General features: G+C 42.6%; 1 protein-coding gene and 1 long non-coding RNA gene across 2 annotated transcripts; both read right to left on the reverse strand.

Annotated features, from left to right (window-relative positions):
- Positions 1 to 23,667: 23,667 nt before the first annotated feature.
- Positions 23,668 to 54,973, reverse strand: LOC147336594 (protein NLRC3-like). The gene is made up of 6 exons (XM_086285464.1): positions 53,190 to 54,973; positions 51,507 to 51,683; positions 49,589 to 49,762; positions 40,139 to 40,315; positions 26,427 to 26,600; positions 23,668 to 25,751 (listed from the first exon to the last, which is right to left on the reverse strand). Exons 1-6 carry the CDS (start codon positions 54,779 to 54,781, stop codon positions 25,739 to 25,741), a joined length of 2,307 nt encoding a protein of 768 aa, XP_086141590.1. The 5' UTR covers positions 54,782 to 54,973; the 3' UTR covers positions 23,668 to 25,738.
- Positions 54,974 to 57,640: 2,667 nt separating this feature from the next.
- LOC147336595 (uncharacterized) lies at positions 57,641 to 64,111 on the reverse strand. Its single transcript, XR_015128303.1, has 3 exons — positions 64,069 to 64,111; positions 57,865 to 58,026; positions 57,641 to 57,752 (listed from the first exon to the last, which is right to left on the reverse strand). It is a non-coding gene; the product is annotated as an uncharacterized LOC147336595 (long non-coding RNA).
- Positions 64,112 to 72,089: the final 7,978 nt, after the last annotated feature.

Here is a 72,089-nt window from a genome sequence, read left to right on the forward strand (position 1 = left end):
GTGCAACACAATGCAGTTCCTACAGTTTAACAGCATTTGACACATTTCTCTATATAAAAATGTTTCAGGCTAAAAAGTCCGTAAATGTTGACACTAGATCATATGTTCTACTCTTATGTGCACTGGAGTGGGTTGGTGATCAGTCTGTGAGGTGCTATCTAATGATCTACCAACCAAGTTAATAATCCTGTCATAAGATTTGGTTCCATCAATGACAGAAATGGATGAACCAGTGTTGATGTTTGGTTTCAGACTGATGGCACAATGATTGTGACCATGGATGCCGACTTTGGTCTTGGAAGAAAAAGAAGAAGTATTATTGAGCGCTTTCATGGAAACATCATGTTTGTAAGAGACAAAGATGTAGAGGAATATCTGCTGTCTCATCCTGATAGCTCCAAACCAGCTGAGCTGAGGAAAATGTTGTGTTCTCCTAAATAAGTCATAGTTTTAAATGGATTGGTTATGTAAGAGACAACATTTGAAGTATTTGTGATGGAAACAGATGTTTTTGAATGTGCAGATGTTGAGTGCCCCCCCCCCCCCCCACACACACACACACACACACGCACACCCCTATTTTTTATTTTATTTTAAAGATAATTTCTGTCATGTTAAAGTTATTAGGGTTGATTGAGGACTACTATTTCCTTTTGTAATTAGGATTGTAGCAACTTTAAAGCTGGAAATTTACTTCAGTCACAAAACCAGCCAAAAACACAGGATGTAACTGGTGTAACTGGTGTAACTGGTGTATTTGGAGCCTCCTGTCGTCATGAAATTCCCTTTATGTTTTTGAACATGATTCATGGAGAGTTGTTAATCAATGCTAACGTCATTAACCTACAGTCAACAATGTCACCAAATGTTTCCCAAAAATATTATTTCTCTTATTGACTCGAAACCATTGAGATGATCTTTTTTTAAACAGGCGAGCAGATCCAACGTATGTCATCAGTGAGCTGGTGAAAAGATACCAGGACAAGAACATCAAGCTGAATTTCATATACGACACCGTGTGTGTGCCGTCCTCACATATACATGTGAGTATTTTCTTTTACTATATGACACAAGAACAACATTTCCTGTTTATAAAACACTGTTTGGTGTTTATCAGACAAATGGAGGAGGAACACCTCGAGGTATTTCCCTGGCTGTCCATGTTTATGGACATAAACTGCAGTGCCAGCTATGATTTATTGGTCAATGTACACAAACTGACACACATGTCATCCTAAGCACATGCACACACTATTCAGTCCATACTTTGATAAACTCTTGTACAGTAAACAGTAAATATGTGTTAATCAGAAATCTTTTAGAGCACACGACGGCTTCCTGGGTTTGGGCTGAACGATGGAGAAGGCATGAAGAGGTTCTGCTCCTTCCTCAGAAGATCTGCAGGAGTCACAAAGAGATGACTCCATCAGATCAACTGGAAATTCTGACTGATGCATTATTGCATTATGGGAGGAGGAAGTCATCGGATCTAGGTACACATGTTTCTGTATTAGTAGTTAAAATGACTCATTTATATTCAAACTGAGAGAGCTGACAGTTCCTACTGATAGAAGTGCAGCTCCTTCAGAGATGGGACAAAGAGGAGAAGGTCACAAGTCTGCTGAGGAGGAGATTTCTGCCATCCTGAAAGAGTCCCCGAGAAACCCGACTTTAATGGAACGTATGCTTGTAGTCGCAAGTGAATCTTTTCTCTTCCATGTTTGTCCAAGTGACTATTTCAGAACAAGACATCCAACAGTGGATGGAAAGAGAGACAGAAGCTGACAAACATGCACTTTTGAAAACGAGACCCAAAGGTTTGTTGATTTTGCCTGATTTGTTTCTTATTGGGTACTCAGGAAGCTGACAGTGGCTACTTCCTGTCTTTAGATTCTGTTCCCAGATGGAAGAGGAAGTATGTCATGAAACTGGTCGGGCATTGCACAGCTACAAGCATTTCACCTCATGTCATACTGTGTATGGTTTTGCGTGTGTGATAAATACAATTTGAACTTGAATTTGAAACTGGTTCAATTCAACCAGCTCAGGTAGGTTGAATTAAACTATATTTAGTGTTTTGTTGATATTCCAATCGTAAGAGTTCAAATGTTAGCAAACATAAAGGTTAACAGTTGTGCTTAGTTATGTCGACTATATGATGGGAAAACCTTGCTGTCAGTTTTACATGTGCGTTTTTAAATGTAGATCCCTGAATCACGAGTCACCCACTGCAGACCAAACACAGGAAGTTAATGTGTTAATGTTACCATTTCCAATTACGGTGCCATTCATCTAATCTGGAAATGTTTGTTTTGGGGCAGTGTTGATCTTCCTATTGTGTTTAGGCCAGAGAGTGCTCTTCAAACTACTGACAGACACGCCCACATTACAAGCAGATGGTGTGAGTCTGATTTGATTTTCCAGTCAACGCTGAGAGATTGCGAGCAAGAAATGAAGCAAGGAAGAAGGATCGCTCTACTCAATCTCAAGCACTTTTTCATTGTCACAGAGGGAAACATTGTATTTTCTGCGTCACTTCCTCACAGAAAAGATATTTGTACCCATTCTGCAGGTAAACTGTTGATGGGACAATAAACAAATTTCACTTTGCAAAATGTTCTGCAGGGAGGTTGTGGTTGCTTCTTTCGACTACCATGACCTGGATGACTGAGAACCTATGCAGACACGTTCTCAGGGAAGGGCTCCACACTTATTGTACTGATTTAACTGAGCTTATTGTCATCAAGCAAAGTTTGCTTTAATGTGTCTCTATTGACAACACAAAGAATTTTTGTCACTAGTTATAAAATGTAGAAATCTTCAAATATATCTGAAGTGCTTGGTGTAAATTCAATGATTCAAGCTCCAGTTGGTTGTCATCTTCATTGAAAAATAAATATGAATAAATGATTATAATATATCCATCCATCCATCCATCCATCCATTCGCTTCCGCTTATTCTTTTCAGGGTCGCGGGGGGCGCTGGAGCCTATCCCAGCTGTCATAGGGCGAGAGGCAGGGTACACCCTGGACAGGTCGCCAGTCCGTCGCAGGGCCAACACACAGGGACAGACAACCATTTGCACTCACATTCATTCGCACATTCACACCTAGTGGCAATTTGGATTATCCAATTAACCTATCCCCACAAGCTGCATGTCTTTGGATGGTGGGAGGAAGCCGGAGTACCCGGAGGGAACCCACGCAAACACGGGGAGAACATGCAAAAGATTATAATATATAATAAATAATATCATGTGATGTTGACATGTGTTGTTGGTGTTTTCTGTAAATGTCTTTTTGAATGTAAATGCTTTGTTTGAGACAGACAGGGAGTCGCTATAAAGCTGTCCAATCAAATCCACGTCTGTAACAGAGACTGAAGAAGATTGTAACAGAGTCCAACAGTCTTGCAGTGGCCACCACAGTCCACCGTCTTCACATCACAATTTCAACATGTCTGTGAAGTCTCCTTGCCCTTGGGCTCATGCCTCGATGAACAAGTAGGTAGAGTTCAAATGTGGGTTTTCAGTGAATGTATAAGTGCAATTTACTGTTACTGCTGCTGTTTGTGTTTTGTCAGGTTTGTTTCATTAACATTTCTCAGACAGAAGAAGGTGATATTCCAACAGAGCTGAAAAGGAGAGCCGTCGATTCCTTACATTTGAAGAGCAGAGCAGCTGAAGAGAAGCTGTGACTCCAACGTGAGATGGACCCTGTGATTCATCACCTTCACCAGCAACACACTGACCTGCATTCATCCATAGATGCCACTCAGGACCCTGGTTCCACAGCTGTTCTTGTTCACAGCTGCGTCCAGTTAGAGAGGAAACTGTATAATGCAATGATGATGTTCCAGTGTCATGTTATTGCTCCTCCTCCACATGCTTACCTGCCACAGTTTAACTCCGCCTCTCAGACAGTCATGTCACCTGATCTGCACGTTTTGCTGTACGGTGACGTCATCTTGACGTTGACGAGGAGAAAAACTAGTTTTGTCCTGCAGATGGCGATCTTGCACCGTGTTCAGAGAGCCGACACTTTGATGATGCTGGTCTACTCAGCTTACTTTAGCCTGGGTTGGACTCTATATGAGCAGCTTCCACTCTGGTTTCACTGTTAAATACACTTGTTTGATTTCACTTGTAAAAGCTGAAAAATAAATATTTTATTGCAAAAATATTTGTTGGTACATTTTCTGAGAGTCAAATATCTTGTTTGATTTGAGGAATTAACTGTTAAGGTGGAAAAAATGAATCAGGTTAAAATAGTGGTGCTTTAAACCACTGCAGACGTATAATGTAATTTAACATGTTGATAATGGTTGTAGTGGGCTTGTAATGTAAATGTGGTCTGATTAAATGTGACATTAATGGTGATGCTGCATAAACCTGATAAAACAGTTCTATTAGTGGGTCTGTGTGATCAGCATCAGTGGGTTAAGGTGAGGCCTTGACTAGTAGAACGTCATGTTGGTGTTTGACAACACATGAGCCAACATCAGACTCCGAGCGCTACGATGCTCAAGATCAGAAGATCCAGTGTGACATCATCGTTACCTGGCAACAGCAGCCCTCAGCCCATCTGACTTTATTGGAGGATATTTACACCAGCAACACTGTTTAGTTTGATATGACGGATTAACAACATGCTGTGATATCCAGTTCATCTGTAATAGATACTGGATCTAATCAGTCAGCAGATATTTGATCACCTTATTTATAACTACACTAGAAACAAATACAACTGTGTTGGTGATTCATGCAAACTTGCATATCAGCCTTTTAAGGTTTTGTAGTATTGAGAACAAAGAGGTTGTGTTAGGGCTGAAAAGCCCGACTTGTTCTCCTCTGCAGGTCATCAAATGCACCACAGAAGTTTGTATTTGCAGAAGCCTGTATATGTTTGATGGCTTTATTATTCTCTGTTCAAAGACAATAAATGTGGAAAATGTCTCATGTAGTATCAGCGTCATTTAAAAATGACTGCAAACATTTAGAGAACATGTGCTGCTGTTTGTCCTACATTTCCAACACTGAATGAACCCTGAAAACGTGATGGCAGGTGGCATATTGGAGTTCACATGAAATATCGGCTGCATGAAGACTGGAAAATATAGATGATAAAAATATGCAGCCAAACATTTGTGGACATGGATAAACTATCTGATCCAAAAAGCAGGAAGTGACACAGCTAGAAAATGAAAGTGTGTAACAGCTGAAGTCAAATGTAATGCAGAGTTGAATCTGCACTTGGATCCATCTGTGAAAGGTCCACATGTAGGGATCACATGAGTCCTGATGTTTGTCAGTCCAGCTTGAAAACTCCATCTACTGTGGACTACATATACTGGGCTGGTAGCTCCATAGTGCTGGAAAGAAACTATTCAATGTGCATATTTTAAAATCAGCGGCTCTTCTAACACAGGAGCCATGTTGAGTTTAGATTCCAGCCGACCACCGGCAATCTGAAATGGAATGAAGCCCACTGACAGCCAGGAGGTCTAAACAGGAATGGAACGCATCCATGGATAATACACCACTTTATTTGAAGACATCTGTAGCACTGCCTCAGTTCTGGATGTTTCCACAGACTCCTCTGGCCTCTGTGCACCTAAAGAAAAGGTCAAAGGTCAGCAGCACATGTAGTTGGGATAAGTTTTCATTTACAAACAACAGTCGCACTGTGACAAAGTGGAGGAGCAGTTGCAATGCTCTCCATTTGTCCCATATGTGTTTACCTTTTCTTGCACATTGTACACATTATTCTGTTTCTATGTATTTGCTATGATTTGCTATTTGTCAAGTAACATTGCTTCACTCACTATCCCGGGTTTGTTTGTGTAAGCGTTCTGTTGCCGGCAAATCAAACATTCTGCAAATTAAGACAAATACTAAGTTATGTTTCTTTATATTTTATTATGTTACAGATTAAGTCATTTGTTCACACTTACTTTGTTTGTCTTTTCAGTCGTCATAAGGGTCAGGTGTGGGGAAACGCCCGCCTGGGATTTCCTCATTTTAAAGTCCTGATGATGTCACATATGACATCAGCAGGTCAAACAAAGTGGAGGGGTTTCTTTTTCCATAGAGATGCTTCCTTTTGTTTGTGTTAAGGTTTAAAGGGATTTGTTGAATGTTTTTCCTTTCGCTAATACTGCCATTTAGTTGTGTAAATGTGCATGTTAGAAGTGTGTAGAGGTTTTGTGTTTTTTGGATAATCTGTGTAGCGTTTTAGATCCCTCAGTTGAGTGAGTGGTACTGGCTGGGCAATTGGAGGGAAATTGGTGGCCCTATTTAAAGCCAGTCTCTATCAGATGCAGGAGAGAGGAGAGGTGAGCTGTGTCACCAGATCCATGTTATGTTGAGTTTTGTTAATAGAGTTTATTTGGGGAGGAAGTTTTGTTAAGTTACATTAAATTAACTTCACTGTAAATAAGTTGCTCACCTTGGAAATCTGAAATGTCTGCTTCCCTACCACCTTCCTTGACGTTCGAGTCTGACTACTTCACACGCACAAACTATACAATTATTTTCCTCCAATTTTCACTTGCAGAAATGGTCCTGTGTGATTTCTACGCTGTGATATGAAAAACTAGTTCCTAATGGCAGCGATTCACTCAGTAAACGTGTTTCCTTCACCAACCTCACATGTGACAGGTTGAATGACTATTGCATATAAAACTGTTCAGTTAATACTAATTCATATCAGTTGATATAAGGACGAAAATAATGTAAATATGGTAAGAAAATGGTTAAGAGTTTATTATTTTTCATGTTATATTAATGGCTTTCATGTTATTTAAGAGAACTGCAATCTATACATCAGTGATCGGCTAGTAAGCCTTTTCTGGGATCGATTAGTAGTGTCTCTATTCTCCACCAGGGCGCTTTCGCGCGTTCTAATCACTGCAATAAACTACTGCATGAGAGACGCAAGTCATAATCACTCTCGTGATTCTTTTCCCCCTGTTTTCAGGTAAAAGTGTTTAAAAGTTGATATATTTCCAATGTGTACACTGTTAAGATATTTAAGAGGTAATCCTTCATTGTTTTGTAAGCGTTAGAAGCATTATATTACAGTTTTGTGTACATATACGTGGCGGTTTTGAGCTGTGTTTTGTACTGTGTAATGGCCATTAAGATAACTGCAGGAGCTAAAAACGCCGCGATTGTCAGCCACTTGTCAGGAAACCTGCTCAAGTATATGTATAGTAAGCACTTTAGTATTTCGGTTTATTATTTAGTGTTTTCTTCCACCATGTGATATTTAGCAGTACAGAATGTGAAACGTTTCTGTTCATTGACTGCAATAAACTACTGCATGAGAGATGCAAGTCATAATCACTCTCGTGATTCTTTTCCCCTGTTTTCAGGGGTGTAACATTTGGAGGCACCGCTGGGATAGCTGCTTAGATGTCCGGTGTCCACAATCTGCACATCGTAGTCCAAGCCAGCTAAATCCCCCACACTACAACCCAGGCATACTGCAGTGAGGAAAGTGTTGCTGTCGAGGCGAACTGGTAGCTGTGTTTTAGCGCATGTTTCCTGAGGTCAGCCAGAGATCATCAGGGGCTGCAAAAACGACTCAGCTCAGCGTCACCTGTACATGCAAAATCCTTCCTGCCTACTGCCACAATGTCTTCGGTGGAAGAGCTGCGAGGAGAGGTTGTGCGTGAAATGCACACTCTGTCCAAAGATCAACTAGTGTCAATCTGCGAGTTCCTTGGCATTGCAGAGAAAATAGATGTTAGCAGAAAAACACGACTGTCACTGCTAACACACATCCAAATACATATTGAGAGAGAAGGTATAACAGTACTTGAGGATGAAGGAATGTCAGAACTGTTGTTGCTTAATGATAAGATTGCTGAAGTAATGAAAGAGACAATTGTTGAGACTGAACCAAATGCAAATGAAGAGGGTGATTCAGGACACAGAGAGCAACCAAACACTGCAACCTCACTGGTAACAGAGACAGCTAATGCAGTTAACACAGCGGTTGTTTCTCACTCCCAAGGTAATCGCTTTGTCCCTAACTCATCTGTGTCAAGTACCCCCCAACGACCAAGCCCTTACTGGCAGAAAGATTTCAAAATATCAGGCCAGATTGGCGAACCAGGTCAAAAAGATAAACTGACATTTTCCAGTCTTGCTCACCAGATCGAAAATGGACTGAGCAGAGGCTACTCAGAGCTTGACATTGTAGATGCTGTCATCAGAGCTATCTTGCCAGGTCTACAACTACGCAGCTATTTGGAGGGAAAAGCTCAACTCACCCTTCCGACTCTACACCGCATACTGCGCTCCCATTTCCAGGAGAAGAGTGCCACTGAACTGTATAAACAACTTGCCTCTGAGGTACAGACCCCAAAAGAGACTGCTCAAAGCTTCCTGATGAGAGTTTTAGATCTAAAGCAGAAAGTCTTATTTGCTTCCCAAGAATCAGAGTCAGGACTCAAATACGACCCAGCTTTAGTCCAGCATATGTGTTTGCACACCATACTGACAGGCTTCCAGAGTGACAGTGTCAGGATAGATATGCAGCCACTCCTGTTAGACTCTAAGACACCTGATGAACTCCTGTTAGAGAGGTTAAATATGGCTTGTGCCAATGAGGCAGAAAGGAAAAACAAGAAGAGATGTTTAGCATCACAGACTGCTACAAGTGTGAATGCAGTGCAGTCAGATGATGTGTCACCGGCTAAGAACCATGTGAAAGAAGTTAAAGCTAAGATACCACCCAAGCTTTTAACTGAGTTAGCGGAGCTTAAGACAGGTGTAGCCTCCCTGAAAGGTCTCAGTGTAGAGATAGCTCAGATTAAAGAGACTCTACAGCAGCCGGTGGCTGGTCCTCAGTCATATGCCCCACCACCAGTTATGCAGTATGATAGGGACCAGCAGTATTATAGCTTCCAGGGCCCCCGTCAAAGACCACCACCCCCTCAGTATCCTGTACAGCACTACACAGGTAGTCCAGCCCGCCGTGAGAGGAGGTGCCACATCTGCCAGCAGAATGGAGTCAACGAGCGCTGCACCCACTGCTACCTCTGTGGGAGTAGAGAACACTTTCAGGCTGGATGTAGAAGCAGAGGTATGAGACCATATAAAGAGAAACATTTAAACCAGCAATGGTTACCACCGAGGGACGAGTGTTAACCATGCCCATCATCCACAAGTCCCAACATTGCTCCAACTGTAAACAAGAAAAGTCAGGCATGAGACAGTGTTCAGCATGTAAAAACGCACTTTATTGTTCAAGAACATGCCAGAAACAACACTGGAGAAAACATAAGAGACAATGCACTGGCTTAAAGACTAAGAAAGAAAATGAGACTGTCCAGGTACCACTGTCGCCAGCTCATGTAAATTCCCCTCACAAAGTCACATCTCTGGTGGGTAGGCAATGTCTGGTTGAGTGTTTCCTGGACGGCCACAGGCTTCAAGCTCTATGGGACTCAGGCTCACAGGTATCAATCATCGATGAGAAGTGGAAAAAGGACTATCTGCCACACACAGAGCTGAGAGATGTAGCAGATATTATGGACACATCTGAACTCACCCTGACCGCAGCAAATGGGACCAACATGCCATATCTTGGGTGGGTTGAGACAACCTTCCAACTTGTTTCCGGAACTGAACAAACTGAGAAATTGACCATCCCCATGTTGGTAATGAAAGGCTTTCAGCTCACATGCCCTATTATAGGCTACAATGTAATTGAATACATTGTGAATAAGACTGACCAAGCTAAACTGTACAGCACAGTGAGAAAAGCATTTCCCAGCCTCAAAAGACACAAGGTGAAAGCTTTTATACAGGCTGTTAGTGCAGATGCAGTTGACGAGTACAAAGTGATGACAAAGAAAGACTGTATTACTGTACCTAAAAAAAGCCACATGCATGTTGAGGGTCGTATAGCAGCAGGGCCATTTAAACAAGATATGGTCATGATATTTGAGCCAGACTTAAACCCCCAGTGGCCAGACAATCTTGAGTTTTTTGACACTTTGGTTAAAGTTAAGAAGGGTACTTTACCTGTCATAACACTAGGTGTCTCTAACCCAACTGACCATGAAATTGTCATTCCAGGCCGTACATTAGTTGGCTCGGTTCAGACTATTACAGCTGTTTTACCTGCCCAGGTGTTTGAAAAAGCCACATCTGTAGCTACCGTTAACCAGACAAATACACAAGCCCAGTGTAGCGCTAGTGAAGAGTGGGACCCACCTGTAGATCTTAGCCACCTGGGTGAAGAGCAGAGAGTATTAGCGAAACAGATGCTCAGAGAGGAATGCCAGTCTTTCTCTAAAACAGACAATGATATAGGCTGTATTGAAAAACTGAAAATGACCATATCACTCAAAGACTACGAACCAGTCAAACGCACATACCTGTCTGTGCCACGGCCGCTCTACCAAGAGATGAAAAGTTACCTGCATGATTTAATAGCACAAGGCTGGGTCAGGAAGTCAGACTCGTCATACTCCTCACCAGTTGTTTGTGTTAGAAAAAAAGATGGTACTTTAAGACTGTGCATAGACTACAGAGACCTGAATCGGAAAACCCATCCTGATTGCCAGCCCATCCCACGCGTCCAGGACATTATGGACAGTTTGGGTGGAAACTCCTGGTTTTCGCTTTTAGATCAGGGGAAAGCGTACCACCAGGGGTTCATGTCAGAAGGAAGTCGTCCACTCACTGCTTTTGTGACCCCCTGGGGATTATATGAGTGGATTCGCATCCCCTTTGGACTTATGAATGCCCCTGCAGCATTTCAGCGCTGTATGGAAGAGTGCCTGGATGGGCTTCGCGACAACATCTGCATCCCCTATCTGGATGACACATTAGTTTACAGCAAAACATTCAAAGATCACTTGGAGGACGTGAGAAAAGTGCTCCAGAGATTGAGAGGCTTTGGTATAAAGCTTAAGCCAAGTAAGTGTGACATGTTTAAGCCTGAGGTGCGCTATTTGGGCAGAATAGTGTCTGCAGAGGGCAGTAAAGTGGATCCTGCAGACTTTGAAGCAGTCAAAGCACTCAAAGGTATAAAACCACAAAATGTTGGTCAGCTCAGAAAAATGTTAGGCCTTCTCTCCTACTACAGACAATACATAAAAGACTTCTCCAGAAAAGCAGGTTGTTTGTATGAACTGATAAAAGCTGACAAAACCACAGAGAACTCAGACACCACAAAAGGGCCAAGGGCAAGACCAAAGAGAGCCAGTCAAGTTGTGCCCTCCTCAAAACAAATCGTGTGGACTGACCAGCATAAACGTGCGCTTGAGGAACTAATAGACTGTTTGCTCCACCCACCAGTGCTGGGGTTCCCAGATTTCACACAGCCGTTCATCGTACACACAGACGCCTCACACAAAGGGCTAGGCACAGTGTTGTACCAGAGACAAGATGGTAAGCTGCGAGTTATTGCTTATGGCTCCCGTACTCTAACAGCGGCTGAAAAAAACTACCACTTCCATGCAGGAAAACTAGAATTTTTAGCATTGAAGTGGGCTATCACTGACAAATTTAGAGACTATTTGTACTATGCCCCAACATTTACTGTCTATAGCGATAACAACCCGCTCACGTACATTCTGTCAACAGCCAAACTGAATGCCACCACATCAACATGGGTCGCTGAGCTCGCTGATTTTCACTTCACCATTAAGTACAAACCAGGGAAGGAAAACAGTGATGCAGATGCTTTATCAAGAATGCCACTTGATGTCGAAACCTTGATGAGAGACTGCTCTGAGGAAGTGCCACCCGACACTATTGCAGCTGCTATCCAGGCCATTGAGGTACAGAAAGACACACCTGCCGCATGGACACTCTCAGCTGCAGCAATGTCAGTCACAGCAGAAGGTGAGCCAGCAGAAGCAACATTCACACCCATACCAAAAGAACAGCTTAATGAAGCGCAAAAGTCTGATCCTGTTATAAGCCCTGTATTACAGTGTAAACAGACAGATTCAAAACCACTGCCCAAAGAGCTAAGAACATTTGACCCTAAGACAAAATGCTTGTTCAGAGAGTGGGGCAAGTTAAGACTGGATAACAATGGCATCTTGTACAGACTCACTCCTGCCCGGAGACAGCTAGTCCTGCCAGATCAGTTCAAAAAGACTGTACTTGAAGAGCTGCACAATAATATGGGCCATCAAGGTGTTGATCGCACAGTGTCTTTGATACGTGAACGCTTCTTTTGGCCACACATGCAGGCAGACATCGGGCATTATGTGACCAACGTTTGTTCCTGTGTAAAGCAGAAAAAGCCCAGCCATGAAACAAGAGCTCCTTTAACAAACATTGTAACTACGAAGCCCTTTGAGCTTGTGTGTATAGACTTTCTCCATCTTGAAAAATGCAAAGGCGGTTATGAATATATTCTAGTGATAACTGACCACTTCACACGTTTTGCCCAAGCCTATGCCACCACCTCAAAGTCAGGCAAAACTGCTGCAAACCTGATATTCAATGACTATGCCCTAAAGTTTGGCTTCCCCTGTCACATTCACCATGACCAAGGAGGTGAATTTGAAAATCAGCTATTCAGTCAGCTCAAGAAACTTTGTGGCATGGCCGGTTCTAGGACAACACCCTATCACCCAATGGGGAACGGTCAAGTTGAACGTATGAACAGGACATTGTTGCAAATGCTTAGAACGCTAACTGAAACACAAAAGTCAAACTGGAAGGAATCTATCAACAAGTTAATGTATGCATATAATTGCACACGTTGTGAAGTAACTGGCTACTCCCCATTTTACCTACTGTTTGGATGGTCACCCAGGCTACCAGTAGATATGCTCTTTGGACTGTACTCAGAAAGAGATTTTAGTGACCACAGAGACTATGTTGAAAAATGGAGAAAGGGCATGGAACAAGCATACTCTATAGCAAATGAGAATGCAAAGAAAGCTGCTGAAAAGGGCAAAAGACACTACGACACAAAAGTAAGGAGTTCTGTGTTACAACCTGGCGAGAGAGTTCTGGTCAAAAACCTGACACCTAGAGGAGGCCCAGGGAAACTGAGAGACTATTGGGAGGACACTGTTCACACAGTAGTCAGACAAATGGGGCCTGACCTCCCTATCTATGAGGTAAGACCGGAGAGAGGCAGAGGGCGCTCTAGAGTGCTTCACAGAAACTTGCTTATGTCATGTGACCACTTACCCTTTGAAAAAGTGCCTGAAAAAGATAATCGTACAAGACATGAACAGAAAAAGACTGATAAACCTGTCGCTGTTGTGCCAGACTCTGATGATGAGGGCAGTGTTGATGAATACCGCTGTCACTACGCACCACCTCAACCTGTGTCCCAGCCATCAGAACAAGAACTTCTCACAGCAACGTCTCAGCCCGCAGCTTCAGTCCCTGCTCTTGCACCAACACCAGAGCCTCTTGCTGGAGACCATCTGGAGGCGCCTGACCCAGTTGCCGTGGAGACAACTTGTGAGGAGGCAGAGCTCACTGCAGGTGACATACCTGCCCCTCCTCCACCTGTTGTACTCGAGAGACTTGAGGAGGAGACACCTCAGCGGCCACAGCGAGAGAGACACCCGCCAAGACGGATGACGTATGACCAACTGGGCACCCCATCTTGCTACAGTGTTCAGCCAGCACCGCAACTGCTTCCTGTGTACCCGGGCCTGGTTCCATGGTTTCCAGCTGTGCAGTCATACTGCACCCAGCCCATTGGTTTGTATGGACTCCAGCAAATGTAAGTTGACACTTTTCCACTGATGACTTGAGAACTGTACTTAAAGACTGTCATCAAGAAAAAGACATGAACTTTTCCCCATCTGTGGATTATAACCATAGACAATAGACTTTGTGAAGACTCACATATGGACTGGTTATAGACTTTGTCTTCAGTCACCAGTGATGGACTGTGGTGAAACAGGTGTTAAACCCACAGAATTAAGGACATTGGTTCACTCTACTGTTGATGTCCTGACTACAAGAGAATATAGACTGAAAAGCATCTTGTTGGTATAATGTCGGGACGACATTTTTTGAGTGGGGGAGAGTGTGACAGGTTGAATGACTATTGCATATAAAACTGTTCAGTTAATACTAATTCATATCAGTTGATATAAGGACGAAAAAAATGTAAATATGGTAAGAAAATGGTTAAGAGTTTATTATTTTTCATGTTATATTAATGGCTTTCATGTTATTTAAGAGAACTGCAATCTATACATCAGTGATCGGCTAGTAAGCCTTTTCTGGGATCGATTAGTAGTGTCTCTATTCTCCACCAGGGGGCTTTCGCGCGTTCTCCTCACTGCAATAAACTACTGCATGAGAGACGCAAGTTTTGTTCCCACTCAAAATGCTGTCAGAACAATGATCATTGTTACTCCCCTCGAGTCTTAATAAAGCTCAACTTGTTCTTTGTGTTTAAACTGACATTTATTTCGGACAGGAGGATTCTTCCACATCTTAACATGTAATGATGTCCAACCACAGCCGATACAATGCCGTCAGGACTAAAAGGAAATACAAACTTAAATGAATATTCTTACTAAAGTCCTTAAGCATTATATACAACGAAACATTCCAACAAAATGATCAATAAAGTACACATTACACCTCACCTCACGATGTGTTTCATCCATTTCATTGGCTGGTTTGCTGCAATAATGCCAAATAATTAGCAACTCTATAAATAGAAGGTAGTTCTGCAAAATCACTCAGTAGGATGTTAGAGAGATACTCCCATACAGCTTATGACAAAATTTGATCCGATTTGATTGATGGCCCTAATCATGACCTTTTGACCTCCCCCCTCCCCCCCCGGAAGTGTGTAATTTGATCCCCTAAGCGTGACGAATTGCATCCGGAGAAGGGAGGGGTGGGAAACCCCCGGCATCCGGAGAAGGGAGGGGGAACCCCGGAAGCGCGCCACCTGTCCCTAAGCATGTCGAATTGCATCCTGAGAAGGGAGGGGGAACCCCCCGATGCATCCGGAGAAGGGAGGGGGGAAACCTCCGGAAGCGCGGCACCTGTTGTTGTGAAAAAAAGAAAAAAGTTTTTAGAGGGAGGAGAATAAAAGCAGAGAGGAGGTCCCAATTTCTAAGGCACACACGCAAGATGGATCCTTTCATTCTGCAGCCCAGCAGCGCTCCTGTTTACTTGGACGGCGAAGAAATCTGCTCTCCCCCTGAACCCTCGAGCATGGGGGGTAGCAGCAGCGAGTGGTCCTCGTCGATTATCAGCGATACCCCTGTCTCTGTCTACAGTAACAGATCCGGAGCAACCGCCGCTCCGCGGAAAGAAGGGAGAAATAAGCTCATTATCTGACCACTATTGAGCTCATAGTGATGAAACAAGTGAGTGACGAACTTAAGGAAAGTCACTGATTACAATGTGGGATGAAGTTGAGATGATCGATGATTTGGAGCAAATTATGGCACAAAAGCAGGAGTTTAATGATTTAGAATAAACCTGCAATGATACTTGTCTCTGTGATGCTGAATACTTTATTACTCTTATGAGCTACAGTTGTTTGCAAATGTGAAGTTTGTTTTAACTTACAGGGTTTTGTCTACAGGCAAGGATACAGGCTCTGGGTGGAGCTGGGAGTTGAACAATCTTAACATTTAACCACTGACTAATGTTTCTTTGACACAGGGTTACAGGTTTGGAGTGGAGCTGCTCCAAGAGAAACCCTGGAGAATTTTTCAGAGAGAATGTGCAACATTCTTGTGCATGTCTCATTGTGTGGAGTTGACACATGGCGAGAGCCGTGTGGCAAAAGAGGAGTGTCAATATTTTAACTTGCAGATGTTGTGACGTGCCCTGAGAAGGAGTGACTGAAGGAGATCATCCACAAGATGGAAGCTGAGGCCTGGAGAGAGGCTTCAGGAGGATCATAGAGGAGCAGAGATCACCTTCAGCACAGCAGACATCCCACAGTGAGCTGTGTTACTGAGCTTCCAGAAGATCGTCGAGAGGAGACTTTGAACAGCAAACAACCAGAAGGAGTGAAAGAGATTCAACGTTGACGTTGAGGAAGACAACTAGGGTGTACGATGTGCTCTGCCCTAATTCTTCAGCGGCGTTAGAACAGAAACAGAAGGATGAAGGGAGCGTGCCAAGCTCTAATCGACGGTGCAGAAGTTCAGCGATGGAATTGTGATTCTGTGAACAGCACAGACGCCAGGGGACTGGGAAATAGCTGACAGCACTTTTCCCAAGGATGGAGATCACCTAAAGTGTGTCACTGTGCCATGCAGACTTGATACTGCAGAGGGGCTTTTGTTTACATTTGCATCATGTGTTACACTTTTTTAATCTTTAATTTTAAATTGAAACTAACATTTAAAAACATTTGGTACAACGTGGAAAGAGGAAGAGTATTTCCAGCAGGAGCAGAAACGTCTGACTCAGCATGACGATGCTGTTGGTGGATACTGAAGAGCTCAGCCTGTCAAGACAGGATTAGGTTATCGTTTCTAAACATGTTTATTCAATTATATTCTGAGGCCAGTTATCTGGTATAATCTTTGGAAGTCTATTAAAATAAAAATAAAATCAGATGTGTGGACTTTTGGTTGTTTTTGTTTTGTTCAATAAGCAGATGTTGGTGTTTCAGCAATGCAGTAACTTAAGTTTAAAAGGCTTGTTAGAAACTATGAAACACATCATACAGACTTGTGGACATTAGAAGACGACTAATAATCATCATGAATAAGACTAAAGGCAGGAAGGTGTCCTTTATAACTAATAATATTAATAACTAATAATATTAATATCATAGTCTGTCTGCAGCTGAGACAATACAAACTCAAACTGTGGGCAGAAGATTATATCACTTCAGTTTAAATTGACCTGGAAGCGCCACATTTTCACAGACTTCTTTATTTACAGCATTTTTTACGTGCTGTATAGATTATACAGTTAGGTCCATAAATATCTGGACAGAGAGAACTTCATTTCTGATTTTGGTTCTGTACATACACTAAAATCAATTTGAAATGAAACAACTCAGATGTGTTTGAAGTGCAGACTTTCAGCTATAATTCAGGGGGTTGAACAAAGAGATGCAGAAAAATGTGAGGAACTAAAGCATGTTCAACACAATCCCTTCATTTCAGGGGAAATGCAGAGGAAAAATTAGAAAAATTAAAAAACTTAATTAAATAATAAGATTGTCAGCTGGTAACCAGCTGGTAACCAGCTGGTAACCAGCTCCATGCGACCGCTTATCCTGGTCCCAGTGTTAGGGTCATTGAATCCAGTTAACAGAAAGATATCCTGGATATACTTGACTGACTTTTTAGACTCAAGATTAATAATCATAATAAAAATAATAGTCTAACATCCAGAAATCTGTACGACGTGTTTCATTATTTCTAACAAGCCTTGTACAGTTAAAGCTAACAGTTACTACATGACTGAAACACCAACATTATCTCTTTTATTAAAACATGCATATTAGGCCTGGCATCGTCACTCATGTCTAGAATCGATTCCATTCAATTTGATTCAATGTGAATCGGGGAAATTTGGCCTCAGACAGTCAGAAATATTATAATTCAGGTCATGCATCAGTACATTTCTATAGAAATCTGACACTTGCGAGACTTTATCAAAGGTGTGAGCGTCACAGCAGATGCCTTTGTGTCAAAGTAGCTGAGAATCAAACAGAAAAACATGAAGGTTTTCCTGGCCTGGGATTTTATACAAATATTCTGCAGTACATCAAAAACAAAAGAAAACCATTAATGAACATATGAACTGTTATGGTTCGTTCGATTCAGGTAAGAGAAGAAAGCAAGCCCAGGCCGAAGTAGGTGTCAAAAAATAGTGATCTTTATTACACACTTTGCGCAGTCAGTGTGGGAAAGACAATTTGCAATACAATCCTTCCTCGAATGAACAGTCCCGTCTCCTTATATTGCCATTATGACATCACAGTTAGATCTTTACTGGAAATGATAACAATTGCCCTCCTCTCAAAACATTGTCCTAATATAGACATCAACTGCTACTCTTACAGAAAAACAAGTGTGTATTACATTGTGCATTTTGTGAAAGTGTATCTATCAGAAAAACTGTCCTCAGACGACCCTCCTATTATTACTAAGTGTGAGTGTAAACGTGCGTGTATTATATAAGTGCGTGCATGTGGTTACAGGCCGGCGTACGTGCAGAACTGAACGCAGACAGGTCTGGGTCTGAGCGGTGTGACTGCACTGAGGTGCAACCACTTAAGCAGATAACAAGAATAATACAGAACATCAATAGACTGACTAGAGTACTGATCATCTGTGTGCATTAATATTTGTTCAAAGTAGCATAGATGTGATTCAAAGATTATTCTGTCAACTGATACAACAATGGTAAATAATTAATCAATGATAACTGATTATAAGAATACAAAATAAAATATCTCCTGGTCACAGAACATTACCTGATGCTGCTGACGTGAAGCAGAGCAAAGTTACAGAGGTTTGATTACAGACACAGCTGAGCATTTTGCAATTTTGCATCATTTTAAAAAGTTTAAATTTGTTCAGTATTGAACGGCAGAAACGAGGCTTTGTTTTCAGAAGTAAGTAAAAGAAAAAATAGCTGCCGACAGGCTGTAAGAACGGTAGACTTGTGCGTAACAAGCAAGCGAATAATACAGAAAACAGGAAACTGTTCTTGAAGTACAGAGAGAGAGAGAGAGAGCTGTGCATGAAGTGTGATTTTATCCTGGTGGCAGCAAAACAATCAGAGGGAATTCATGACGACGTTTATGTGAAGCGTAGTTTGGATCTTCTTTTGCTGCTGGTTTACTCAATATTGTTTGGAGAGACATCAAACCTGCAGCTTCAGAATCAGCACAAAAAGGGCATAAACACAAAGCGCGGAGCCGCCGAAACATCAGAATCAGCGAGCTGTCGGCTTTCAGCTCGTGTCCGTGCAGTCAGGTGAGAAAGTCACATCTCACTGATTTTGATGCGTCGGCGGCTCCACGCTTTGTGTTTACGTCTTTGTGCAGAATCCGTGTTCCTGCTCTCATTTACTGTTTTAGCTGTTTGGTGGTTGTTGAAATTTTGGGAGGTTTAACCTGAGATTCTGGCGTTTTGGCCAAAATAAATTTATATTAAAAATCGATTCAGGATTTTAATGAATCGATATCACGTTATCCAAGCGAGAATCGATTTTAATCGATAAATCGATAATCAAAACCCACTCCTGATGCATATACACGGGTCACACTGCTTATTGAAACCCCCCAAACATCAGATCTTAATCAGACAGGTTTCTGTTTTTTGTTTTCAAAGTTTAGACTTTGCTTCTATTGGACTTTTTATCAGTAACACGTGCTTACTTTTTGCAGGAACAGTTGAACCTAACATAAATAAATAACTCCAGAGGTGATAGTCAGCAGGGGGTTTACAAGTTGTGGCCGCGTTGTCGGCGGTATAAGCTCGACCACTTGCAAGGTGAGATGGCAGACATCACTGAACTCATCAGAGATGATTAGGTTCATTTTGACAAAGTGAGCAGATATTTAACCTCCTAGGACCTGGCGTCCACATATGTGGACATCACATTTTGGGTTGTTTAGACCAAAATACTACATTTTGCTCTACAAGGGCCTGATATCCACTCACAAGGATGTTATACTGCCACTGTGCTATCGAAATTTTAGACAAATATCCTCATATGTGGCTCTCATTTTTCTCAAAAACAAAAATTTGGTAAAAAATAAATAAACCTGGTAATTCTTTGTTTTTACATTCATCAGGTCCCAATCAGCCCAAATATCAAAGAGAAATTAAAAATGAATGCCACGGAGGAGTTTGGGTCTTAGGAGGTTAAAGATTGTGCCACTACATTCTTGTCTAGAAGATATTAAAGTGTATTTGGTGACACACAAAAAAGGGTAAAGTTTAAGTATAGTTTGGGTCCACACATGTCCAAACCCTGGTGTGTAGGCCTACTTAGTTTTGAGGAATTGTCATGGGACCGGGGTCTGGGTGACCCAGGGCCTGTAAGAAGTTATGGACATGTGTGTTTTTGGTGCTGCTGTCTCCTGTTTCCATGTTTGTGTATCTAGGTGTGTGTGTGTGTGTGTCAGCCAGGAGCCTGGCCACACCTGCGGAGGAGAATTACTCACACCTGCAGCTGATCAAGCCTCGTCAGAGGAGCTACTTAGGAGTGTGGTGGAGCTGTCTCCGATGCTGGATCATTGCGTAACTTCACGTTAGTCTCTTGGCGAGTTAGTTAAGGTTAGTCTAGTGATGGTGAGATGAAGCCTAATGATGAACTGAAGCTTCCCATTGTTGAAACTCGTTCGATTTGGGTAAGAGAAGAAAGCAGACTGAGTCCAGGTAGGTGTCAAAAAATAGTGATCTTTATTTTACACACTTTGCGCAGAGTGTGGGAAGAAACTTGCAACAGCAATCTTCTTCGAGCAGACCGCTCCCCATCCTTATATTACCCTGATGACGTCACACAGTTAGACCTTACTGGAAATGATAACAGTTCCCCACACTCAAAGTTCTCCTTATATAGACATCAGATGCTACTTTAGAGACAAACAAGTGTGTGATATGTTGTGCAGTTTTGTGAGACTGCGTGTCCAACAGAGAGGCTGTCCTGAGACGACCTCCCTGTTCTTAATAAGTGTGTGTGTGAACGTGCGTGTTTTACATAACTCTCTATGTGCATGTTTGTGTAGACCTGAATATGTGTGCAAGTGAATGTATAAGGCCCTGCTGGACCCCCAGCTTCGAGAGGTGTGAATACAATGATGTGGATACCATTTGAGACTGATTAAAGTGATGATAATATGCATACATTAATATTTGCTCAGATTACCATAGATATAATTCAGAGATTATTCTGTCAACAGATTTGACAATGATGAATGATTGATCAATGATAGTTCTGATTATAAACTGTCACCATAAGAATACAAAATAAAATATCTCTTGTCCACACCATCCAACTGGTCGACTCATAGTTCGAAGCATTGTGATGATTCATTTGCTCTACTGCGCCATCAAGTGGACAATTCAAGTGAAACGGGCTCAGTGATTATAATGATGTGATATGTAAACCTCTAAACTGAATAAATAAATTGTTTTTTATGGTTATTTATCCCGAATATTGTTTCAGTATGTCTGATACAAAAGAGAAAGTGGAAACTGTCAGTACACAGTTTTTGGGATGATTGTGTAACTGCGTAATCATGCTTATGTACATCTCAATAATGACACAAACTAGTGTGTGGCACTTCAAGTTGAATGAATAAAGGAATTACTATTGTTCATGACACCAATAACTGAACTCTAAATATTAGTTATATTTAATATTATACTAATTTTATATTAATTTAATTAATGTTTGTGTATAATAAATTGGCAGCTTAACACAGGAATGTACATGGAAACAAAAAGGGAGGGAGTTGTGATGTGAATGTGCTTGTGACGTTATAACAGTGCTCATGGGGGAATCAGCTGTGTTTTGCTGCCCATTTTATTTCGAATCTGGCGCGAACCGGTGAACCAGTTCCCGAATCAGTCACGTGGTACGGACTGCCCGCGAGGCCTCGAACGTCACTGCATACGTAATCAACGCAAGCCTCGATACGCGCTTCAGAAAAACGCCCCCGCGATTACCCGACGCACGATTCGAAGCTTCGACAGACAGGACACATCACTAGGTTAGTCTGCTGCATTGTGGCGTTGCTGACGGCTGCCTCTTTGTTATTCCCCAGGAGGAGTGTGAAGACGAGAGGGCAGCGAGCACGGGGTGCTCAGACACTGAGGAGCGGAGACAAAGAACACTAACACTGGCAAGAGGACATGTCAGAGTCGGGAACGCACTGGGGATTTATTGTTGTTTGGATTATTTTGCATCACTGTAAATAAACGCACTGACCTCATCAAAGAGTCCAGCATTTGGGTCCTCCTTCCCCCTATCATAGTGTAACCCAGAGTAATTTCCTGCACTTATTTCCTGCCATTGAACGCATCACAAATACATGACTCCAACCGCATGACTTTGCTCAGCCAATCAGATGGCATGTAGGTCATAGTAAGCCTGTCCCGGCTTCCTCCCGTCAGAGGGGTGGAGGCAAGCCAGGTGACAGAGCTGTTGCAGGTGTGTATTGGCAAACATTTGCTTTTCCCGTTTTAATGCATTTTTTTTAAACACCAACTAACTTATGCAACTTAGATGCTGATTACTGTGAGCCAGAGCCATAATGTTGTGCACTGAACAGAACGGAATTGGTGAGTTTGAACTTTTAATTGACTGTTTGTCTTGCTACCAGCTGACGCTAATCGGCTGCTGCCGGTCCAAACAATTTGATTTTGATTTGACTGATGTTGGATAACAAATGTTGTGGAGCTACATAGTATGTATGTATGTAGCAATTGAAATGTTTTCAGTTAAATCCTTATTGGTTAGAAATATTATATTTAACCAATATATTGTTTATTTATTTATAAATTGTGTACACAGGAACAAGAATAACTTAATGTATTTAGCTTAATTGGCTGACAGTTTTGTATTCTTGTGATTTCTTATTGGCCTTGTTTATTTAATGCAGGTCAGGTGAACCTTTTTGGGGTATGAAAGAGGATGGCGAGCCAATGAACGGCTAGGAGCAGGACACATTCTGCAATTCACGCTTCCACCGGTTGGGTAGGAAGCTATCAATGACAACGCTCTGTCCCCATTTTCCAAATACACTGATTTCCGCAATCATACACACCATTCCCTTCATTTATGGACAATAGTGCTTGGACATCTCTCATGGACATTCAGCTAAAACTCATGGACTTCAGTGTGGATCAGTGGATTTGATATTAACATGTGGTGTTTATGGGGGAACTGTTTTTTGAGAACCTGTGTTGCTTGGTATAAGCCAGACGAATCTGCTTAGTTGTCTTTGTGTACCCTCACTGGGTTTTTGATTAATTGGATAGCTGCAGCAGGAGTGATTATTTAAGTTTTTCTTTTCTTGTTATTCTTTTTTTGGGGTTTGGTTAAATACATGGTACCTGCAAAACCATTTTTGTGTTGTGTGTATTTATTAATTACTGCCCATCAGCTCCAGTAGCGTTCCTAAATCTTCTGATTAATAATAACCATAAAATCACACTCAATCCCTAGCCTGTATTATTCATTAGCGCTACATCAGTGTTAAAATAGTCTGCCACGCAGGACGTGACAGAAAAGCCAACTAAACGAACGCCCACCAGACGAAAGCAATGATTTTGACTTGATCAGCATTAACCCCGCCCCCGACTTTGATGGGTGAAGCTGACAAATAAAATGTACTTATGAACAGCGATGCAGGGCCAGGAGTAGCAACGTGAATTAAATAAATACATCATTAAATAATTCATTAAATATGTCAGTAAAATAATTAAAATAGAAAACAAACCAATAATTGATTAAATATGTAATTAACTAATTAGAATTGTATATAAACAAATAATGAAACATTTTAAATGAAATTAATGGATAATTCATTATTAATATATTTCTTTAATTATGTACATTAAATTAATTACTGAAATAATTATTCATTAGTGATGTCTTTATTTAATACAACCATAAAATTATTGCTAGTTTACGTAAACCAATTTAAGACATCAGTATTAAAGGTTAAATTATGATAATGAATACATGCAACTATAACTGATGACATAAAAATGAGGATTTCTTAAGCTAAAGCCAAAGTGCTGACTCATTTGACATGTTACTCTCAAATGTTTTCCCTAATAACAATAACATAATTACACTTTAGCCACAAGAGGGCAGCAGCATTAATATAAGTCACATGTATATAAAGGTACAGTGATTATATTACAGTGATTTTGACAAAAACAAAACAGAAGTTGATGGCAGTGTGTTTTTCCATAACATACCAACCAAATGAAATAATAAAAACTTTATAACTTACAGAACTTTTTTTAGAGGCTTTGACCACTGGCAGCAGCCTCAGAAGAGCCTCCTCTGAAGCAAAGTAAACAAAACAGAAGTGTGTTTTTCCATGACAGAATAATTACGCACACCCCACTTTGCAGTTATTTGTTTGTAAAAAATGTTTGGAATCATGTATGATTTTTGTTCCATTTCTCACGTGTTCACCACTTTGTGTTGGTCTTTCACGTGGAATTCCAATAACATTGATTCATGTTTCTTTGTGGCTGTAATGTGACAAAATGTGGGAAAGTTCAAGGGGGCTGAATACTGTTGCAAGCCACTGTAAAGTTCACTATCAGTAACATCATAGCACCACCCAGCTGTATAGAAACTCCGTCATGCTAGCTAGTAGCAGTACGAGTTATTATAACTGACTGTAAAAAGTCAGCACAAGGAAAATAAACTAAAACTAAACTTGGTTTATATCTGACCCAGATAGACTGCAGGTCATAACTTCTTACCTGAAGTTCAGTTCACCTGACACGCGGACCGACAGCCGCCTCGGGTCTCTGCTCCTCCTATCTCCACTTTCCCTCATCCACCTGCTGCTTCTGTGGAAGCTCCGCCATAGCCACCACCAAACACCTGACTTATTTTTACACATCGACCAGCATCCGGCCAATCCGCCATCTTTCATTATTTTTTTTGTAACGGTATAAAACAATCATAAAAAAACATAATCGTCCCATAAAAATGAAAAATCACCATCAGTATGCCCGATGGCCAGTCCAGCTATGGTCGTGCCATCAGTTAACCCTTCACATGCCAGCTGTGACACGCGTGCCCAGGGTTGCCAACCCCTGCTCTAAAGCATCTGATTTGGATTCCTGAGATCAAATATATTTTCCTTTGGCTTTGTTTTCTTCCCATTTGTGGCTTTAATGTAGTGTTACATCCTGTTTGTTTGCTTCCATACATGTCCAGATTCACTGTTATGTTTCTATTCTTACATTGCTGTGTGATCACTGTTCCCTCTGCTGACTGATGTGACCTTTTGTATCTCACACTGATACTTGTCATATTTGTATCTGCGCCTAAAAGATAAAGTTTTCCATGCTAAAACACAGCTCCACCTCCTGCAGTTCTCACTCTGAACCACTAGATGTCTCTGTTATCTAAATGAAGACGTGCAGCACAGCAACCACAGGAGCGCTCAGATCACACGTGTCCTGTTATTATGTATAAAAGCATGAAACAGGTGGGATCAATATTAATGTTGTGGAAATATATGAAAAAGCAAAAGAGTAAAAACATTTTGTTTCTAGAAAGATCTTTCAGCTCACTGCTGCTCACAGACTGTATTTACAAGTGACAAACTGCAACTCTACAGTACATCTACAGTATATATCAAATATATTCTGTATTCAAATCTATTGAGTGATGTTTGAAAGTCTTTCCAGGTGAGTTTGATCCAGGAGGGTCTGAAGCCAGAGTCAGACAGAGACTGTGCAGAAACTGTAGAAGGACAGAGCAGCAGCAGAGCAGTCCAGATACACTGATGATCCTCTGTCAGATCCAGAGGGACACACAGGGATGATGCTGGACTCTACATTGTGTCTGACAGTGGAGCTGTTCTCAGAGCAGTTCACTCTGCAGCACTGACAGTCATCTGCACTTCTTCTCATTCCTCTGTCAGTCACTGCTGGATGAAGCTCTCCTCTCCACCTCCCAGTAACATGGCCCAGTCAGAGCGTCTCTACACACAAGCTGCTGCTGCTTCAACCTCTCTGGATCATCAGGACACAGCTCCTCCTCTCTCAGCACACACACCGTCCTGTTTACCATCACCAGCGCCACCTGCAGAGAGAAGAAGGAAGAGCAGAGGAGATAAACAAGTGTTTCCAGAGACTCTTCATCAGCTGTCAGTCAGTGATGCAGCACATCCAGTATAAAGAGCAGCAGGGACTTCAGTGCTGGGACTGTACTAGGACTCATTGTTGCTTCACTTTTTCTAATCTTTGGATTTTTATTGAAGTTGATGAAAATGTTTTTCCCTCCTAGTTTGAGTTTGGACTTTCATTCATTAGAAGAACCTTGGTGTGTCCACTCTGAGCTCTGTAGGAACCCCAACAACAAGCCCAACAATCCAGATGGACGGTTCCAGCTGTTAACTGGAGGAATTCCATCCAAACATCTGCTCTCACTAAATTCTTCCTCACCTACAGACTGTGTTCTTCACTGCTTTAAACTTGGAAATGAATGCAGTCATTGGTCTGTGTGCTGCTTTGTTCAGAGAGCTGATTGGCTGTTGACAGTGTTTGATCAGAGCGTGTCAGCCGTTACTATGGTGACCATAAAGGTCAGAAACAGGAAGTGTTTGTGTCCAATCCTGAAGCCTGTCACCATTCTCCTCTCACAGCTTCACTGAGAAGCTGCAGCTTTACAGGAAACACTGGATCTTTGTTTCATACTGACTGTGTTTAGTACAATACTGCTGACAGCACCACCCACTCACTCCATCACTCTACTTACACCAGAGTCTCCAGTCTGTAGACTGGACTCTGCTGAAGATCAGACAGCTGCTTCACATCTGGATCCTTCAGGTTGTTTCCCAACAGGATCAGCTCTCTCAGATGGGAGGGGTTGGACTTCAGTGCTGCTGCCAGATAATCACAGCTGATCTCTGACAAACCACAGCTCCTCAATCTGTATAAAGAATGAAAGATGTAAGTTTATTAGACAAAGTGTGAGCTTGAAATCATTCAGTGTTTCATCATCTGTTCAGAGCTGAAGAAGGTTCAGAATGTAGAAGTTTAGAAAATGGAAACTCCAAACAGCTGAAGCCAACAGGAAGCAGCTTCAAACAAACACAACAAGAGAAAAAACTCTGAATGTTTCACATTAAAGTCGTACATTTATCATAAAAACAGGACAAAGGGGGGGTCACGTGGCCAAGCATTAAGATGGCAGCTTAGCGGGGTCGCTCTCAGGACAGTGTACAAACTTTCTATAAACAAAACCCCTTGTATATGCTGTTAGTGTGGTCTGGAATATACGGCACTGACATGTCAAAAGCTTCATCTGTGAAACAGTGTGACATCTTTACCCGAAGACGCAAGACAGGCGCTATACCATCAACGTCCGACACAGATGCTAACATGGCTAGCATAGCCGAAGTTTTGGATGAACTCAAATCACTCCGGTCGGATTTTGGAGCCAAGTTGGACAGCATCGATATAAGACTGACTGGGATGGCGAGCGCAGTGACTGCACTGGAGGGTAAAGTTTCGGAGGTAAAGCAAAACATATTGAACCAGGGGGCCCATATCGAAGAGGCCGAAGCCCGCATTGCCGAAGTTGAAAGCACACTTGAGAAAACAGAAACGTCACTGAACTCGGCTATCAAACGAATTGCACTTCTTGAAGCCAAAACAGATGATTTGGAAAACCGCGGACAACGAAAGAACCTGCGCATCTTCGGCATAAAAGAGGGAGCAGAGGGGCAACAATCACTCTTCGACTTTATTAACATCATGCTACCCAAGTGGCTGGGGCTAGCGCCCGACAAGTCATTCACACTGGAACGAGTGCATCGCACGATGGCACCGGAAAACCAAACCAGAGCATAGCGGTACTTATTCGTTTCTTAAAATTCCAAGAGAAGGAACTGGTATATCGGGAAGCAAGAAAACAACAAATTACACATGATGCGGCCAAGATCACATTTGCACAGGATCTGTCTGCGGAGACGGTTCGGATCCGACAGGGATTTCACCCGGTTGTCAAACTGTTTATTGATATCAATGCCTTCCGTGGATTCCAGCACAACCCATGCAGACTCAGAATCCTGTACGGTGGAAAGATCCACCTCTTCTCAACACCTCAAGAAGCCAAAAAATTCTACAAGAATCTGCCGAAGGAAACTGTCACAGGCTGGGTCTCTGACCCAGCGCTCTGAACTCATTTTTGTATTTGTCTCATTTTAGATATTTGATTAGTTTGTGTCATTTCCTATTTATCTTTAGTTTAGGCAGTTATTATTTATTGTTTTCTTGGTTTCTATGTTTGAGTTCTTGTATCGTTCATCACTTGTTAGGTCTGTTAAGTTTGTTGTCATGTCTAGTTTCAGTGTTTCCTGTTTGGTTTTGGAAGGAGTCGTGTGTTCTTGGTTCTTTTTATTTAGCTTCACTGCTCCTGTCATTAGGTTCATGTTAGTCAGCTGTTTCCTCATGTGTCTCCACTTCCCCTGATCACCTCATGTGTGTATTTAAGTCCTCTGTTTTTGCATGTCATTTGTCGGGTCGTCTGTTATCCCACCATAGTCATAGTCATAGTATTTGTTTCTTAGTGTTTTTTAGTTTGCTTAGGGTTCCTTGTTTAACCCCTGCAATCATCCAAATAAAGGATCGCTTTCTGTTTAAACTTACAACTCCTCGTCCTCATCTGCTTTTGGGTCCTGTTTCCATTACTCACCGGCGCACCCCGCCGTGACAGAACGACCCGACCAGTATGGACCCAGCGGACATCTGTGAGGATTTTTGGGAGTTCAACACTCAGGTGACCATTCTCCGCGGACAGTGGATTTGCTACTCCGCGTGCAGACAGGAGAATGAGAAGGAGTCAATCGGAGTTAAACTAAAAGAGATTTTGTCTGCATATCCTGCTTACGCGGCGGGATTGTCGGAGGATGTGCAGGATTTTGTTCGCACAGTTTTGCCACCGCAGCAGCATCAAAACCGCGAACAGGAATCACTGCTGCTGCCTTGCGAGCCTGAGACGGTTCGTGTCGGTTCGCTGAGACTCGCCGCAGCGTCACCACCTCTCAGCTCATCAGTTTCCACACCCTCATCACAGTCTTGCCACACTCTTGCCACGGTCCAGTGCGAGGAAGCGCTCGATGCCATAGATTTGGACTACGACGAACGTCAGTCAATATTCAGCGCTCTATTGGAGGAGGAGCTCCGGTGGAAGCCATGGCTCATTCCAGAGCACGAGCACTCTTTCCGTGGAACTCGACTGGCTCTCGGGGGTCCCCGGACTTACCAGGGACTTCCACCCGTTGCGCCGCCGTCTTCCACTCTCAAGAAAAAGTGGCGTGCGTGCCACCGACGCTCCGCACCACAAACGAAAGTGAGTGACTATATTTTGGCTCCTCATGTTTTTTCTCAGGAGAATATTAAAACTAACACTGCCTTACCAGTTCATGAGCCCTGCTATAAAGAGACTGTTTATGATTTTGACGTTGCTAAAACTGAGAATATTTCGGCTGAGTCTTCCACGGACCATCCTATCCCTTTGCAAACTTATCCCGCTTCTCTGTGCATTGATCATGCCACGAACTATGCTTCTAAGAAGCATAATTATGAGACTGTTTGCACTGGAAATGCTAGCCATCAGGCTCAGCTAAGCTGCTGTGGGACTGTAATCCAGGCCGGGTTGGAGCCAGGGGCGGAGGTGCAGTTTGTGCAGCCTTTTCCAGTGTCAGCTGGAGGGCCCGAGGAGCCCGTCCAGTCTCACGCCTCGTCTGCTGGGGGTTTGGGAGGACCCAGCCAGCCTCAAGTTTCGTCTGCTGGAGGGCCCGAGTCGCCCGTCCAGCCTTACGCCACGTCAGCTGGAGGGCCCGAGGAGCCCGTCCAGCCTTACACCTCGTCAGCTGGAGGGCCCGAGGAGCCCGTCCAGCACCATGCCACATCAGCTGGAGGGCCCGAGGGGCCCATCCAGCCACCTTCTGCTTCACCACCTGCAGCTCCCGTGCCGCCGCCTGCAGTACCACCTCCTGCAGCGCTACCGCCTGCTGGTTCCGACCTGTTCCTGCCAGAGGCCCGTGTGCCTACTGGTTCTGATCTGTCCCTGCCAGAGGCCCGTGCGCCTGCTGGTTCTGTTGCGTCCCTGCCAGAGGCCCGTGTGCCTGCTGGTTCTGACCTGTTTCTTCCAGGGGCCCCGGTGCCCACTGGTCCAGAGACTGTTTTCGCTGGGGGGCACGAGGAGCCCATCCAGCCTCCTGCTTCGCCTGCTGGGGGGCCCGAGGAGCCCATCCAGCCTCTTGCTTCGCCTGCTGGGGGGCCCGAGGAGCCCGTCCAGCCTCCTGCTTCGCCTGCTGGGGGGCCCGAGGAGCCCGTCCAGCCCCAAGACTCGTCAGCTGGGGGGCCCGAGGAGCCCGAGGCTTCGGCTTCGCCTGGTCCGGCTTCGGCTTCGCCTGGTCCGGCTTCAGCCTGTGCTTCGCCTGGTCCAGCCTCGGCCTCAGCTCCTGCTTCTGCCTCGTCTGGTCCAGCCTCGGCCTCAGCTCCTGCTTTGCCGTCGCCTGGTCCAGCTTCAGCCTCTGCTTCTGTGTCGGCCTTGCCTGGTCCTGCGGCTGTGTTGCCGCCGCCCAAGCCACGTTTTGCCCCTCGGAATCGCCGGCCGCTGTCCAGGCCGTCAGCTGGACGTCGTTGCCATTGGGGTCGGCCGCCTGAACTATTGAACTGTGAACTGTGGTGCTCTCGACCTCCGGGTCGGCCCCCTGAACCTTTGAACTATGACCTGCTATGCTGTCGACCTCCGGGTCGGCCCCCTGAGCTCGTGAACTGTGGACTACTGGACCGTTGGCCTCCTGGTCGGCCGCCTGAACCATGTGAACTCTTGTGCTGCTGTCGTCCAGGTCGGCCACCTGAGCTGTTTGACCATGAACTCCTGTGCCGTCGGCCTCCGGGCCGGCCCCCTGATCAAATGAACTATGAATTTCTGGACCGTCACCCTCCGGGTCGGCCCCCTGACGAGTTATGAATTGTTCCCTGCACTCCTGTGCTTTTGGTGGACATTTTGTTTTTGTGGCTTTGTTTCTGGCCCTCCGTCCTGGGCCCCCGCCGCCCGCCCTGGGTGGGTTGTTTTTGGTTTTTGTTTTGTTTTTCAGGGTTTTTGGGCATCTGGAATCCGCCCTTGAGGGGGGGGCTCTGTCACAGGCTGGGTCTCTGACCCAGCGCTCTGAACTCATTTTTGTATTTGTCTCATTTTAGATATTTGATTAGTTTGTGTCATTTCCTATTTATCTTTAGTTTAGGCAGTTATTGTTTATTGTTTTCTTGGTTTCTATGTTTGAGTTCTTGTATCGTTCATCACTTGTTAGGTCTGTTAAGTTTGTTGTCATGTCTAGTTTCAGTGTTTCCTGTTTGATTTTGGAAGGAGTCGTGTGTTCTTGGTTCTTTGTATTTAGCTTCACTGCTCCTGTCATTAGGTTCATGTTAGTCAGCTGTTTCCTCATGTGTCTCCACTTCCCCTGATCACCTCATGTGTGTATTTAAGTCCTCTGTTTTTGCATGTCATTTGTCGGGTCGTCTGTTATCCCACCATAGTCATAGTCATAGTATTTGTTTCTTAGTGTTTTTTAGTTTGCTTAGGGTTCCTTGTTTAACCCCTGCAATCATCCAAATAAAGGATCGCTTTCTGTTTAAACTTACAACTCCTCGTCCTCATCTGCTTTTTGGTCCTGTTTCCATTACACATCGGCGCACCCTGCCGTGACAGAAACAGCAGAGGATGCTCATCACCAGTGAGTCGGTTAAACAACAGGTTAACCATTAAGACACTCCAAGACTGCCTCTGCTTCAACATAACCGACCAGTAATTGAGTCACTGATAAGAGACAGATAAAATTTTGAGCTCGAATTTATGTGGGACTTATGTTACCATAACTGGGCGTTTTTAAACGCATATTCGTTCTAAGTTTGATTGCAATCGTTTTTGGGTTGTATATTAACAACTGAACCTCAACTAAGTCTTTTTTTTTTTGGTTTTGCTTTGTTTTGTCCTACCAAGGGTAAACTTTACTTTATTATGGGGGAAAAATCAGTATCATTATATGGTTAGTGTACACTGTCTGATTTATGGGGTTTTGGAGAGGTCGCGTTGACTAGTTACTCCTCAGTGATGTGGATTAACGCCCTCCAAATAATTTGTTCACGGGAGGTGGGAGACATTTCCAACAAGGAAATGCAAATGTTCAATCAGAAATTGTTTACAAGTTCTTTATCTGGTATGTGTGAGTGTGTGAATGTATGTGCAAACCTGCTTCTTCAATTTTTCCTTGACTTTGTTTATTTAAGTGAACAGTCTGACAATATTTTATGGAGAGGACAACTAAAGCAAACATTTTGAACGTTAACATTACGACCTGGAACGTTAGGGGGATACGGAAGTTAGCTAAACTGAAACAAGTATTAAACCGACTAAAACATTTTAACTCTAGAATTATTTTCCTACAGGAATCTCATCTTACTGCATCAGAGATACATTTATTAACCAAAAGATGGCAGGGTCAGGTATATTTCTCTTCTTTTACTAGACATGCCAGAGGAGTCATTACTCTTATACATAAGTCAATCCCATTTCAAACTACGGGGGTGATTACAGATCCAAACGGGAGATATGTAATTGTGCAGGGCCGTATCTCCATGTTAGAAATAAACCTGATAAATATCTATGGCCCCAACGAGGATAACCCATCCTTCTATGAAAATCTATTTCTCACAATATCAACCTTGGAGGGCCTTTATATCATAGGAGAGGACTTCAATTGCGCCCTGGACCCTAACCTGGATAGGTCGTCTCAAACTGACACTACTCATACCCAGACTAGAAAAATACTTTTTAACTATATGAAAGATTTGAGATTAAATGAGGTCTGGAGAACAAGGAATCCAAATAACAGGGAATTTTCATGTTATTCTAGTTCGTATCAAAGTCATTCGCGGATAGACTACTTTCTTATCTCTACAGAGTTACTACCTTGTGTTGAGAACTGTTGGTATAACAGTATTGTGATTAGTGATCACGCAGCAGTATGTCTATCAGTTAGATTGGGCGAAGTTGATCAAGGTGTAAAGCGATGGAGGATGCAAACATTTTTGTTAAAGGACCCATCATTTGTCAAATTTATAGAAACTTGCATAGATCAATATTTTCAAATAAATAAAGATGAAACCACAGCTAGTATTAGGTGGGAAGCATTTAAAGCTTACATAAGAGGGGAAATTATAAGCTACAGTAGCAACAAGAGTAAGCAATATAACCAAGAATTAAAATCATTAGAAAGGCAAATTAAATCTAATGAAACAGAATTTTACCAGAGCAATGATCCCACTAAACTAAACAATCTGACTATTCTAAGAGCCAGGTATGATAAATTAACAGCAGAGAAAGTGGCAAAAAGTTTAATGTGGACCAAACAATTATTTTATGACCAAGGAGAGAAGGCAGGAAAATTATTGGCCTGGAGGATAAAAAAGATGCAAGCAGAAAAGGCCATCACCCACATAAAGTCCAAATCGGGTATTATAACAACAGACCCTTTAAAAATAAATGAAAATTTCAGAGAGTTTTATCAATCTTTATACCAATCTGAATATACGGGAAACAGAGAAACATGGGATGCATTTCTTGATCAGTTAAAATTTCAAACCCTCTCAGAAGAGGATAAAACAGCTCTTGATAGTCCTTTAACAATAAAAGACCTGTCAGAAGCCATAGACGACCTTGAAAAACCAAGATGGCGCGGCCACGTCCAGACGCCTTCCTGACCGCTCCGCTCCGACTATCCACTTTTCTTGTTTTTTACTTATTTTTTGCTCTGGTTTACATCCCAAAATCCTCTAGTCTTATAGTATACGACAGTGGATCACTTGTAAACATCGGTGCCAAGGTTGCACATCTAATCTTGGACACTTTTAAACCTGACCCTTCCTGGCCGCCAGAGATTCTACGCGGCGCGGAGAACAACAAAGGATGGGCCGCTCATCCGAGGCGCAGAACAAAGAAGCGCCGGGGAAAACGCGCTGGTATTAGGAACAGACTGAGACAGCAGGCGCATCGCGCACCACTGCCCAGTATCCTACTGGCCAATGTACAATCCATGGAGAACAAGCTCGATGACCTAAGAGCAAGGGTCACCTTCCAACGTGACATGAGGGACTGCAACATTCTGTGCTTCACGGAGACATGGCTGACCCCCACCGTGCCGGACCAGGCCGTAACTCCGTCGGATTCATTCTTTGTGCTCCGCGCGGACAGAACGGCAGAGTCGAACAAAACCAAAGGTGGAGGAGTGTGTTTCATGGTAAACAGAAAGTGGTGTGATGCCAGGAGCATTTCTACTCTCTCCAGCGGCTGCTCGCCACATCTGGAGTTCCTGAGCATTAAGTGCCGCCCTTTCTATCTGCCCCGTGAGTTCACCTCAGTCATCGCCACGGTGGTCTACATCCCACCCCAAGCGGACACAGGTATGGCTTTGTCCGAATTACATGATGTGTTGAGCTCGCTTCAAAACAAGGACCCGGGCGCAGCCCTCATTGTAGCAGGAGACTTTAACAAAGCGAACCTCAGACAAGTCATGCCAAACTTTTACCAGCATGTCTCGTGTCCAACGAGAGGGGATCGGATTTTGGATCACTGCTACACGCCATACAAGCAGGGCTACAAAGCTGTCTCACACCCGGCTTTTGGGAAGTCTGACCACAATGCCATCTTCCTCATTCCCCAGTATAAACAAAGCATACTGAGGGAAGACGTGACCACGAGGGAGGTAAAACGGTGGACTGCCCAATCAGAAGCTACGCTACAGGACGCACTCAACGACGTCGACTGGGACATGTTCAGAGCATGCGCAGTCGACATCAACGAGTTTACGGAAGTAGCAGTATGCTTCGTCAATATGCTAGCGGAGGAGATTATCCCCACTGCGAGAGTCACCACATTCCCAAACCAGAAACCGTGGATGGACAGATCGATCCGCACTGTAGTAAACGCCAGGACCGCCTCCTACAACGCGGGTCTCGCCACTGGCGATATGAGCGCCTACAAAGCGGCCTCATACGGCGTGCGGTGAGAGATGCCAAACGCCGGTACCGGGAACGTGTGGAGTCCCGCTTCCACCAGGGCGACACACGGAGTATGTGGCACGGACTACGCACCATTACGGACTACAAAGCCAGGGACACTGCGCCGATCAACGCCGACTCTGCATTCACCAACGAGCTGAATCGGTTCTACGCCCGTTTCGAGGTTAGCCAGGCGGCTAATGCTATCTACCGCCTGACTACCGAGGACAGTGACGTCATCAGCGAGAGACCGGTGACCAGCATCGCGGAGCATGACGTCAGAGCAGCACTGAGGAGAGTGAACACAAGGAAAGCGGCGGGGCCAGACGGCATCACCGGCCGTCTGCTGCGCTGCTGTGCTGACCAGCTAGCAGGTGTGTTCACTTACATCTTCAACGAGTCCCTGGCGAAGTCTGTGGTCCCCACATGCTTCAAAAGATCCACCATCATCCCTGTGCCCAAGAACAGCAAACCCTCATCCCTGAACGATTACCGGCCAGTTGCACTGACCTCGGTAGTAATGAAGGTGTTTGAGAGGCTGCTGAAGAACATCATCTCCTCCTCCATCCCAGACACCACAGATCCGCTGCAGTTTGCCTACAGATCCAACAGATCCACAGAGGATGCCATCGCCCACGTCCTACACACCACTCTCAGCCACGTGGACAAGAAACAGGGTAACTATGTGCGAATGCTGTTTGTTGATTACAGTTCAGCGTTTAACACAATAGTGCCCTGCAGACTGTTCACAAAGCTCAGGGATCTGGGACTTAACAGCCGTCTGTGTGCATGGGTGTTGGACTTCCTCACTGGCAGAACTCAGGTGGTGAGGGTGGGCAGGTGCTTCTCCAACAGCATCACCATCAACACAGGAGCACCTCAGGGATGTGTCCTCTCGCCACTGCTCTACTCCCTCTACACTTCAGACTGTGTGGCCACCCATGGCTCCAACACCATTGTGAAGTTTGCTGACGACACAGTGGTGTTGGGTGCCATCTCCAACAACGATGAGGCGGCCTACATGGATGAAGTGAAGAATCTGGCATCGTGGTGCCAGGACAACCACCTCCAGCTGAATGTCAGCAAGACCAAGGAGCTGGTGGTGGACTTCAGAAGGGGTCAGCACAGAGACTACAAGCCCATTATCATCAATGGAGCTCCAGTGGAGAGGGTGCAGTCCTTCAAGTATCTTGGTGTCCACATCTCCTCAGACCTGACATGGGCTGCCCACATTCAGGTCCAGACCAAAAAGGCTAGGCAGCGCCTGTATCACCTACGACAACTGAGGAAGTTCAGGGTCTCTCCAAAGATCCTCAGGATTTTCTATACAGGCGCTGTGGAGAGCATCCTCACACAGAACATGACATCGTGGTTTGGGAACAGCTGTGCGAAGGACCAAAAAGCTCTCCAGAGAGTGATCCGTACAGCAGAACGCTGCTGCAGGATTGCTCTCCCCCCGCTTCAGGACACCTACACCAGGAGATGCCGGACTAGAGCAGCGCAGATACTGAAGGACCCGTCCCATCCTGGCAACAAACTGTTCCAACTTCTGCAATCTGGTAGAAGGTTCCGCATCATCCGGGCAAGGACAGAGAGACTCAAGAGGAGCTTCTATCCCCAAGCCATCCGTGCCCTAAACACACACACCCGCCCTCTCACATCATCTATAATTGACTGAGACAGGACTCTCTTCCAGACACTCTAAACCAAGGCACAATGTACATTCCAAATTCCTTTAATTTTAAATATGTTTATATTGTCTATCCTGTAAAATAGTCAGATGTCTATTCATATTAATGTAGAGAATTCACCTGCTTGCTGCTACTACTGCACATTCACCCAGTGTATATACTATATATATATATATATATATATATATAATGTTCTTCCTCTACACCCCGCCCTCCCCCCCCCCCCAAATTTTTGCACATGTCGAGGAGCGTGTCAGGCTACATTTCACTGTGTGTTATACTTGTATAACTATGCATGTGACAAATAAAGAACCTTGAACCTTGAATAGCGGTAAAACGCCTGGTCCTGATGGACTTCCAATGGAATTCTATAAAACATTTAAAAATAAATTAATACTGCCACTTCTTAACATGTATGAGGAGTCATATAAGTCCGGAATACTCCCAGACTCACTGAGATTAGCTACAATGACCCTTTTATTGAAGCCAAATAAGCCTCCGACTGAATGCTCCTCTTATAGGGGAATTAGTCTTATAGGATGTGATACGAAGATTTTGTGTAAAGCACTCTCTAGAAGACTAGATAAATGTGTGCCTAATTTGATAACAGACGATCAACAAGGTTTTGTTAAAACGAGACAAGGCTATCATAATATAAGACGTGTCCTCAATGTACTTTATGAGAAAAACAATAGGGAGGACACTGCACTGCTATCACTAGATGCGTGCAAAGCCTTCGATAGAATAGAATGGAATTATCTCTTACAAGTGCTCCCCAGATATGGACTAGGTGAAACATTCCTGAAATGGATCCGATTATTGTATACACATCCAGCAGCACAAGTTTTAACTAATAATAACGTATCAAAACCATTTAATTTACAGCGATCAACCAGGCAGGGCTGCCCTCTGTCACCAATTCTCTTTGTGTTAGCAATAGAACCTCTGGCCATAGCTGTGAGAGCAAATGCAGGAATATCAGGGATAAGAATTGGAGGAAGAGACCATCTAATTTCTTTATTTGCAGATGATATTATATTTTTTTTGACTAATCTGAAAGATAGTATCCCTAATTTAGTAACATTAATAAAAACATTTGGAGAATTTTCAGGATACAAAATTAACAATTCTAAATCAGAATTAATGTTTCTTAATGAAGAAGAAAGACGAAGCCCTGTGGTGGCCACCCCATTTAAGACAACTACAACAGGCTTTAAATATTTAGGCATTAGGATCACCCCAAACCTCAAGGACATAACCTCAATAAATTATGATCCCCTTGTAGAAGAGGTCACGGAAATGCTAAACCGTTGGAGAAACCTGCCTGTATCTATGACAGGCCGGATAAATATCCTAAAAATGACAATTTTACCCCAATTTTTATATTACTTCCAAACACTTCCGTTGCCTCTACCAACTTCATTTTTTGACAGTTTAAACTATTTAACCAATTTATTTGGAATAATAAGAAGGCAAGGCTCCGCTTACAACTACTTTACTTGCCCTATGAAAGAGGAGGTCTCCAAGTCCCCAACCTCAGATGGTATTATATGGCTGCCCAACTAACATCAGCCACCCATTATTTCTCCCAACAACAACTCCAGCCTGGGTCGACATCGAGCAAAAATCTGTTCCAGATCTTCCCTTACACACTTTTCTATACTCTTCAGACACTAAGACATTAAAAAAAATACAAGGAACCCTTTTTTGAAAAATACAATTATAATTTGGCATGCAGCTCATAAATATGTGGGCGATCCTCCATCGCTTTCGCAATTTACCCCTATTTGGGGAAATGAAAAGTTCACGCCTGGTAAAAGTGATGGAGGATTTAAAATATGGAAAAATAAAGGCATTCAAAAAATTAAAGACCTATATGCAGATGGCATGCTGCTCACATTTGATCAGTTGTGTAAAAAATATTTAATACCCCCAAAACACTTTTTTAAATATTTACAATTGAAAAACTATTTGTCATCGAAACTGCAAAGGATTGCTGAACTTCCAACATTGACAAAAATAGAGGAGGTATGTACACGGACACGCCGTCGGGGCTGAAAGTGGACAGCTCACAGATCCTGAAGCTGCAGGTTTCATCTGTCTCCAACCAAAAGTGAGTGAACCAGCAGCAGAAGAAGATCCAAACTACGCTTTACGTTTGATGAACATCGTCATGAATTCTCTCTGACTTTGACGTTTACTTCCTGCACAGCTCTCTCTCTCTCAGTGTACTTCAAGAACAGTTTACCTTCAAAAATCTGTTTCCTGCATTATTCACTGCTTATTACGCACCAGTCTGCTGTTGTGTTCACTGCTGTCGGCCTCCGAAAACAAAGCCTCATTTCTGCTGTTCAATACTGAAGAAATTTAAACCTTTTAAAATGATGACAGATTACAAACTCTCAGCTGTGTCTGTAATCAAACCTCTGTAACGTTGCTTCACTTCAGCAGCATCAGGTCATGTTCACATGTTGATTCATGGTTTGCTTCAGTTTTTGATGGACTGCAGAATATTTTGAAGGTTATCTGCTATAAAAAGCCAGAACAGGAAAATCTGCTTCATGTGTTTCTGTCACGGCAGGTGAGGAGAGCCGTGTGAAAATAATAAATGAGGGAGGATCCAAGCGCAGGCAGTCGTGAGGGTGTTAAGGTGGTTTATTGAGCATGAAATAAATATGGACAAACAGCAAACGGAGCTCGAACTAAACTAGACTGGAGAACAACTAAACTACAAAGCACAAACCTGAATGAGAACGAGCAGAGGAGAATGACGATGGACAGCAGGGAGAACACACGGGTGAGACATGGTGGATACACAGACGGACCAGCAACTACAATGACGGAGGACACGACTTAAATACACACAGAGAAACACGGGAATTACACACAGGTGGTGGACACAGCTGGGAATAATCCGTAAGACGAGACAGAGGTAAAACTGAACACACTCACATGAGACGCAGATCTTCACAATAAAACATCACACGCAGGCTCGACATAGAGAGACAGACAGGAAATGACATATGAAACTAAACCCACATCTTAAACCCAGATAAACAGAAACATGGAACTCTAATAATAGACATCATAAACATTACCATAACACGACAAGAGAACAAGAACACAATCCCTGATGCAAACTTAAATCAAAACACAATAAACTCAAAATACTGGGTCCAACAGACCCAGAACCGTGACAGTTTCTGTTTGATCCTCAGTGACTTTGACACAAAGGCCTCTGCTGTGATGATCACACCTCTGATCGAGTCTCACAGTGTCAGCTTTGTTTTTATACATATGGATATGTGCTGAGAAATGATCAGAATTATAATATTTCCCACTGTCTGCTGTGTGCCGTGACCTTTGACCTGCTAAAGACAGTCAGCTGTGGATTATTCATTGTTGTGTCTGATACTTAGAACTGTGAGGAAGAACACTACACAGTTAATCAGGGTCCCCTCTCTCTGAATCAGGAAAGGTGGGCAGGCCGCGTGTGGGCCGCGGGCCATACGTTGAGTCTCACTGTTTGAAATGTGAACATTGTTCTGCTGCAGTCAATGGACTAAACCAGAGAAGAAGAAAACAGACTTTACCATGAAGATCCTCAGTGTGGATCAGTATAATATCAGCCTGATGTCTGCAGTTCAGTGTCAGCACAACTTTCACATCATATTCATCTCAGCACAACTAAAACATGCTGACTGACCTCAGAGTTTCATGTCCACATCCTGGACTCTCCAGGAAACCACACAGATGCTTCACTCCTGAATCCTGCAGCTTGTTGTTCCTGCTCAGGTCCAGCTCTCTCAGATGGGAGGGGTTGGACTTCAGTGCTGCTGCCAGATAATCACAGCTGATCTCTGACAAACCACAGCACCACAATCTGTATAAAGAATGAAAGATGTAAGTTTATTAGACAAAGTGTGAGCTTGAAATCATTCAGTGTTAGAGGAAAAATGATTCTATGTTTCTTTACCTTCTTTTAAATGTGCAAAGATACCCTTTGTCTGTGTTTAGATTAGTTTAGAAGTGTCTTTTAGACTTTCCCAGCAAAGACATATTTTTCCTGGGACATATTGTTTTAGATTGTTTTATCTCTCCCAGCTCTCTGCTAACGAGACTAGCACCATATATGGAGTTGTTTATTTTATCTGTTTATTATTTTCTTATCCTGTTCTCACTGTCTCTTTGCTCTGTGCCTATAAAAATTGCCAAGCCACTGTGCATGGTGTGAGTTGTTCTTCGCAGCTCACCCGTGTACACGTTTGATAAAGAAAGTAACTTTGTCTCATTGTGTCTTTATTTCTCCTGGGTTTTTTGCAGAGTTTTCTCCCAACATTTCTTGGTCCTTCTGAGCCGGAGCACCTCCATCGTGTCCCATCTCCGTGACCAGTCCACGTTGCATGACTGTCGACAGCTCACATACCAGGTGTGTGATAAAAGTCCAAGAGCGTTAAATTCGGTTCTTGGCCAACGTCTTAGAAAGCGACCCACGGCGGTGGGGCCCAATCGAGGTGGACCAGATCCGGCGACACTGACCAGGTAGATACAGACACACTGACACAATCTTGCGTAAAAGCGTATTTTAAATTCAGGGAATTTAAAATAGCGGAAGTAGCTCGTCGACTGGTAGCTTTGGAAGCTCGTCGACTGGTAGCTTTGGAGCTCTGGGTAGCTCCCCCAGCTGGGTCTAGACTGGGTCTAGGGAGTAAGTAGCTCTCCACTGCAGGAGCTCCCCTTATGATAAGGGTTCCGGTCGCGCGCGAATAGGTGTGAATGTGAATGTGTGTGTGTATTGTTTTAATTAACGGAGCAAGCTGAATTTTCACGGTCCAATAATAGACTGAGCTGCTCCTACTGTGTTTTTCTTTCACTGCTGTTCACTGACGTGCTGGTGGTTTGGGAGAACGGTCGAGTTTCGTCTCGTAAAGTTCACACCGCTTTTGGAAATAGTCCGAAAGTCGCAGGGCGTGTGAGCATCCACTCTCATTCCTCATACCAGCGAAGGTGATAGCAGCTGTATCGTGTATATATTACTTAAACAAAAATAAGTAAATACATAAATAAGATGGGTAATCAAGCAAGTGAAATTAAAACTCACTCCTGCTGACGAGCAGTGGTGAGAAAAGAAAAGTCCAGGCGCCGGACAGAACAGTGTCTGTAAATTGAGAAATTTAAGAAAACAAAATATAAACAGTCAGAAGAACAGAACTCAACTGCCAGTTTAGTAAAACCAGAAGACGAGACACTGTGCAGTCCCCACAATCCTTTTAGTAAAGCCATCACCCATTCCTGCAGCCACATCTGCAGCACCACCCATATCAGGAAGAACATAATAATCCCTTATTAAGTGAAAACTAGAGATCAACGTAGTTTGAAGTAGTTTAAAAGGGTTGAAAACAGACCCCACTGAGTAGATATAAATATAAAAAGTACGAAATAAAGATAAACAAAGGGAAAATTACAGTAGAAATTATCTTTAGAGTATTTGAAATTAATAATAGCAAGGATAACAACCTGTAAAGTGATATTAACAATGAAACACAGTTGGCATGATGACCATGCCCAGCAGGTATAAAATGAATATAAAGCAAATAATTCACACGAAAATATTTTAATAAAATAAATAAGGTATATTAAGGCTGTGTCATTGTTCAGCCAAGGACAGTGTGTGAAAAGGTAACTGTCTCCAGCTTGGGAAAATGGTGATACTGCAGATCACCTGAAGCCCTTGATGGATACAAAATAAAATATAAATAATACATTATAATAGAACTGCCTGGTCCGCCATGCAACAGAGAGAACAAATGTGACCGCAGGTTGAGTCTGATATGAAGCAAACAGAAGATCGGTTTAAAAAAGTAGGTGTGACATCCAGTCGAACTGAGACGGCCAGAACTGAGGGTTGTTGAATGACCTTTATTATTTATTGCAGTGTATCAGACAACGAACAAACGTAAGAGCTAGAACAATTCGTATTTGTACAACATAACAATAGTCCTCTCTCCCTTTTTCTCCGTTAGCATGACTTTTCCGTTTTTTCGTCTTTTATACATCAAGTTGTTTACCGTTACACCATTCTACTTCCGGTCACACAGGAAGTTGCCAAAATAAAAGGTTAATACGTATGTTACGTGAATATGAGCTAGCTTTACATATCCGCTGTTACAGTAGGCACAAACGTGTTGAGAGGAAAAGCAAATCTGTGCAGATTGGATGAATTCTACATTATCTGTTTGCTGAATAAGATGATCCTAACTATCAACTTGGCTCAGTAGTAGCATAATGGTACACACTAATAAAATATTATAATATGCTATTGCTGTTATATAAGATGATAATATTAACAATGACATAATATTAATATGAAGAGGCACCTTAGTCGGTTATGATGTGAGGTGGATAATTGTTAAGCAGTAGTCTGCATCAAGCTTAAGGTGTGCTGAAACTCAGTGTAATGACATGTGAGATGAAGACAATACAGAGAATAACTAAACTAATGAAGTGCATAGAGGCACTTGACCAGCTTCAAACCTATCATTCTAGAATGACACATTGCTGAGATATAGAGCACACCTATAATAACAACCAATAAGCAAAAACCCTGTAGACAACAGCTAAAACTACAGGATTGAGAAGCTGAATTAAATATGTAGACACTGCTAAGCTGATGAGCATGTTACACATTTTCTTTTATTTTTATTTATTTGTTTCTTTTAGAGCAGAAGCTGCATGCTATTAAAAGCCAACATATGCAGACTTCTGCCTTGTTCGGGTGGCAGCATTTTTCCTTTTTCTTTTGTGTCCTGACACGTGTATGTTTTTGTTTTTGTTTGATTATTTTGTTGGTTTTGGAAACGAATTTAAACGAACTTGTGACAATACTTGAGAATCACAGTGACACATAGTGATTAGGCATATGATTGAAAAATGCCTAGGTTTAGAGCTGTGAGCTATGAGCTGTGAGCAATTCAAAGTTAAATATATATATATATATGTATAAATGGGAAACAACCCTAACTTCAAAGTTTGAAATGTGTGAGATGCATGAATTGTTTGAAAACTAGAAATTATTTAAAACTGGCTTAAGTGAAAATGTAGTGTTGCATTTATTCTCCCAAACTAAAAAAAAAAAAAAAAAAAAAAAAAGGAGAAGAAGCATTCTGTAACTTAAAAATAAGGCTGACGTGTTGACAATAGACTAAGGGACTCATTTGCAGGTGGCTATCAGGAACAGAGAGACAAGCAACGTCACAGACACCAAGGCTGCAGACAGCCACGCAGAAACAGCAGATAAAATAGAGACAACGCCTGCTAGAACCGTGGAGAGGAAGGTCACTTCACACGAGATTGTAGGAGTAGGCCACAGAGAAATAATGCAAAACAGTTTTGAGGCAGCCACTTAAGAACTTACAGTTTTCTAAGGACAAATTAGTTGTAAAGTCAGCTGCAGGCCACACAACTGTACAACAACTAACTGCCCCGTTAGAACTAATACATACAGAAAGTGGCTGCAGGTGCTTTATTAAATGCATATATGACCCGTCGTGTCCAGTAAATTTGCTAGGTAGAGACGCTTAAGATAGGTGTAATCCCAGAAAAGAATGGCATGACTGCTGAGTGCATGCTAAATGACACCCCACCAGAGCCAGATAGCACTAACACAGAAAACAGTAGCCGCGTGTGTCTCTCTCAAGGCTACGGTGTTCCACATTATTACTGGACTCTCGCTTTGCCAGAGCTAAAAAACTACACAATGTGGCCCGTCAACACACACCCGCCACATCCACTTTCCAGAAACTGACCGAGTATCACAACACTCTGAGATTTAAACAAACTCCAGGCCGAGATCAACCTTATGATCAGCAAGTGTGGAAGCTAGGAGAACAGCATTTGACCTTACAGCACAGGCCGAAATTGTGTAGGTTACGCAGTAACCACAGATAGTAGGATAATAGAAGCAAAACCACTTTCTTCTTCATATTCTGCACAGAGCGCTGAGCTGATAGCTGTGATTCGCGCATGTGAAATACACAAAGACAAACTAATAAATATACATACAGACAGCCAGTATGTTTTCTCTGCTGTGCATCATTTTGCAAAAAATTTGGCAAAACAGAGGAATGATTACATCAACCGGAAAACCGGTTCAGCATGCCAACCTCTTACAACGCCTACTGACTCTTTCATTACTACAGGCAACAACTTTGCTGACAGAGCAGCAAAACAGGCGGCACAAATGACAAACATCACATTGATGGCAGTAAACACACATCAGATTCCACTGGATGTGTTGAAAAATGAACAAAAAGCAGCAAGCACAGCCGAGCAGGCAAAATGGCTAAAACACGGTGGAGTTCTGACAAACGACTTAATGATGTGTTATGGCAAGCCAGTGTTGCCAAAATCCCTCCACAAAACAGCTGAAACCTCAGCAAAACAATTTGTCAGAACGTGCATGACGTGTCAAAAATATAATGCTCAGGGAAACCTGAGACCAAAAAGAGGCCGTTTTCCCACACCACCTTATCTTTTTCACACAATCCATATGGACTTTATTGAGCTAAATGAATGCCAAGGGTAAAAATACGCCCTAGTGGTTATAGATGTATTGTCAAAGTGGCCAGAAATCTACCCAGTGAAAAAGGCAGATGCAATTTCAGTAGCAAAATGTATGTCTAAGTTGTTGGAAAATAAAGAGATGATTGTAAATAACGAAGAACGTAATGATGTCTCTCCAGTGTCTTGCAGATTACAGCCCGGTGACTGGGTTCTGATCAAAGCGCTCCAAAGGAAAAACTGGAGCTTTCAAAATAGCGGAACGACCATCTTGGATCCATCAGAGCCACTGCAGGAGAGTAAGTGAAGCCATCTAAACTCAGCCGACACAGGCTCGCCCAATTGTTGTGATCTTGCTCGGTGGAGGGAACAGCCTTTCTGGCCGAGAAGTCAACTCACAACAGGAGGGTGTGTCCTGCTGTCATGAGGTGTTGGCTGCTTATCACTGCAGCGGGCTTGACCCTGGCCGGGCTCCTCATCTTTGCTTCCGTGAAGGACAACAAGTCACGCTATATGAAGAAAAGGCAGACACTGTATGACAAAGGAAAGCACACCAAGTTTCCCCATGGCTACGCCACTAATTTCTGGTGGCAGTTTATGAACACTACAGCTCACTTGAATAATAAAACTGACTGCTATGCATGTGCCCATATGCCCCTATCCTCGCAGACGTCTGGCCTATGGCCGTACAGCATACCAGAAGATCGCAGTTGGTGCCTGTTGGGCCTGGCAACACATCCAGGCTACGGTACTCTTTGGTCCAAGGCCAACTACAGCATCCCAGCAAAAGCAACCTGGAGGTCATCGTCACTCACGAATGTGAACTGTTCCAGACAGACCTACCTACTGACCTGGCCCCAAGTCTCAGACCCACTGCCTGATGTAATTCTACTGAACAAACTGAACGCAGCGCAACTGCCAGTATGTGTGATGAACAATGGATCGCGGGCAGTGGGGGAGCTGCCTACTCACCTATGTAAGTCCATATACACTTTCTGCCCACCGAGGAATGAGAGGAAGTGTATGGCCTGTTCAACCAACACAACCTGTGCCAGAAGCACGACGCTGATGAGCCTCAACTGTCGCTCCAACTACAGCTACCGGATGCCACTACAAACAAAGACTCAGTACCAGACAGGATGTGCACGGACGGCACCAAGCAGTAAAGGAACCAGAGTTTCGCATCTGGGGAGGAGGAGTGAAATTCTCACTCCAATGCCGGAGCTTGATCCGCGGCATTGGAGTTGCCGAGGTGCGGGATCATGTGGAGATCAAACGATATGCTCTGGTAAGACACATCAACTTGACTAAGACCCTGGGACCGGCTTTAGCAGAGGAGCAGAAGGCCATTAGAACGATGGTGCTGAAGAACAGACTGACTGTAGACCTGCTAACAGCATCACAAGGAGGAGTTTGCAAGCTGATCGGGGAGACATGTTGCACGTTTATCCCTGATGGATACGAAGCTGGAGGAGACATTTATGAAGCTTTGCAGAATTTGACCGTTCTGCAGAAATATGTCACTGACCACATACCTGGTGCAGCTACACCACAAGGCTGGCTGGACTGGCTGGACTGGTTATTTGGCGGCTCGTGGTTGGCTGCTGCAGCAAAGCCGTTTGTCTTTCTAGGTTTCATCATGGTGGCACTGCTCATGTTGGTGTTGTGTGTGGTGCCATGTCTAAGAGTAATGATTTCAAAGATGATAACAACTACAATGACTGCTTATGTTGCCGTGCCTCAAGAAGAACAGCATCCCGTTGCAATTCTGTTAGAGGAGAACCTGTAATAGCTGCTAATAAATGACGTGGTGATTAAAAATGACTTGTCAAGTGATCATGCACTGATTAACACATTAGTAGTTTATGCAGGTACAACATAAGGTTTATATTCTTTTTTTATTATTCTTTTATTTGTTGTAGTTTTAGTTTTATTATTTTCCCTTGAATATTACTTTTATTGTTTCTTTTATTATATTTTATCACATGATTTACACTTCTACTATGCTGACATTTGAAGAATTAAAAATTGCTACAGATACTTAATATTGCAGACAATTGTTGTACACATTTAAAACAAGTTAAAACAGGAGGGAATATGTTAGAGGAAAAATTATTCTATGTTTCTTTACCTTCTTTTAAATGTGCAAAGATACCCTTTGTCTGTGTTTAGATTAGTGTAGAAGTGTCTTTTAGACTTTCCCAGCAAAGACATATTGTTTCTGGGACATATTGTTTTAGATTGTTTTATCTCTCCCAGCTCTCTGCTGACGAGACTAGCACCATATATGGAGTTGTTTATTTTATCTGTTTATTATTTTCTTATCCTGTTCTCACTGTCTCTGTGCTCTGTGCCTATAAAAATTGCCAAGCCACTGTGCATGGTGTGAGTTGTTCTTCGCAGCTCACCCGTGTACACGTTTGATAAAGAAAGTAACTTTGTCTCATTGTGTCTTTATTTCTCCTGGGTTTTTTACAGAGTTTTCTCCCAACATTCAGTGTTTCATCATCTGTTCAGAGCTGAAGAAGGTTCAGAATGTAGAAGTTTAGAAAATGGAAACTCCAAACAGCTGAAGCCAACAGGAAGCAGCTTCAAACAAACACAACAAGAGAAAAAACTCTGAATGTTTCACATTAAAGTCGTACATTTATCATAAAAACAGGACAAAGACTTGAAAAAGTCGTGTTTTTCCTTCCAGGAACCACAAGGCTTCACTTTTAAAGGTGAAGTGTGAAAGAAATGGACATATTTGAAGTCCAACACCTTTTTCCAGTCACATTATTAAAGCAGACAAACTACAAGCTCATTTTCATTCCAACAAGTCATCTTCTGACCTGGACTAACAACACTGGTCTCTATGTGCAGCTGGCTGTGAGACCAGTGCTCAGGGAGCGTCTACAAAGTGCAACACTGAAAGAACATCACACACTCATTTGCTTCCAGCACTTCCACACAAACATCTACTGTCATTATTGTCACCAAACTCTGTGGATCCTTTATTGCAAATTCAAATGGGATCAAATGGTCAGACAAAAGAGGGTTATGAGGAAATATGATGAAATGTTGTGTATTAGCAGCAGGTTATTGAATCATTTTCCTCAGAAACCAAACAAAATGATTGACAAACATGTTTTTACAAATTCAGTGTTGGACTTGGATCAGCAGGATAAGCTGATGTTTAAAGGCATTTGAGTCTCGCTGTATGAGAGTCCAGTTATTACTCAATATTTATGGATGATGTTCTTTCAGTGTTGCACTTTGTAGACGCTCCCTGAGCCTCACAGCCAGCTGCACATGGACCAGCTGACATTACCCAGCATTAGAGGCGGCTGTAAAAAAAATAGATTTTCCTATTTAAATGGTTTTACTTTGAATAAAGCGATGTTGATCCATTCAATCCTGAATCGATTTTTAATATAAATGTATTTTGCCAGAATCTCAGGTTAAAGCTCCCAAAAGTATTTCAACAACAACCAAACAGATAAAACAGTAAATGAGAGCAGCTAAACACACAAAGATGGAAACACAGAGCGTGGATCGTTCACTCGACGGCACGTACACGGACACGCCGTCGGGGCTGAAAGTGGACAGCTCACAGATCCTGAAGCTGCAGGTTTCATCTGTCTCCAACCAAAACTGAGTGAACCAGCAGCAAAAGAAGATCCAAACTACGCTTTACGTTTGATGAACATCGTCATGAATTCTCTCTGACTTTGACGTTTACTTCCTGCACAGCTCTCTCTCTCTCTCAGTGTACTTCAAGAACAGTTTACCTTCAAAAATCTGTTTCCTGCATTATTCACTGCTTATTACCCACCAGTCTGCTGTTGTGTTCACTGCTGTCGGCCTCCGAAAACAAAGCCTCGTTTCTGCTGTTCAATACTGAAGAAATTTAAACCTTTTAAAATGATGACAGATTACAAACTCTCAGCTGTGTCTGTAATCAAACCTCTGTAACTTTGCTTCACTTCAGCAGCATCAGCTCATGTTCACATGTTGATTCATGGTTTGCTTCAGTTTTTGATGGACTGCAGAATATTTTGAAGGTTATCTGCTATAAAAAGCCAGAACAGGAAAATCTGCTTCATGTGTTTCTGTTTGATCCTCAGTGACTTTGACACAAAGGCCTCTGCTGTGATGATCACACCTCTGATCAAGTCTCACAGTGTCAGCTTTGTTTTTATACATATGGATATGTGCTGATAAATGATCAGAATTATAATATTTCCCACTGTCTGCTGTGTGCCGTGACCTTTGACCTGCTAAAGACAGTCAGCTGTGGATTATTCATTGTTGTGTCTGATACTGAGTTCTGTGAGGAAGAACACTACACAGTTAATCAGGGTCCCCTCTCTCTGAATCAGGAAAGGTGGGCAGGCCGCGTGTGGGCCACGGGCCATATGTTGAGTCTCACTGTTTGAAATGTGAACATTGTTCTGCTGCAGTCAATGGACTAAACCAGAGAAGAAGAAAACAGACTTTACCATGAAGATCCTCAGTGTGGATCAGTATAATATCAGCCTGATGTCTGCAGTTTAGTGTCAGCACAACTTTCACATCATATTCATCTCAGCACAACTAAAACATGCTGACTGACCTCAGAGTTTCAAGTCCACATCCTGGACTCTCCAGGAAACCACACAGATGCTTCACTCCTGAATCCTGCAGCTTGTTGGAGCTCAGGTCCAGCTCTCTCAGATGGGAGGGGTTGGACTTCAGTGCTGCTGCCAGATAATCACAGCTGATCTCTGACAAACAACAGCCCCACAATCTGTATAAAGAATGAAAGATGTAAGTTTATTAGACAAAGTGTGAGCTTGAAATCATTCAGTGTTTCATCATCTGTTCAGAGCTGAAGAAGGTTCAGAATGTAGAAGTTTAGAAAATGGAAACTCCAAACAGCTGAAGCCAACAGGAAGCAGCTTCAAACAAACACAACAAGAGAAAAAACTCTGAATGTTTCACATTAAAGTCGTACATTTATCATAAAAACAGGACAAAGACTTGAAAAAGTCGTGTTTTTCCTTCCAGGAACCACAAGGCTTCACTTTTAAAGGTGAAGTGTGAAAGAAATGGACATATTTGAAGTCCAACACCTTTTTCCAGTCACATTATTAAAGCAGACAAACTACAAGCTCATTTTCATTCCAACAAGTCATCTTCTGACCTGGACTAACAACACTGGTCTCTATGTGCAGCTGGCTGTGAGACCAGTGCTCAGGGAGCATCTACAAAGTGCAACACTGAAAGAACATCACACACTCATTTGCTTCCATCATCCAACCTTAATAGGAAACAGAGACGCCTCCCCTTCAAAGTAAAAGCTGCTCCTTTTGGACACAGTATCAAAGAAAGTCTACAGTATAACATAGAAAAGACAGAACAAAGTTTTGGTTGTTTTTAAATTGTGCAGAAATGAAACTACACTAAGCTCAATTATGTGACAGACATTTCATCCCATGTCAGTTTGGCCTCATCCTGGGCCAGATTATCCAGCACACACTCTGACCACAGGCCCAGGGGCCACGCACAGCTGGGCTCCATCCAAGAGACAGGAAACAAACCAACACAATAATAAAAAGCACCATGTGATCTTCTTACATCTTCAAGACAAACATAGTAAAAACATGAGCATATTTCTTTCCTGATAAAATGATGTGACAGGTAGAACAGAGTAAAGTGGTGGTGTTACAGCCTTTCTCCCCTCTGCTGCCAAGGCTGTTAGTCTCTCCCAAACTCAGCTACAGGACTTCCAAATGAATGAAAGCAGCAGAAGTGGCTTTACAAATGAAAGAGGAAGAGGAGAAGAAGAGGAGAGGGAGGCCACCCTGACCATCACTCCAGCTGAAAACATCACACTTCCATTAAAGTTGGTGAGAAAATGTTGAGCAGGATGAGCTGCTGGCTAATCTGGAGGCTGTAGCAGCAGCTCACAGTCACAGTGGATTTCCACTCATGAAAAAGCTCTGGCTGCTTCATTTCTCATCTCATATCAGAGACTTTAAAGCTTCACTGAAGCTGTACTGTGATGCTTCCATATCCCAGTGATGCCTCCATAATGATTTCAGCTGTTCTGTACACACACTGTGTGCCCTGTATGGCTCAAAGTCTCTGCAGCCTGTTTTTATCTGCTATCATCAGATCTTCATCATCCTCATTCACATCCCTCACACACTCTACAGCCTCATCAGCACTGACTTCATCTTCACTGACTGATGGAGCACAACATGAACCTGTGGAGGCTGAAACACTGTCCTGTCAAACATCTCCCCGTCACCACTCCACTTCTGTCAGCCTTTAAATGAACCATGCTCAAGTCTGTCACTTCTGTTTGGAGCCAAAAGGAAAAACTGCTGTTCAGTCGTTTGGAAAGACAACATTTCTGAAAGCACTCAAACTTCTTCACATTTGTCTTCAGACACATCCGGAACATTTAGGAACTAAAGAAAATTTCAAACATCAATCAAAGACCTGAAATATAGAAAAACAACAACATCCGCAGTCAGTGAACTCACCTCAGAGTCTCCAGTCGACAGTTTGGACTCTCCAGTCCAACACACAGAAGCTTCACACCTGAATCCTGGAGGTAGTAGTTTCTACTCATGTCCAGCTCTGTCAGATGGGAGGGGTTGGACTTCAGAGCTGAGGCCACAACTTCACAGTGAGACTCTGAGAGTCCACACTCAGTCAGTCTGTGATGATAGAAAATATAAAATGTGTTATTATAAAAGCAGAAAATCTGCATTATAAACACAGACTGAATGTATATGAAGACAAAACAGAGTGAGGTCATAATCTGATGAATCTGCTCTTCACATCTGTGCTTCAGCTCCTCTTACTGTGTTTGACATGACACAACGATTGAGTCTCTCTCAGACCTGCAGACTTTTAATGAGAATCTTTGTTTGGCTTTAATCTGCAGATGAAGGAGGAAGATGGTGTCACATTTAGACTTCCATAATGTCCACAGTCTGTCACTGAGATCTGATCCAGAGTCAGAGTGAAGACACACATTTGGACTGTTTCCTGTTTTGACTCCAGAACATTTTGAATGAGTTCAGCTCAGTGAAGAGTTCCAGCTGGAAAGATGATCTCTGTTTGCTACCTGCTGTCAGGTACGACTGTTCACGTCCACACGCAGGAAAAACCTGCTGACTGTTACCAAACGGAGCAGAAATCTCATCACTGGACAATAATGATGAATGAACTCAGAGCTGCTGATATCAGATCTGATTTCAGGGGAACTAAACACAGAAATGATTGGCTCATTTTAGCTTTCTGAGCCATTATCTGCTGCTGTGTCGCTAGTTGGCAGAAAATGATTTGTATTCCTGTTCAGGGCTTCAGTGTTTATGAGTCCAGATCCAGGTGACAGCAAGTCAAAATGATGTTACCTGTCTGTGTCCAGCAGCAGCCTGTATTCACTTTGAATATTGTTATAACCTGACATGGATCAGTTTGTCTTTGATTGGTTTGTAAATGTCACTGTTTCCATTGGACCTGAGTGACGTACAAAGACAGAGAGGGAGAGAAAGGAGAGAGAGGATGGAGACAGCAAAGAGAGAGCAAACACAAACAGGTGAGAGTGGACAGGTGACCAAGGTCAGCAACCAATCAGAGAGCTTCTGTTTGACCCACAGTCACTGATGATGACTGCACATAACCAAGCAGTGTGTTACTCTGATATCAAATATGGATCCTGCTCTTATAATAATGATCATCAGATGATATTATTGTGTTATTTTGTAGCTGAATACAATGTTTGTGTGATTATCAGTGAAAGAAGCAGTGAGGAGGATGGAGAGAGAGGACAGAGGGTGAAGTTAGAAACACTAAAAGGATTTTTCATGGATTTCATGGATGATTTGAGTGATTTCCAGCAGGACACTTAAACATGTCAGTGGACGTACTAAAGAACATTTTCACTGATATGAAACGTGTCATTGAACAGGATTAATATCAGTGGAAACATGGTGGAAACAGCTGTAACTGCATGGATGTGACACACTTCAAATCTGTTCTCCACTCTTGGATTTGGGATCCATGGAGCTGCTGCTGAGTCTGTACAATAAAGGAATGGTGTGGAAGGTTGCAGCGTACGGACACAAACACTTTGTGGTTACAATCTGATTTTATTTTCAACATTAAACTACTAACCTACACTGATCAATGATGTTAATGATCACATCTGGACTCACCCAGCCTTTCTGCAGTTCCTCACAGCTGGAATCAGTCTCTGTCGTCCCTGCTCTGATGTTTTGTACTTCAGCAGGTCCAACTCATCCAGAACCTCCTCTGACATCTGCAGCATGACGGCCAGAGCTGAGCACTGGATCTCAGAGAGTTTCTTCTCTGATCTGTTCTCTGACTTCAGGAACTCTTGGATCTCCTGATGTACTGAGAGGTGGTTCATCTCCATCAGACAGTGGAAGATGTTGATGCTTCTGTCAGGAGAGATTTTATCACTGTTCATCTCCTTCAGGTTGTTGATGACTCTCTGGATGGTTCCTGGACTGATCTCTGTCTGACCCAGCAGACCTACTAAGAGTCTCTGGTTGGACTCCAGACAGAGGCCATGAAGGAAGCGAACAAACAGGTCCAGGTGGCCATTTTTACTCTGGAGGGATTTCTTAATGGCTCGTTTAAGGAAATCATCCAGAGAGGACTCGTTGTATTTTTGTCCCAAAAAGTTCATCAGCACCTCTGTCTTCCTGTTGGTGTGACAGTGGAACATGTAGACAGCAGCCAGAAACTCCTGGATGCTCAGATGAACAAAGCAGTAGACTGGTTTCTGGAACATCACACACTCTCTTTTGAAGATCTCTGTACAAACTCCTGAGTACACCGAGGCCTCTGTCACATCCAGACCACACTGCTCCAGGTCTTCTAGGTAGAACATGATGTTTCCTTTCTCCAGATGTTCAAACGCCAGCCTCCCCAGCTTCAGAAGAACTTCCCTGTCAGCCTCCGTCAGCTCCTGTGGACTCGTCTCACGTCCCTCATGGTACTTGTTCTTCTTCCTCTTTGTCTGAACCAGCAGGAAGTGTGAGTACATGTCAGTCAGGGTCTTGGGCAGCTCTCCTCTCTGCTCTGTAGTCAACATGTGCTCCAGAACTGTAGCAGTGATCCAGCAGAAGACTGGGATACTACACATGATGTGGAGGCTCCTGGATGTCTTCATGTGGGAGATGATTCTGCTGGACAGCTCTTCATCACTGAATCTCCTCCTGAAGTACTCCTCCTTCTGGGCGTCAGTGAAGCCTCGTAATTCTGTTAGCCTGTCAACACATGTAGGAGGGATCTGATTGGCTGCTGCGGGTCGGGAAGTTATCCAGATGAGAGCCGAGGGAAGCAGATTCCCCTGGATGAGGTTTGTCAGCAGCTGGCTGACTGATGACTTCTGTGTGACATCAGATAGCAGCTTCCTGTTGGTGAAATCCAATGAAAGTCTGCTTTCATCCAGGCCGTCAAAGATGAACAAAAGCTGAGAGACAGCCAGCTTCTCTGCTGTGACCTTCTGTAATGTTGGATGGAAAACATGGAGCAGCTCCAGAAGACTGTACTGCTCATCTCTGATCAGGTTCAGCTCCCTGAATGAAAGCAGAACCACCACACTGACATGTTGGTTCTCCAAGCCCTCTGCCCAGTCCAGAGTGAACTTCTGCACTGAGAAGGTTTTTCCAACACCAGCCACGCCGTTGGTCAGAACCACTCTGATGGGTCTCTGTTGGTCAGGTAAGGCTTTAAAGATGTCCTGGCATCTGATTGGAGCGTCATGGAGGGCGTCCATCTTGGAAGCTGTCTCCAGCTGCCTCACCTCATGTTGGGTATGAACCTCTTCACTCTGTCCCTCTGTGATGTAGAGCTCAGTGTAGATCCTGTTGAGGAGGGTTCTACTTCCTGTTTCATCACTTCCTTCAGTCACACGTTCACATCTCCTCCTCAGACTGATCTTATGTTCATCTAAAACCTCCTGCACACCAACATCTGCTGAAAGAAAGAAAAACAATGAGACTAAAGAGAAAGAAAACTCTTCAATGTCTGAACAACACAAGAAGTCCAGTTTTCAGAAATGAGTCCATCAGCAGACAGATGTTCAGTCTTACTTTGTACACAGCTGCTCTGACTGGCTGTCTGCAGTCCAGCTCTGCTTCTGGATCTTTCTCCACACTGTGCAGAAGCTCTGATGGTGACACAGAAAAGTCAAAGTGGAGATACTTCTGTCCACCTTTGATTAGACTCATTATAAAAAGGAAAACAAAGTTTGAACACAGTCATGTTTCCAGTTCACTGACTTACATTTATTCCATGGACACTCACTCTAACCTGAACCACAGCTACAACCCAACATTGTTGAGGCCTCATCTCCTCCTTTCCTGACTGTAGAGGTTAAATATGCAACAACCAACAAATAAAAGAATTTGGTTCATTTCAAAGAAATTCACACGGTGACCAAGTAAAGTAACCGTAGTAAAGGAGACAACATCCCGTTGATGGTGGGATTATTTGAAAGATTTGCTTTAGTCACGTCACCAAATGCAGTTGAACCACCCGTGGATCCATTTTGACCATTCTACCACTCTGAGCTCTGCTTTTGAATCATTTTATTATTATCATCATTCATTTATTCATTCTTTGGAGGGGGGCTATTTCCTAATGCCGCCCTAATAAGCTGATGTTCAAGGGGAAATATAACAGAAACTCTTTCAGTGTTATTCATTATTATTATTCAGGAATCTGAGCTCATCTCTGCACACAGAGCAGCTTCAGCTCTGGGATAAACTGCTCGCTTCACGTCCTTCTCAGCTCACAGACTCTCATCCTGATATTTTCCTTTAACATTTGATGGTATAATTCATCTGAGTTTACACTTTATCTGCATGAATACAGAAAAACAGACCCAAACACCAGAAACCATTAGTTTCACCATGTAGAATATATTGTTGTTTCCTTGCTTTTAATTCAGAGAAAAACTCTGATTTGGATTTTCTCTGTTCTCTTTGCCACAGCCCATCCCAGCAGCAGCTGAAGCAGCTGACTGTCACAACACTGAATAACACTTTAGGAGGAATTTCAGAGGTCAGTAAAGCTCCAGTTTCAACATCAGTTAATCATAGTTCATCATAAATGTTAACCTGGCTGGCACACATGTTAATGTTAGCCATTTAAATATTAGCAGTTAGCTGAGGCCACAAGAAGAAGAGGCCCTAGAAGAACAATGGATGATAAGATTAGATTTTCAAGACTAGGCAGAGACGTGTTTTCCTTTACTGTCTCTTACAGAGGAGGGAGCAGATACCAGACGAGGTCACGGAGGTACGGGGAGGATTCGCAGCAGACAGCAAGACTGCCACGTCCATGCGAGAGAGCGATGGCTACGATAATCTCTGTAATCCACCAGTGTGCTCATGCTTTTTTAATGGAAAACATATTTTCAATGATCAAATCTAATTATGTTTGTTATTTGTGGATTTTAAATGTCCTTGACAGAGACAGATGATAATCATTATCCTGCACTGTGCTCTCAGGTTTGGTCGAGCCAGCACAAAGAATGGCTATGTTGAACTTCCTCCTGGGATCTACACTAAGAAGTGAGTCCAACATTAGCAGGGTCTCTTTCCTTTATCTGGATTCACTTTAGCATTCACAGTCACGTGAAGCTTGTTATTAACTCGATAAGTCAACCCAGGGTTTCAGCTGAGCGCTCACATGAAACACATGGTGTTGGCAGCATCTGATCAATCATATTCATGGAGACGTGTATCAGCAACAGAGCAGCTGAGTTTGCAGAAGGAAGTCAAACTAAACCACAGGAACAATATGAGGAGATTACACACATAATAAAATACTAGCAGTAACACAGCTGCTGCAGACAAATCAGTCGTGTGATCGTTTGTGAGAGGAGAAGGACTGTAAAGGAGTTTGGTGTTAAAAGCTCTGTATGAATGTGGGAGACTTTGAAGGGCTTTAAAAAGGCTAATATAAAATAAAAGGCAGCAAAATTGCTGAGTGTGAAAGTCACCAGACTTATCAGACCTCTGTGATTAAGACCTGTAAGAACACCTGTTTGTACTTGTTGGCATTATATCAAACACACACGTATATTAAGCCTTTGTTTGAACTCTGGTTGAATTTGTTACTTTCAGACTGTGAAACATCACAGAGGCTGCAGCTGCAGATCTTTTATTCACCTGGAAATTTACTTTAAATGTTAGATGGAAAATGTATTGCTCAGTTTAACCAAAGTAAGAACAAGAATCCATAAACCTTCATAAAGACAAACATCTCCCCAGAACATTGAGCTGCTGAAGTGTCACTGAAGGGAAAAACTATTTGTCCACCTCCATCCAGCAATACCTGAAACACCTGAGTGGAAGCTCCTCCCTACACTGTGTTTGAAGCAAAGCACAAAGGAGACACCTGCTGGAGCAGCTGGAGTCCTACAGACACTCAGCCTCTTCACTACACAAACACCTCCTACAACATCCACTCTTTCCACTCTGACTGCTGTGTTTGTGGAAACACTCCAACACACACCGCTTCACATACCAACATAGAAATGTGTGTGAAAAAGAGCTGAGCTGATATTAAACATGAGGATTTATTCAAAAATACAGAGTCAGGAACAACATCTGGACACACATTACCTCTCAGCAGCAGAAGAACATCCTTTAAAGTCATCACCAACATCCTTCGACTCGTTGCTCTTTAAGGAAACACAGCTGGGTTCAGGTCCAGGAGATTCTGGCCTCTTATTGATCCTAAAAGAAAAACAATAAATGTAACAGCTTCATGAGATAGGAAGAAAAACTGGAAATATTAAATTAAAGACACTGATGAACAATCTGAAACTCATAAAAATAATGTACTTACTCTTTGTCACATAACAGTCTTTTGTTAAAGTTTACAGCAACACCCTTCGAGTCATTGTTCTTTAAGGAAACACAGCTGGGTTCAGGTCCAGGTTTTGGATTAGTTTTAGGCTGATCCATGCTGCTCAATTCACATCAGCTCACACACACTTTCTACCTTCACCTGCAGAGGAAACACAAATCATTCATGTCACATCAACTGAGAGCTGCAGGGGTCGTGTCTGATGTGTTGGACTAACATCCATCTGAGACGCAGCTTTCATCAGTTCACTACAAAAAGTGTCACAGAGCCGAGTTCAGCCTCCAAATCCTCCATTACTGTAGTCCTACAAAGCAGCAGGTCAAACATGGCTGCAGAGAGCAGCTTTATGTCAGTAACCATGTCCAGGACCGAGCTGACTGCTTACAGAGTTCATACTCTAACTGCTAGCTGCTCTGCTAGCTAAGCTAACTCAGTAACAGTGACTCTGACAGCAGTTACTGTGGAACAGCGGCCGAGCTCAGGACACATTCAGTGTGTTTAGTCTGAGTCCTGGACTCTGATTCAATGGATTCAATCCAGCTCAGAGTTTCATGTGTTCATCAGAATAAAATACATGTACTAATATAACAGAAGTAATGCTCTGAATGCAGGACTGTAATGGAGGATAAATAAGGTTTTTACAGCCTGAAAGAAACATTCAGTTCATATATTTGTAGACAGTGAAGCAGTTTTTAATACTGCAGCTGTTTCCTTCACCTGTGTGTGTGTGAGCCACACCTTCATGTGCTGCTTTAGAAATATGTGGTCTGACTGCTCAGACTGAGTGTAGGAGGAAAGTTCACACGCTGGAGAAAGATTTGTTCCTAACTTTGTCAGAGTTCGGCTCCAAAGACGAAGAAGACGGAGCTCACAGTCTGTAGATGGTCCTCAGTGTGTGTGTGAAGCCAAGAAAGCACACAGGAGTGTGTTTATGTCAGCAAATCAGTGTGTGTGAAGAGTCTGAGGGAGTGTGTGAATGAGACTAAACACTGAAACCAACAGTCCAAGAAAAGCGTCTGGATTTCTTTAAGTTTAACTTAAAGAAATCCAGACGCTTTTCTTTTTGTCTCCATAATGTCTCCATAATGCTGCAATGTTATCTGCCCCAGAAACACTGTGCAGAAGCTCTGATGGTGACACAGAAAAGTCACAGTGGAGATACTTCTGTCCACCTTTGATTAGACTCATTATAAAAAGGAAAACAAAGTTTGAACACAGTCATGTTTCCAGTTCACTGACTTACATTTATTCCATGGACACTCACTCTAACCTGAACCACAGCTACAACCCAACATTGTTGAGGCCTCATCTCCTCCTTTCCTGACTGTAGAGGTTAAATATGCAACAACCAACAAATAAAAGAATTTGGTTCATTTCAAAGAAATTCACACGGTGACCAAGTAAAGTAATCGTAGTAAAGGAGACAACATCCCGTTGATGGTGGGATTATTTGAAAGATTTGCTTTAGTCACGTCACCAAATGCAGTTGAACCACCCGTGGATCCATGTTTGACCATTCTACCACTCTGAGCTCTGCTTTTTAATCATTTTATTATTATCATCATTCATTTATTCATTCTTTGGAGGGGGCTATTTCCTAATGCCGCCCTAATAAGCTGATGTTCAAGGGGAAATATAACAGAAACTCTTTCAGTGTTATTCATTAATAAATTAACAGATAAACTGTGAAGAAGAAAAAAATAAGATTTAAAGGAGAGAGTGAGAAACATGATCATCCATCCTCATAATACATGTTTATCAGTATCTGCTGTGACCATACTGCAGTAATAACTACAAGTCTACATTTCTGTGACTGTTGATCAATCACAGCAGGAATCTGAGCTCATCTCTGCTCACAGAGCAGCTTCAGCTCTGGGATAAACTGCTCGCTTCACGTCCTTCTCAGCTCACAGACACTCATCCTGATATTTTCCTTTAACATTTGATGGTATAATTCATCTGAGTTTACACTTTATCTGCATGAATACAGAAAAACAGACCCAAACACCATAAACCATCAGCTTCACCATGTAGAATATATTGTTGTTTCCTTTTAATTCAGAGAAAAACTCTGATTTTGATTTTCTCTGTTCTCTTTGCTGCTGATTCTCTATCTCATCTTCGCTCTCAAACATTTAAAAAGCAGTGAGTCTGCAGCTGAGGGAACACAAACTCAAACTGTCGGAACAGGTTTGATCGTTTCTTGCGTTTATTAATTTGGTGATTCATCAAATTCACTAACACATGACCCTACGCTGTGTCACTGCATCATTTCATGTCTGGCACTGATCACCACCTGCACTCATGTATATATCTTTCTACGTAGCACTCTTAATTCTTATTCTCATGTATATATCTCATGCACATATCTTTCTTTCTACATAGCACTTTAATTTTATTGTTTGCACTGAAGCACCGCAGCAAATTCCTAATGTTGTAAACCTCAACATCTGGCAATAAACCCATTCTGATTCTGATTCTGATTCTGATTCTGAAATGTATAACTGTCATAATCTGCTGCTGAGTCTCTTACGCTGATGAAAATGCAGAAAACACAGATCACGAACACCAGTTCAACCAATCATATTCATTCCACTTTGATCTGTGACAAACTGATGCATTCATCTCTGTTAAAGTGTTGCGTTAGACTGCTATATATTTTTGTGTTCTTTATGCTGTAGATTTTCATGTCTCTGGAATAGTTGCAGCAATAAGGATGATTTTCTGTAAAATCATATTGATATGAGCCGTGAGTTATTCGTAGATGAGTGTTAGATTAGTTTGATGGGTTAACTCAGAGAGCTGAAGATATCGTGGACATGCTGACCTCGCTCCGTGGTGTACAGGGCCGTTTACCCTCATGATTAATATTCACAATAAAAAAATGAGGCGAACATCATGAAGTCTGTGTGTGTTTCATAGTGTCGAACCACCTTTGTACAGTTAAACCTAACAGTTACTACATGACGAAAACACCAACGTTGTTTCTTTTATGCGTTTATCAGGTCACGCTGATTATTGAACAAAAACCCAAACATCAGCTGTTAATCGAATTTTTTTGCTCTCTCTCCTCCTTAAACATGTTTTTAATGTTAGTTATAATTCAGAATTGGCGACTGGAACACGTATGACACATACGAACATCAGGAAATAAAACCTCAGTAAATGAAGTCAGTGTACAGCGGGGGTTATGGCAGCTGTGTACCGGGACATGTGCTTTGTCGGTGGTAATAACAGCTCAATTGCTTGCGAGGCGAGTGGGTCTGTCCCACGCTTTGCCGTGAGCAGGGTTTATACGCCTTTTTCAGAGTCAAATTCAAGCACTTTTTAAGCACTTTCAAGGTCCCTTTTCAAGCTTTTCCAGCACATCAGCCCCCCCCCCCCAAAAAAAAAAGAATGCATGTTTCAATTCGCATTACCTCAGTAAGACCATGTGAAAATGAAAACAAACTTAAATACCTTTGTTCAACTTTTGCTAAGAAATAGAAAAACGCACCACACAAAAATACAGTGGAACCCCGACTTACGAATGCCCCATTTCACGAAAAATTCAAGTTACGAAGGCACTGAATGGCAATATTTCTGCCCGTGTTATGGCAAAATGCCCGAGTAACGAAAGCTCCGATTGGCTGAGCCTACAACGCCCACAATGCCTTCCGAATCATGTGACAACCCCTTGGTTTCCGCACTTGCGCTTCGCTGTTCCACTTGAACGACGAATTGTTTTTCTAGTTAGCAATTAGCCTATAGCCTATCGTTCAGCATCGCCTCACTTAAAACGCGCAACTCAATTACGAAAGACCCTCGGGAATGAATTCATTTTGTAAGTCGGGTTCCACTGTACTGTACTACCTTATATACATAGTGTATAAACTCTAAATGCCCATTTCACTTAAAAATTAAGATGTGAAAATGTGAACAAAAAAAGAAAGAAATAAGTCTGCTCATCAGATATTGATGCTTCTTTCCTGTGTGACAAGAATTAGGAGACAGATATTTGTTTGTTTTTTAAGTTAATTCCCAATAAAACTGTTTTATTGCTAACTACATTGCTGTCTGTATTATTGCTGAAGTCCTAAAGGATCACCTTTAAAGTGTTTGTGCTAATAACATGTACAGTCAGACAGGCATGGAGAACAGCACTGACTGGGAGGCTTTGAACAGATCAAATAGTTCAATTCAACATATAAGACTTTAAGAATGCACAAGCATCTACTTGAAATCTATTGAATTTGTCATCTGTGATATTATTTTGTACAATTCCAATGTATTTTGTTCATCTCCCTTAAATAAACAGGCAGCCTTAAAGTATGAAATATTCATATAGAAACACATATAAATGTGTGTACTGTCTCAGTGGCTGATTGTGCCCCACAGGCCTCAGTGTGAGCTTGAAGACATTTATAATGTTTAAGTAGTTTAATGTGCAGGTGCTGACCATAAACACATTTTGAATGAAAGCCGGGGAACTTTGGTAGCACAGAAACAAGTGGCTATTCTTTGTGACCATATGGATCACTCATATTACCGTTATTTCAAATACTCCAGAAAGCTGGTGTCCAGGGTGTAACTGGCCGTTTTTGACTACTTTTGATGTGGCCTCTGTATTTCACATTTAAAAACTGTTTATCTTGCAAATCTGTTATTTTCTCATTTTGACAAACTGTATCAGCACAATTTATCTAAATTCAGACAAAATTTAAAATACGAGTAGAAAGTGATATTTTTGACTGTAAAATGGTAAATGGCCTGCATTTGTATAGTGCTTTTCTGGTCCATAGGACCCCAAAGCGCTTTACACTACATTCAGTCATTCACCCATGCAGACACACATTCACACACTGGCGACAGCAAGCTACATTGTAGCCACAGCTGCCCTGGGGCGCACTGACAGAGGCAAGGCTGCCAGACACAGGCGCCCCCGGGCCCTCTGACCACCACCAGTAGGCAAACATGGGGTTAGTATCTTGCCCAAGGATATTTGGCATGCAGCCAGGATGCAGCCTGGGATCAAACCACCGACCTTCTGATTAGTGGCTGACCTGCTCTGCCACCTGAGCTACAGCCACCCATAAAACGTAAAAACCACAAGCATGTTTAACAAATCATTTTCATAACTTGAAATGCAAACAGAAATTGTACATTTTTTAAAATACACAAAAGTTTTGCAGACAACAAAGTTATATTTACCTAAAAATGCAGCCAAGGCTCAGACGCTTTTTATGTAACCATTTCAAACTATTTACAGAACAATCAGGCGCAAGGCAGCCCAGGCGGGGAAATTTTGCTTTTACATTTTGCGACGCATTTTATTTCTCTATCTGATAAGAAAACTATTCAATCAGATAGTTTGTGGTGAGCAATAATAAACAATGGATAATCCATATACAAACAAATTCAAGCTTTTCTCCTCAACGGAGAGCCTCCCCCGATTGAACAACAACGCGTCAACAACATGCTGAGCTGTGACTCTTCTTCCCTCTAAAGTCCTGGTGTTAACACTCACCCTGCATCAGCTTCACCTATTTTTAAATTGTTTTTACTTTTCGAACCGACGGATCATTTGAAGCCAACCATCCAAAAACTGCTTCAGCTGTGTTTGATGTTTATGCTACAGCCTGTTTACCGATATAATCAATATCAGATATCAGAGCAACAGAAACCTCGGTGATCAGGACGCTGGGACTGAGAACAGGAAGTGGCTCAAACGTCACAGTTTCATAACGTCACCCTGAACTCCACTCACTGAGTTTCTGTCGCCATTGTAGTTTTTAAAGTCCCGTGATAAAGGCGGGTCTTTCTGTGAATCCGCACGCTCATTGGCTAATAGCTCGAGATTGACACATCGTTATCCAATGAGCGTGCGGGAACTTCCGACATAAAGTTGTTTCCTTTGAAAAACCAAAGTCTGAATATTTTTGCCTCCACTGACGGAGCCTGTTGTTCCCGCCACAGAGACACAGTAATGTCAGAGCGGTGTTAACACTCACCCTGCCTCAGCACAGCTCTCACTCTCCTCCTGCTCTCTCACACTAAACGGAGGCTCAGCTAAACTCACTTCCTCTCTACTTACAGGAAACCAGCGCTCAGAGGAGCCGACCGGCCTCACATTTCACCCACAGACACGAACAGCGTGGAATTATTTTATGTCATAAGAAGAAACATATTCATATTAACACTCACCCGCCTCAGCTCAACCTTCCTCCTCCTGCTGCTCTGAACGGAGGCTCAATACTTTCACTTTCACTGCTGCTCACTAAACACAGAGGATGCTGGGACTTGTAGTGTTTTCCTTCTGGCGCGGTCTTCCTCTTTGTTTGTGTTTGTGTTCAAGTTATTTCGATCAGGTAAACATCAACAGAACACGAAGCCACACAGAGTTTGTATGTCGAGGTGGGTAGGAGGGTTTGGGGAGGGGTCAGAGGGAAGAGGTCTCTCAGTCTGTATATTTCTACACTAACTTCCTGTTTTTCAGTCTGGCTGAGCACTTAGTTTATGAGTGAAAAGTGGCCTTGCTTTACAAACCTTCATTATTAAAGTACATAAAACAATATAATTAGAAAATAAGCACTAAGAATATATTGATTACATGACAGTTCTCCCGCTTTTTGTGTTTCCTATGAAACACGACATAATTCCTGATTTATCCCATTAAGTTTACCTGCATGTTAAAAGGCTAAAATATAACAAAAGAGATTATGCTAAACAAAATGAAACCTTTCAATTGCCCAACCCTATCTGTCCCCTCAACGGGTTGTATGTTTTCAATGTTTCCTTATTATTCCGTCATAATTACTTCTATCCACAACAAATAAATCAAGCTCTAAGACAGCACCTGTGAAATGTGAAATGTCCTAAATCTACTTCCTACACCCCCTTTTTTACCCAGAATCCCAGTTTAAACCCACTTCTGACTTCCCTCAGTGCTCACTGTAAACTCCAAACAGATACAATCAGCTTTTCTGGTAAAAGGCCCTAGATTATTTTGTCAATCTTTGGAAACATCCTCTATAGAGTTAACCCGTTTCATCTTCAAAACTTAGTCCTGGTTTCTTTGCCCCCTTTAACGTGTAGAGCATATACGGCCTGAATACTGTGTTTGGGCAATTTACATAACATAGAAATCCTGCAACTATTCCTAAAGTCCCTCTCATTACTCTTCATTACTTTTATGCTCACATTTAACCTGTGTCTAACGAGCTTTTAATCTCCTAAACAACACATTTTCTGGAACAATGGTTCTCTGTGCTCTGTGCTTCTTTTCGGGTTCCCCTCTGGTTGGTTCCGTTCGGTCTGGGGCTTCCAGGATTCTTTCCACCCCTGTAGTCGCTGTGGTCCTGAAATCTTCTCCTGTAAAGGATAGAAAACAAAACGCCTCTCTCTGTTGCACCTCAATAATCTACTGTGTGCATCTATTGTTCCCTTAATTATTCAAAGTTGGTTCAAAATATCATGTTCTGGGCTCTGTCCTTTATATTAACTTTACTTAATCTTTACTTAATCTTAATTTACTTGATCTCAATGTTCTTTATGTGTGTGAGCAACACTTTTAATTTTATTAAACACACCCAGGGTCAGATATACACCATCACATCACAAACATAGGCCAGGCCGAGGGCCTGGCCTATGTTTAAATCATTTGTGTTTGTAAGCATGTATGCGGTTTAACCTTCTGCTGCTCCAAGTCACTTACACAATAGATCATCGGGACATCGCGCCCAACGAAGCTTAAGACCTTGAATAGACTGAGCATCAACACTTTCATGAGCACAATATGCAATGTGTGTATACAATGATTATAGCTGCACCTTTAATAAAAGTTTTAGTCTAATGCCAGTAGCTTTAATAAACATTTTAATGCAGTGTTAATGATGAAGGCTATATTGTACCAGTAAAGTATTTTCTTTATTCCCACATTCCCTCTCTTGACCTTTCAAAAAGAAAGGTCACTACACTTCGTGTTGTGTCACTCCTCGGCCCATTCGGCCGCTTCTAAGTCCATCAATGGCATCATGGCCACCAGAACCACCGTTCCGGGGTCCACTGCCCTCGTTATTACCTTTTCCAGCAGTCCTGTGGCGCAAGGAATGAGACAACAACCGCAGGTGACCAGTATCGCTAAAAAGTGGCAGTAGAAAACATTGCAGACATGAAAAACCCCTTCCATTTCCCAAACACTGAGGTCATCCAGCTGTCCAGCGGATTGTCAATTCCCGAGTGCTCATGCATGGTTTTAGACAGAGTTTTCAGCCCCTCCAGAGCTCGGGTTACTGTGCCATGTCTGGAGCAGTGTTGTTGGGGATAAAGGTACAACACACTGCTCCAAACATGGCACCACACACCCCCTTTCTCCACCAACAACATGTCTAGGGCCATTCGATTTTGCACTCCCATCAGTGAGGTCGGAAACAACTGTTCTGTGAACCCCTCCATGGCATCTCTGGTCAGGTTAGAGAGTCTCAGCACATTATAATGGACATAGTTTATGCGATCAACATTCTTATTTGGAGTTATCCATGTGAACATACTTTCAAATCCTGAAGCTAGTTGGTCCACTAGTTTATACTCATCTGGAACTCCCCTGGGCACTCCTATTGAGTCAATCCAGGTAGGCGAGTTCATTCTAGGGTCATAAGCATGTATCCCCTGTGTCCCTCTCTTTGCCAAAATGTGTCTCTTACGTCTGGCCGCCAATGTGTGTGTGTTGCGTTGTCGTATGGCTTTTACTTTGTTCCTGATTAGCATGAGTGGAGCTCCGAGTCGCACCATTGCGCACGTCCCTTCACTTCCCATATGGGCACGAACCAAAAGGGTGTTACGTCCACAATAATAATAGAGCCCACTTCTTGCCCATGTTCCAATTAAAGTGTTCGTTTGGCTTACATTGTTTGTGGTTCTCCCTGTGACTGTGACAGAGCACCAACTTGGGTCAATCTCTCCCAACTTGTACTTTACCGTATCCATTGAGAATTTAAAGCATGTGTAGTTGTTTTGTTTGGGCATGAATGGTCCTACTTGTGTTTGCTTGTGAATTAGGGGAAATGAGCTGGACAAGATAGTGCAGTTGCCAGTGCTCACCGCTTCTCTAGTCATCCGTAACATGCAGTCATAGCCCCACTTGTCATCTGGATACAGTGGTGCGGGCTCCGTGAACAAACGTGGTCTAGCTGAAGCACAGGCAACACAATCAGATACATGTTGTTCTTTAGCATTTTGAGCCACCCAGTCCAGCCAGAGGTTACTGTCACTGAAGCCGGTGACATGCTCAATCAGGTCCTCAGTCCTAGTGTAATCCACCGTCAGGACTGGTCTCCCGTTTGTTTCCTGCTCCTCTTAATGTAATGGTACATTTTATTTTACTTTATCAGACTTACCCAAAATATATATGCTTTCGTTACTTTGCTCCTGTCTCCCTCCAGTACCAGCTCTTTTAAAAATTTACTGTATAAAAGGGAAAAAAACCTTGGTCACTTGGACTAGTCTTTGTAATTATTTTCCTCTATCAAACTTAATTGACTTCTACAGTGGCCTGCTTTTGTTAATAGTAACATGAGTAACATCCAACATTTTCTCCCCTTTAGCATTTGGTATTTCCCCCACTATATAATGTACTACCATAATCTACACCCAGTCAATAAAACAGAATTTTCTCAAAGCAAACATCAGCAACCCAAAATCAGCAGCCCCAGAATTAAGTCTTGCGCTCCTCCTGCTCATGGCAAAAGCAAAGCAAAGCAAAGCAAAGCATCCCCTTTCTCTTGCCAGCGTGGTGAATTGTTTGTCAGCATTTATTCATCCTACTCTTGGTCCAGTCTTTATCTCAGTGTCCAGTCAGTCCAACCTTTAGTCCACATCGTCAGTCCAGTCACAGTCCAGTCACACACATTCACACCAGATATTGCTGATAGTGGAGATTCCTGCGCAAATAATCAGATTCTCCACCCTCAGCAACGTGAGCTCATTCATTTGTTTTATTTTGGTTTGTTTTTTGTTTTTTAGGGAAAGAGTTCTTTATGCTCTTGAACTGGATTGACTCGCTGCAATCATTTTAGACAGGGACTTACAACCTGATCAGGTCCCCACAGGTCGGCTTTTCCTCAGCCAGTTGTAATCTGGAAAAGCTCACCTTAAATTTGTTCTCCCGAAAATTTTTACAGCGCTGTTAATTCAATCTTGCAGGCCTGCTTAGAACAAAAATGAGAAAAAGAGAGCTGATTATTAGCTCATCAGAGCACAAAACATCATCACCTGACAGGTTTTCTCTAAGTGCACTGTTACCATTTTAAAGGGCCCAGTTCTAACCATGTCCATGTTTAGCAAAACTCCCTCTATTAAGATAAGAAAACAACCCAAACCTAACCGACAGAATCAACCCATCACTAAAACAACAACCCCAAAAATCTTAATCACAGAAAAGTTTTGCCTCAAGTTCTTCAGCGTCCTGACAGTCTGAGGTCAACTGACATAGTCTCACCTGCTCAATACACAGAAAATCTTGTTAAAAGCTGCACAGTTTTGCAGACCATTGATATTCTCATTAAGCCCTTTCTAAAGACGTTATAACCATCTATCATCACTAAATTCTAAATTTCTTTTCCAAATCTGGACGACTGCACTTAGTCACAGACCTGACCACTTTATTTAATTATCCTGTCTGTTACCAAGCCTTTCTTCTCACACAGTCACAGTGTGTGTTTCAGTGCAAGCTTCACTCATCCAGTCAGACAGGAAACACAAGTTCTCCTTTTTCTTTTCCTGTCCCCAGTCATTCAACTCATTTGCATACTGAGTCATATCTCAAGAAGTTGCCGTGACAAGACAAATGCATATTTAAACATCACCACATTATTGAATTATTTTTATTTTCTTTCTACAGTAATCACTTGTTTTGATCAATCTGTACAGGAGCACTTGTAATTCACTATTCTAAAAACTACTTTAAGCTTTAATCACTTTTTCCTTTTCACAAGAATCACTCTATTGTCATTGAACGTCCCTGAGTTATTCCTCTGCTTCAGGGTTTAAGTGTGTTACATTCACACTATTTTAACACTGATGAAAGATAACAAGCTGATTTTCATTGCATGTGTGTTATTAGTCAGGTTTAATCGATGTCTGTGCAGTGGAGCTGCAGATCCACCAGGGCATGTTCTCAAAGCTGCCTTTCCTACACATTTCTCTGCTATAACTGGATCATTTTTAACTACTTTGCTATGAGTCCAATGATCTTTGTATCACTTTTTCATCACACTAAGTGACTTGGACAAGATGATAAACAGACTCACATGCTGAAGATGCTGTCTAATCTTCATGAGCTCTCTTGTATTTGTAAGTGTTAGTAAGGTTAATACATTTTCTGCTTGTGTGTGTGATTTTGTATATGTTTCTTTTTGCAGTGTTTCAGACTCCTTCACAATTTTCCCACTTAAGCAGTCAGTTTTCTTTTCCCCAGGTTTGCTAACCCAAATTTAGATTTCCCACATTAAATAACAGCGTTCCTCTGTGTTCTCACCTACTGCTCTCACTCCTTTGTCCTCTCCCACTTCAACAGTCCAATAACAGGAAGTTCTCTTTCCGCTTTGTCCTGCATTCTCCACTGTCTCTCTTTAACTGCCGTGTTATTGCTCTTTGGAACTGTATTCCTTGACTTCAGCCAGGAGTGAAAGCTCGCTTGTCAGGTTTAGTGACACATGGCGCTGTAAACAATTCAACCAGAAACTTGGCCTGAACGTTTCCAGTGATGTTAAACTATAACTTGCTTCCGACTGCTGCATGTAGGAAATTGATCCAGGTCTGCTTTTCACCTAAAAGTGACAAAACTAAGACATTTTCATTATTATCATCACTGCTTAAACAACACACTTCTCTCTCTCCGGCCAGAAACACCAATTTATGTCATGTATTCACATTCATGAGTGTGAGCGTGTCTTTGTTGCGTGTATGTTGTGTATTCATATTAATATTGAGTGTAAGCTGGTCTTCGTTGCCTCGATGTGTTTTTATAATCAGATTTAATTCATGTATCCACTACAGAAGGCCTAAATATCGTGGCTATACATTTATAGCCCATAATTCTTCGGGTTTCGACAGCTATATTCTCCTGGAATACCTCGTTAAACAGGGTATTGCTCCGGGTGTAACAATGAGAGGGAGTCGTGTCGTTCCAATGTATGACAAATCCTATGATCAGAGATGGATGGACTCATTTAGCTCTCTGCCCATGCGTTTGGCCAAAACACCTTCTGTCTTGGGATTCGAGGACCTTGAAAAAGGCTTCTTTCCACACACATTTAACACAAGGGCTGACGAATTCTATGTAGGTCCTTATCCTGCCCCGTCTTTTTACAGGTATGAAAAAAATGTCTGAATTTGAAAAGGAGAAATTTATGGCGTGGTACAAGCCTGCCTGCGAGAAACCATTTGATTTACAGGCTGAAATGCGTAAGTACTGCATTAATGATGTCGAAGTGTTGAGAATGGCTTGTAAAATATACCACGAGACCTTGATGGAGTGCACGCAGATTGATCCATTTTCACACGCCACCCTGGCATCATACTGCATGGGGATTTTCAAAACCTTGTTTCTTCCAAAAGACACCCTGGCATTGACTCATCACGGTGCGCATGTTGATCAGAATAAGACATTTTCAGACGTGTCTCTTGAATGGCTTCAATACGAAACAAAACATTGTTATCAAGCATGCTCTCAGAGGCGGCGAACAAAAAGTAGGACCTTATTTTGTGGATGGATTTGATGCTTCCAGAAGAAGTGCATATGAATTCGTTGGGTGTTTCTATCACGGTTGTCTCCGCTGCTACCCAGAGAGTGATGTTAACCCTGCCGCCAAGCTGTCATATGGCGAGTTGTATGATGCAGGTTGTGAGAAGGTGAATGCTCTAAGAATGCATTATGGTCTTAATGTCGTGGTCATGTGGGGGTGTGATTGGTCATCATTAAAGTCGACTGATCAGTCAGTCAAGGACTTTATGCACAAATACAAAAAGCCTGAGCCTCTGGACCCTAGAGACGCGTTGTTTGGGGGGAGGACTAATGCGATGAAACTGTACCACAAGGTTGATGATGGTGGAGATGAAAAGATCAGATACTATGATTTTACAAGTCTTTACCCCACTGTTCAGTGCACGAAGAATTATCCAATAGGTCACCCTCAGATCATATACAATCATTTTGACAGAGTTGAAAATTATTTCGGGTTTGTTAAGTGCACTGTGCTTCCTCCAAGGGGTCTATTTCATCCTGTTCTGCCCTACAAGTGCCACAATAAGCTGATGTTTACTCTCTGCAGAACGTGTGCTGAAGAGCAGCGCCAGCACAGTGATTATGTGCATGCTGAGAGTGAGAGGCAGCTGTCAGGTACTTGGGTTTCCTTTGAGCTTGAAAAGGCTATTGAAAAAGGGTATCAGATTGTCTGCATCGCTGAAGTTTGGCACCTCCCTAATAAGACTGACACACTGTTTAAGCCGTATGTCAAAACATTTTTGAAATTCAAGCAGCAGGCATCTGGATACCCGAAAAATGTCAAAACAGCTGAGGAGCAGCAGAAGTTTGTTCAAGACTATTATGAGAGAGAAGGCATCAGACTTGACCCTGCTAAGATTTGTGTAAACAAAGCAATCAGAAGTTGTAATAATAATAATCGTTGAAAGGCTTAGTCAAGGCATTTGTGGCCAACAAGGATGTGCGTTTAGTTGCAGAGTCTGACACCATCAAACGCAATAAGAAGAGGTTTCATCTCAGGAATGAAACAGTTGCAAAAAAAGTTCAGGTGGTCTATAACAAGAGAAGGGTGCTGCCTGACTATACAACACTCCCTTATGGATACTGATCAGGATCAAGCCTTTGATGGGAGGCTCCAGCACCCTTTAGTTTAGCTATTAGCGGGCCGAGTAATTGTGGAAAGACTTTCTTTGTCAAAAGCATCATTGAAAAAGCATTCACTATTATTTCAACCAAAATTGACAATATTGTTTACATCTACTCCTGCTGGCAACCTTTATACAATCAACTTCTTCAGATAAGAAAAATCACCTTTGTGAACGGTATACCGGAGTCTCTGAGTGACGATGTCCTTTTACCTCCGGATAAGAACAACTTGCTCATTATCGACGATGTGATGAATACTGCGTCTGACAGTATAGAAGTTCAAAATGTGTTCACACAATACGTTCATCATAGGAACTTG

This window comes from Aulonocara sp. 'chitande type north' Nkhata Bay, linkage group LG3 (genome assembly GCF_057382095.1).
Source record: "Aulonocara sp. 'chitande type north' Nkhata Bay isolate Kocher_YH1m ecotype deep benthic linkage group LG3, A_spYH_male_GT1.1, whole genome shotgun sequence".
Classification (NCBI taxonomy): domain Eukaryota; kingdom Metazoa; phylum Chordata; class Actinopteri; order Cichliformes; family Cichlidae; genus Aulonocara; species Aulonocara sp. 'chitande type north' Nkhata Bay.

Excerpts from the sequence above, each read along its gene's own strand:
- LOC147336594 (XM_086285464.1), bottom strand. The coding sequence starts at position 54,781 with ATGGACGCCCTCCATGACGCTCCAATCAGATGCCAGGACATCTTTAAA. Across the intron at positions 49,763-51,506 it reads TGTCGACTGGAGACTCTGAG|ATTGTGGGGCTGTTGTTTGT; the intron begins GTGAGTTCACTG and ends TTCTTTATACAG. Across the intron at positions 40,316-49,588 it reads TGTGGACTTGAAACTCTGAG|ATTGTGGTGCTGTGGTTTGT; the intron begins GTCAGTCAGCAT and ends TTCTTTATACAG.